The sequence below is a fragment of the Ursus arctos genome, unplaced genomic scaffold (genome assembly GCF_023065955.2).
Source record: "Ursus arctos isolate Adak ecotype North America unplaced genomic scaffold, UrsArc2.0 scaffold_12, whole genome shotgun sequence".
In the NCBI taxonomy this organism is placed as follows: domain Eukaryota; kingdom Metazoa; phylum Chordata; class Mammalia; order Carnivora; family Ursidae; genus Ursus; species Ursus arctos.
The window spans coordinates 1,628,329-1,696,350 of NW_026622786.1; the positions used below are offsets into that span (position 1 = coordinate 1,628,329).

The 68,022-nt window shown below is 52.7% G+C and overlaps 5 protein-coding genes across 9 annotated transcripts; 4 read left to right on the top strand and 1 right to left on the bottom strand.

Moving 5' to 3' along the window:
• The first annotated feature begins 2,884 nt into the window (after positions 1 to 2,884).
• On the top strand, positions 2,885 to 4,216 carry C2CD4D (C2 calcium dependent domain containing 4D). Its single transcript, XM_044379667.2, has one exon. It carries the CDS (start codon positions 3,052 to 3,054, stop codon positions 4,093 to 4,095), a length of 1,044 nt encoding a protein of 347 aa, XP_044235602.1. The 5' UTR covers positions 2,885 to 3,051; the 3' UTR covers positions 4,096 to 4,216.
• Positions 4,217 to 9,368: 5,152 nt separating this feature from the next.
• RORC (RAR related orphan receptor C) lies at positions 9,369 to 32,884 on the top strand. Of its 5 annotated transcripts, XM_048220596.2 has the most exons (12): positions 16,851 to 17,315; positions 17,510 to 17,571; positions 17,829 to 17,947; positions 22,486 to 22,571; positions 22,909 to 23,050; positions 24,254 to 24,766; positions 24,988 to 25,109; positions 26,064 to 26,196; positions 26,359 to 26,466; positions 26,649 to 26,759; positions 28,400 to 28,509; positions 31,398 to 32,884. In XM_048220596.2, the coding sequence occupies exons 5-12, from the start codon at positions 23,038 to 23,040 to the stop codon at positions 31,557 to 31,559; spliced, it is 1,272 nt and encodes a 423-aa protein (XP_048076553.1). In that variant the 5' UTR covers positions 16,851 to 17,315; positions 17,510 to 17,571; positions 17,829 to 17,947; positions 22,486 to 22,571; positions 22,909 to 23,037; the 3' UTR covers positions 31,560 to 32,884. The 5 variants fall into 5 exon arrangements, with proteins under 5 accessions (XP_026342483.1, XP_044235561.1, XP_026342486.1 ...); XM_026486698.4 differs by lacking the exons at positions 16,851 to 17,315; positions 17,510 to 17,571; positions 17,829 to 17,947 and adding exons at positions 9,369 to 9,483; positions 11,657 to 11,686; XM_048220595.2 differs by having other exon boundaries at positions 16,845 to 17,571.
• A 2,734-nt stretch (positions 32,885 to 35,618) lies between these two features.
• LINGO4 (leucine rich repeat and Ig domain containing 4) lies at positions 35,619 to 38,267 on the top strand. The gene has a single exon (XM_026486697.4). It carries the CDS (start codon positions 36,102 to 36,104, stop codon positions 38,007 to 38,009), a length of 1,908 nt encoding a protein of 635 aa, XP_026342482.1. The 5' UTR covers positions 35,619 to 36,101; the 3' UTR covers positions 38,010 to 38,267.
• Positions 38,268 to 47,275: 9,008 nt separating this feature from the next.
• On the top strand, positions 47,276 to 62,290 carry TDRKH (tudor and KH domain containing). The gene is made up of 14 exons (XM_048220593.2): positions 47,276 to 47,376; positions 55,169 to 55,317; positions 56,063 to 56,169; positions 56,765 to 56,954; positions 57,657 to 57,796; positions 57,897 to 58,221; positions 59,214 to 59,374; positions 59,562 to 59,734; positions 59,959 to 60,023; positions 60,284 to 60,435; positions 60,667 to 60,768; positions 61,031 to 61,127; positions 61,312 to 61,401; positions 61,584 to 62,290. Exons 2-13 carry the CDS (start codon positions 55,194 to 55,196, stop codon positions 61,362 to 61,364), a joined length of 1,689 nt encoding a protein of 562 aa, XP_048076550.1. The 5' UTR covers positions 47,276 to 47,376; positions 55,169 to 55,193; the 3' UTR covers positions 61,365 to 61,401; positions 61,584 to 62,290.
• A 1,726-nt stretch (positions 62,291 to 64,016) lies between these two features.
• OAZ3 (ornithine decarboxylase antizyme 3) lies at positions 64,017 to 67,654 on the bottom strand. Its single transcript, XM_057310739.1, is given in 7 exon segments — positions 64,017 to 64,240; positions 64,990 to 65,075; positions 65,591 to 65,766; positions 66,503 to 66,577; positions 66,579 to 66,639; positions 66,928 to 67,094; positions 67,616 to 67,654. Coding segments are annotated over 7 exon segments (747 nt in total). The 3' UTR covers positions 64,017 to 64,097.
• Between the last annotated feature and the right edge of the window lie 368 nt (positions 67,655 to 68,022).

Below are 68,022 nucleotides of genomic sequence, written 5' to 3' on the forward strand. Positions count from 1 at the left end.
GAATCAAACTTCCCTGAATTCTACCCTACTTCTTTTTTTTTTTAAGATTTTATTTATTTGACAGAGAGAGATACAGCAAGAGAGGGAACACAAGCAGGCGGAGTGGGAGAGGGAGAAGCAGGCTTCCCGCTGAGCAGGGAGCCCGATGCCGGGCTCGATCCCAGGACCCTGAGATCATGACCTGAGCCGAAGGCAGATGCTTAATGACTGAGCCACCCAGGCACCGCTCTACCCTACTCTGGACTTCTTACTATAGAAGCCAAAAATGTCTTGTTGTCAAGTCAGATTGAGTTGGGGTTTCTGTTCTCTTGTGCTTTTAGCGGAAGTGAGCTGAACTGATGCCCATATGTTATCTCACTTAATCCTCAGACCAACTCTGAGAGTCAGGTATGTTTTTCTCCCTCTTCCAGATGGGAAAGGTGAACCCCAGAGAGACTAAGTTATGTGCCAGAGATCACACAGCTGGTAAACCCATCTGACTGATGCCAAAGCCTTGAGTTCTTGGCTGCAGCACTCCACACAGACCACACTCCCCAGGGCTGCGCTGCGTCAGCGCATGAGCCTGGAGGGCTTGAGGTCACCAGGGAGCTCCACAAAAGAAACACATGCTCTTCCAAAACTCTCAAGTAGCAGATGTCAAAATAACCATCTTGTTTCCTGCATCTTGCTGTCGTTCGCATGTTCACTGTCTGTCTCCCCCCTTAGCCTGCTCCCCGTTCTGCGCATCCCCAGCACCCAGCACAGTGAATGAATGAATAAATTGACTGAGGCATAATTTTGCTTCATGTCATTAACTCATTCAACAAATCTTGATTGAGCACCTGTCTTGTGCTAAGCACTGTCTTCATGATGCTTACAGTCTAATAAGACATTAAATAGGGGCGCCTGGGTGGCACAGCGGTTAATCGTCTGCCTTCAGCTCAGGGCGTGATCCCGGTGTTATGGGATCGAGTCCCACATCAGGCTCCTCCGCTATGAGCCTGCTTCTTCCTCTCCCACTCCCCCTGCTTGTGTTCCCTCTCTCGCTGGCTGTCTCTCTTTGTCGAATAAATAAATAAAATCTTTAAAAAAAAAAAGACATTAAATAATCACATACAAAAATCACAGAGAAAAAAAAACAAACCTGTGACCAATGCCAGAAAGGAAAAGTATGGGGTGCTGTGAAAGTATACAACGGAAGCCCCTAATTTAGATGGGAGACTGTCAGTGAGGGCCACCAGATCTGAAGGATGAAAGGGGGGAGTCGTCCTAGGAGAGGAAACGGCCTATGCAAAGATCCTAAGGAGGAAATGAGCCTGATGCCTTTGAGAGATTGAGGGCCGGGAGCGCAGTTGAGGGTCTCATCTTGCCAGCGGTGGCCTGTGCTTCCTAGGATCTGCCTGCAGGGGAGGGGAAGGGAGGAGAGGTACCCTCCATGTTACAGTTTCACAGCCTTCTGCCAAAGACAAGGAGCACAGGCTAGCTGGAGCTTGACCCACGGATAGAAGCAGCTCTGTCCTCAGTCTTTATGTCCAGAAATCTGGATCCTGGTCACTTTTCCTTGAGCCAGTGTAGTTCAGAGAACTAGTCACTGCAAGTCACTGTGTCTGAGAGCTATTGTGATGGCTCCAGAACTGGCCAATGGGGGCCAAAGCAGGAGTCCAGCAAGGAGGGCAGAACATGCAGTTTGTGTGACCATGGCTATTGGTTTCACCTACCAGGGCTACAGTGGGGCCTGTGCAGCACAGATGGATGGAGGCCACTGCCCACTGACGACTTCCTTCTTCCCTGCAGCCCTCCTAGGGGGCCAGCAGAGGAGGCTGGAACCGGGACTGGCTTGCTGCTAGAAACCTGGAGGAAGGAGTTAAGAAGGCCGGGCTGATGACCGTGGAGACAGAGCTCTGTTTATCCAGGAAAAGAGGTCGTACGTAGGCAACGGAGGCCCCTGCCAGCTCCTCCCAGAAGGACTGGGCTGGGGGAGCAGGCTGGAGAGGAAGCTGCTCCCCTCCGGGCTCTGAACACCTGCCAGCCAGAGGCCAGGAACCAGCCACAGCCCACAGGTGAGGCCTGCACTCCGGGCATCTGACCGAGAGGGCCACGGGCTCGGACTCCCAGGCAGACGGTCGGAACTTCGCGGTCCCGCGGGTGGGGCCCCGCGTGTGGTGAGCGAGTGGCGGCAGAGCCTCTGGGAGCCGGCTCTGGGGGTGGCTGAGAATCAATACCGCCTTTGTGCTCAGTGGTTTCCTAGGGAGAGTAGTGGAGAGTGGGAGTGGCGGCCCAAAGGCCGGTCCCGCCCCGCAGACTCAGGATGCGGTGGGGCTGGGAGGCTGGAGCAGGACAACCAGGGCTTGGGGAGGAGGGCAGTCTGTGACCCCCAGAGGTGCGTCTCCTTGGACCGGCCCCGGGTGGTGTGCAGCAAGTCTGCTTCTGGCCTGGAGCCTCTCAGAGAGGAGAGGGAGGAGCAAGAGGAGGCAGGTGGGGCTAGGGCCGGAGGATGGCTCAGTCTGGAGAGGCTTGCTCAAGGCAGCCCGAGAGGCACCAGAGGAGACCTGCAGGAGAGTCTGAGTTCGGGATGGGCGAGAGAGAAGGGGATAAGTCGGCCTTGGGCCTCCGTGTCTCTTCGGGGGAGCAGGGTGTACCAGCACGGTTCGGAATCTGTGTCCGTGTTTGTGACTATAGACCTTCTGATACCCTGAGAACGCTCCTCCCTTCTAACAGTAGCCTAGAGTTCTAATGAGTGTGTGGGGACTTTGAACTCCTCAGTGATGGGCATCTTTAGCACTAATGGCAGAGTCTGAGATCTCGGAGGTCTAAGGCCTGCCTCTGAAAATGTGACTGTCCAGTGCCCTCCATTTCTCCCCAGGCCCCCAGGCTGCACCGCCCCTTGTTTTTCCTGCTCCGACGGGGGCCCGTGCGCCGGGGGCGAAGTGCGGGGCGAAGTGCGCTGTGGTGGACCAACCTATCACCCACCTCCGGCCCTCTTCTCTCCTCCGCAGGCCTCCACCGGGAACGCTGACTCTGCACCCTCTAGATCTCACGGAATTCGGACTTTCCCCACCCCCACCCCACTGCATGTGGCTTTTGGAGAAAGCCGGCTACAGGCTGGGGCCCCCGGAGTCCAGGCCCCGCTGGGCGCCGTCCAGCCTGCTCCCTAAGCGCCGAGCCCCGGGCCCGCCCGCGCGCGCCTGTCCCAACGTGCTCACTCCCGATAGCATCCCGCAGTTCTGCATCCCGCCTCGGCTCCCGGACGCCAGCGGCGCCGAGCCCCCGGCCGGGCGCAGCCTCCCCGCGGCCTGTTCGCTGCCGCACCTGGCAGGCCGCGAAGGCTGGGCCTTCCTGCCCGAGAGCCCGCACACGCGCCGGCGCGAGTCCCTGTTCCATCCGCCGCCCGTCGCCGCCGCCGCCGCCGGGGGGCTTTCCCCAGCGCACGCCCGGCTGCACGTCTCCGCCCCGGACCTGCGCCTCTGCCGGGCCCCCGACAGCGACACGGCCTCGTCCCCCGAGTCGTCGCCCTTCGGCTCGCCGCGGCCAGGCCCCGGCCGGCCCCGGCCGCACTCGCTGTCCCCGGAGGAGGCGAGCTCGGCCGACGGCAGCCCGCACGCGCAGCGCCGCGCCGGGCCGCCGGGGCCGCCGCTCTTCCACCTGGACTTCCTGTGCTGCCAGCTGAGGCCGACCAAGGAGAGCGTGCTGCGCCTCGGGCCCTGCGGCGGCCAGCTGCGCCTCTCCGCCGAGTACCAGGCCGGGCCCGGGCGGCTGCGCCTGCGCCTGGTGAGCGCCGAGGGCCTGCCGCGCTCGCGGCCCGGCCCCGGGAGCGGCGGCGGCGGCTGCTGCGTGGTGCTGAGGCTGCGGCCGCGCGTCCGGCCACGGGGCCAGAGGAGCCGCGTGGTCAGATGCAGCGCCAACCCCATCTTCAACGAGGACTTCTTCTTCGACGGGCTGGGCCCGCCAGACCTGGCCGCCCGCAGTCTGAGGGCCAAGGTGCTGGACAGGGGCGCAGGCTTCCGCAGAGACGTGCTGCTGGGGGAGTGTGAGACGCCCCTCATTGCCCTCCTGCCCCCCTTGGGTGGGGGATTAGGTCCGGGGACCTCCCTGGCGCCTGCCCATCTCAGCCTGTAGACTGAGAGACTGTCTCTTGCTCAAAGAGGTCTCCCCTAGGTCTGCAGTATTCATTCTTTTCATCTGCCCAGCCTGTATTTATTTTTGCTAATAAAATGTCCTTTCCCCTCGTTGGCACCCTACGCGCAGAACTGCAGCCTGCTCTCTTCCTTCTGCCTGTGCTGTACCAGGGATGGAAGAAGCTCATTCGCACTGAGCTGGAGCAGACGGCAAGTGGTGGTTCTCAAACTTGAGTGAGCGTTAGAATAATCAGACATCAGCAATCCTGGGCTCCATCCCCCAGAGACGCTGAAGCTAGGTAAATAGGTCTGGGCTGGGTAGGTCCTAGGGCCCTGTCCAAAAAGGCCTCCACCCCTTCAGGGGCCCTCCCATCACTGAGTCGCTCCAGAAAAAACCTCTGTGCCGGAAACCAACACCAGCCACCTTCCCCCAGGGGGCTCCTTGGGGCTGCACAGGGGAAATCAGCAGTCCCCCCTCATCTATCTCCTCATCTGTCCTGAGGAGAGATGACATTTCTGTGTCTTGAGAGTGAGTCAGGATATGTCAGCACACGGTGCTGAGTTAGGTGTCCTCTCTCTTGCCTATGCCTGTGTCACCCTAGGGGGCGAAGCTGCAGCCAAGAGTCTGAGAAGCACTTGGAGGAGAGAATGGTGGAGATAAAACGTTCCAAGGATTGAGATGGGGAGGGCGTCCTACCTGAGTGTGAAAGCTCCTCTCAAAGATGCCGGGAAAAGGCTACCGCAGTGAGTCGGGGGAGGGTGGGGAAGGAGATGGATAAATGTAGGTCAGATTGTGTTTACCTCCTACCTGAATGTCCCTGACGTCAGCAGTGACCTTCTTCTCTCTCTCTCTCTCTCTCTCTCCCTCTCTCTCCACCTTCCCTGGAGCTGGTTCCTGGTTGGCTCAAGCCAGGCTTAAAGGAAGAAAGGGGGGAGGGTGGGAGAGGAGGAGGACGGCACTGGGCCAATCCAGTTTCTTTCCCCCTTCGCCTGGGGCCCGTTCTCAGTGTCCTTGGTGCCTTGAACCAGGGACGGACCTGCGGGATCCTGATAAACCTCCGCCTGTGTGATGCTAACACAACACACACGTACTTGCCGTCAGATCGCTACGCCGCCGGCTCCCTCCCCGGTGAGGTACCCCCGCCAGCAGCCCCCGCCCAAGGCCAGGGAACGCTTGCTCCAGCTGTCCACCAGGTGGTAGCATTGACCAAACAATAATAAGAGCTAACACCTACAGGATTATCACCCAGCAAGAACTGTTCAACGACTTGTTAACTCATTGCTTCTTCCCAGCGACTCCCGGGAGGGCTAAGTACTATCGTTAGCCAATGTGACCTTGGGCTTTACTCCTATAGTGAGGACCAGGGCTAGGATTCGAACCCGGAGGGTCTGGCTCCAGAGTCCGGGCTTTTAATCCCCTCGCTATAATATCTCTAAGCGCCAGCTGCCACCTCCCACCCAGGTCACTCTGAAAGGGGTCTTCTCCTTCCCTAGAATGACAGCTCTCCCATTTTTCAGTCTGTGAAATCACCCATGGGTCTAGCTCTGTCCTTAACACTGTCCTACTTCAGCCCCAAATCCCCCCATCACAACCTTTGGTGAGCACCTGGATGTGATGCCCCCTTGAAAGTGCCTGGAAAGAAATGTAGAGGCCATCCAACTTTCATTCATGCTTTCCTGCAACACAAGGTAGGGAGGCCCCACTGAGGTGCCAGTGGTGGAAACAGACATAGGGGATCAGACAAGTTACAAAATGAAGAAGTAAAATGTAAAAAAAAAAGTTACTTGGTAATATGTTATGGAGAAAAAGAAAGCAGGAAGGGGCCTAGGAAAGGGGAGTCAGATAAAGAGAAGGGACGACTATAGAAATGGAAAGAGGGGCACCTGGGTGGCACAGCGCTTAAGCGCCTGCCTTAGGCTCAGGGCGTGATCCCGGCGTTCTGGGATCGAGCCCCACATCAGGCTCCTCCGCTATGAGCCTGCTTCTTCCTCTCCCACTCCCCCTGCCTGTGTTCCCTCTCTCGCTGGCTGTCTCTATCTCTGTCGAATAAATAAATAAAATCTTTAAAAAAAAAAAAAAGAAATGGAAAGAGGTAGGCATGGGCCAAAACATCTTTTTTTAACCATAGTACTTTGGACCAGGTCCTGTAGCTTACCTGTGTTATCCCAGTAATCATCACAACCACGCAGTAAGTTAGGTATTGTTATTCTACTGAGAGAGATCAGAGAGGTTAAGTAAAAATGCCTGGGAATGGCCCAGCTGCAAAGAAGGTTTAGGACCCTGGCTCCCCCAGATGCCCCACCCTACCCTGCTGCTCCGAGGGGGCTGTGAGGTGGGGACTAAAAGAGCAGCTCACTCAGGCCACAGCTGTGAGCTGTCCCCCTGTGCTGGAGGCCAGTGTCCCCAGAGGAACTTGCTAGTTAACTAAAGCCACAGAAACGTGCCCTGGGACAAATAAGGGACTAAGAACCCCTCCTGTGTGCACACAGCGGGGGGCCTCAAAGCCTGTTCACAGGACAGTTGCTATCATCCCCTTTTTACGCATGTGGTAATTGAAGACTAATAAATCGCAGGCTGTGTTCTTATCTAAGTCTTGTGGCTCCAAAAATGACAGCCCCTGCCTCACAGCACTCCTTGCTGTGTCCAGGCCCAAGTGACCACAGACATTAATTGACAGATGAGTGGAACAGGCAGGGTCACCATGGAAAGTTCAGGGCCAGGAGCTGGGGTCAAACTCCCAGTGTTCCCTCCACCCACGGTGGCCTTTGTGACACGAAGGGGGAGGGGTGGAGGCCACGGGCTCCACAGATGTTTGTAGAGCCTGGGTTGCACTTTTCCCTAATGGTTGAGGGAGGAGCTATAGCCCCTCCCTGGGTCGAGGCTTCCCCAGGCATGGACTGCCTAGAAAAGACCCAAGAAAAGTGGTCCTCATCGTTGAACTGGACTTGAATTGGACTTCCCAGAGGGGGTGACCCTTGAAGGATGGGGCTGGGGTATATGGGGCCTGCAGGCTGCCCAGGCCCCACATACTTTCCACCTTCACACCCCCAAGCCCTCCCTGGAAGGGCAGGCTTGCACTGAGCTTTAAGTGGTTTCTGTGGTTTACAGGGTGGGGAGGAAGGGAAAACAAGTAGGTGACTGCTCCAGAGTTCCAAGCCACCACCACCACCCTCTGCCCCCTCCAGGCTGCTTGTCCCCTGCTTTGAGATTCCCCAGTCTGATAAGGGAACTTGGGCACGTGGGGGTGAAATGATTTTCTGATCCCTATCAGCCTCTTCCTTGCATAAGAATTGTAAGAATGAATTTGAGGAGGAAAAAAAAACAAAAACAAACCACTGCCCCACTTTGAAAGGACGATTCCTCCGGAAAAGGGTCTGTGATTGGAGCAGGAGGGAGGAAGATTAGGCATGAGGGGGGACTTCCAAAAGAATGATCACAGTACCTTCTTGCCCGAGGGAGGAAGAACCCCAGGCATCCATGCTTAGGACAGGGAAGGGGTAGAGACCCAAGAATGTCCAGGAGGCATGTGACTTGCTTAGGCCTAGAGGTCAGGACCCAGTCTTCCAAACCCCCAGTCACTTCCTCCCCACCCTGCACAGTGGCACGAGTGGTGTGGCTGGGAGAGGCAGCCATACCTGTTGTATCGGGGGTGGCCGGACCGCCTGGCATGGTGCCCACAACCGAGAGGTCAGAAAGGGCCCTGGGAGACCCAGAGTCACAGATGAAGAGAGGCACAGAAAATGGAGCCATAGACAGGGAGGGCGGGCAGGGAGAGACACAGAGAGAGTGCAAGCAAAGCCAATCATGGGGCTGGAAAGGGGAGAGCAGTACAACAGGACCCCAGTCCTCCCCTGCACCCCTATCCCTCTGCCTCTGGCTGGCTCTACTTGTCTGCCAGAGGGCACTAGGTGGGGTGGTGCTTTGGAGAGCATTGCCTTTTCATCCAAGCCTGCCTGAGAGGGAGAGACCCAAAACAGACCAGCATCATGTTCCGTGCAGAGACGTGTGGGCCACAGAGAGATAGATCGATGTGGGCCACATAGATGCATGGGCCATGCCTTTACCAAAAGGGTATGGCACAGATACACACCGTCGGAATTTTGGCACAGGAAGTTCTCCAAAAGTGGCCACTCCACTCTTCCTCACTCCCTATCCCCTTGCCCAGCATCCTAGGAAGTTGGGAAGTCCTTCTCTACTTCTAACCTTTGTTCCTCGAGCTGCAGCCATTGGGAGACACCAGGAGTTACCCAGGAATGGAGGTGTTGACGGTAGCAGAGCGTGAAGCTCCAGGGTGGGGCAGCAGTGGAGGATGGCGAGATGGGAGGGCGGGGGAGGGAAGGGACAGCTGCCTGCCCTCTCCATGCCAGGTGCCACGTGCTGTGGCGTGGCTGGCTCCCGCTCTGCTGTTTACCAGCTGGGAGTGAGAGCAGGAGGAGGTGCCAGGGAGCCGCCCCGCTGCATCTTGGCCCCTGGCCAGCCAGCCTGTTGGGTAACCAGGAGAGCCAGGCCCAGCTAATCAAACTCTGGACCGAGGCTGTGCGGGAGAAGTGGCCTCCAGGACCTGCACCGGTCTCACTGTGCCCTGAAGCCCACCGAGTCTGGGGGCTCTGCTTCCTCCAACTAGTGCAGTGTGGCCTCTCCTGGCCCCTCCTATCCTGATGCTCCTCTGCCCCCACACGCTCCTCCAGCCCTGCAGTGAGCCCCTGACAGACCAGGAAAATACGGAGGCATCGGCAAGCCAGGGAATTCTAGGGAAGGGCGGCGAGGTGCAGGGGCTAAGCAGGCAGAGGCCTCAAGAAACGGAGGAACCGTGGGATGAGTCTGACCTCATCCTGGAGAAGCAGCACAATCCCCCCCAAAGAAGCCCTCCCTTCCCCATCTCCCCGTTCTTGTCACCTCTCTTGGTCAGGTAGAAGACACGCCATCCTGAAGTCACAAAGACCTGGCTTCAAATCACAGTGCAGCCACGTATTGTCCTTGGGCGAGTCAGTAATATCTTTGAGCGTCATGTAGCTTATGGGTAAATCTGCAATAATGGTGGGTGTTGCGAGGATGGAAGAAAATCAGAGATTTACATAAAATGCCTGGCAAAGGGCCTAGCGCACAGTAGGTGATCAATAAATGCTAGTCCCCTTCCCTTCACTTGTTTCTCCTCAAGGCTCCAAACTCTGCTCCTCTGGTCTCGCCCCGTCCCCTCCCGCTGCCAGGCCACTCTGCCAGCCACTCCTTTCCCCTGCCTGCTGACGGGCCAGGTGCTCCCTCCCTGCTCCCTCCTCCCTCCCCTGGGCCCTGCTCCCTGCCCTCCTGGGCAGCCAGGGCAGCAAGGACGGCACCAAGGGAGCTGCCCCATGGACAGGGCCCCACAGAGACAGCACCGAGCCTCGCAGGGTAAGAGGCCCATGGCCCTGCAGGCAGGTGGAAAGGACTTGCCAGGAGGTTCAGAAGAGAGAGAGATTGGAAGAGTCTGGTCAAGAAGCGAGGAGGAGGAGGACAAGACAAGAAAGGAGGAGAGAGATGGATTGGCAGGGGACACAGGCCAGTCTTGATGGAAAGTGCAGGAGAGGCAGGAGGAGGGGCTGGGGACACAGCGGAGGAGGAGAGCATGGAAACTGGGAGAAGCAGGAAACACATGGAGAGGAAAGAAAGGGAGCAGTGGAGAAGGGAGAGACAGGTGCAGGGCGGGGTGGGGTGGGGGGAAGAGCAGAGCCCAGGAAGGGTCAGAATGTGGGCAGGCCCTCCCAAGCGTATGCGCCCCCTGTGAGGAGCTGGTAACACTGCTTTACTCAGGCGGCAGAACCCTCGCAGTGGCTGGAAGGCTGGCCGCTCCGCCTTCTGTTCACCAATGGAGGACCCTGTCCTGCCTTTAAGGGTGACAGACTGAGGGCTGGGGGAGGAAGCAACCACACCCTGTCAGCTGCCCGTGCCCACTAGCCTGGCACTTTCCTCCCCACTGTCCCAGAAGTGTGGGGTTTCATTTCTGCTGAGAATGTCAGGCAGTGGGAGACAGAGTCAGGCAGTCTTTGGCCCCACGCATGGTCTAACTCAGGGACCCTCTCAGAGCAGGGCCCGCGGCCGCATGCTTGGTCCGCTATGAGCACCGAAGGGAGTGAGTGCCGGCAGGCTCTGGGGCCACCTGGTGGAGGAAGAAGTCCACTGCCCCGGCAGGCAGCTGGCGGGCGAGGGGAGCACCCCCACCCCAGGGCTGCTCTGAGGTGCAAGGCTGGAGGCCAGAGAGAGGGTGCCACGTCAGGGAGGAAGCTGGGTGGGGCCAGTCAGGATCAGGGGGAGGGGGGAGGGGCCGGATGGAACCACTCCTTCCCTGGGCAGTCCTCCCCCACCCCACCCCAGCAGAGCCCAACCCTCCTAGTCCGTTCACCCCCACTCTGCCCTGTGGAGGAAGCCACCAGTGGGGAGCATCTCCTGGGCAGAGGGACAGTGTGTGGGGATGGTGGAGAGGTGTCCAAGATTGCGCAGCGGAAGGAAGACTAGAACAGGAGAGCAGATCCAGAGTTTAGGGAGACTATAGAGGACATAAGGGCTTTTCCTTGTCGGGGACAAAAGGCTGGCCTCGTGCTCTATGAGGAGCTGCTGTGAGGTTGTAGGAAATGGACCAAGGTCTCGCAGGGGAAGCCTCTTCCCAGGGGCCCCCTCGGTAGGTGTTCAATAAATGCTGTAAATGAATGACCACCTTCCCCACCCACTCCACTCCCACCGCCACCACCGCGGCCACGACGTTCTAGCTAAGGCTTCCCCCTTAGCAGCTGCCCCTCGGAAATATGTGCATCCCTGCCCGCCCCACGTCAGCCCACCTGGGCACTCTACTGCCTGCTCTCTGCCTGGACAACCCGAGGAAGGGATTCCCTCCTCTGCAGGCTGGAGGGCCAGAGGCCAGGGAAGGCAGAGCGGGGTCTGTGCTCACAGCTCTCCTGCCTCTTCCTCCAAACATCCTCAGCGTCTTACTCTCAACCTCCACACCTCTGGTGGTCCTAGGGGCTTTCAGGCACAAATAAGCAACCGAAAGCTTTAACTCCCACAGAGATGTAACTCTGGCTGCAGAATATTTATCGCGGGCCTCTAATGGGCCCGCCACTATGAAGGCTCTGGGACTCACAAGGTCAATGAGGCAGGCAGCTTCCCAGCTAGCGGGAGAGCCTCATTTCATGGATAATGACACAATGATAGCAGTTAGGTAACAACGTGGGGAGTGTCGGGAAACCAAGCGCAGTGCTGAGTGTCAGCACAAGGGCCGGGGAGAGGGGCCTCGGAAGCCTGAGGGATGAGGGGAAGTTGGCTTTACGCTGACCAGGGTGTCAGGAAGGGCATTCTGGGAGAAGGAATAGTCCGGGGAACTCCCAGAGGTAGTGAGAAGCCTGGCGCTTCTGAGGACCTGAGGGGCAGAGGATGAAGAGGGGGTGCTGTGGAGGAGGGTCCCACCTTCCGCTCAGACCCCAGGTTCTGGAGGAAGGAACGAGGTGGGATGGGGCCTGTGATGGGGAGGGCTGTGTCTCCTGGTGCCCGTGGTCTTCAGCTTTTGGCCCCGGCCCCTCTCTTCTCTTTCCAGAGCTGCTGGCTGCAAAGAAGACCCACACCTGTGAGTAGAGGGTAGGGGCGGCAGCTGGTGCTGGGTGTGGAGACATGGCTAGAATTCAGCGGGGCTCCTGGGGGTATGCACCAGACAAAGGCGGCTCCGAGCAGGCCCAGACACAGAGGGGCCGGGCAGAGACTGCGCCTAGGGAAAGAGGGGAGGTGGGGAGCCCAGCAGGGGGATGGGTGAAGAAACCTCAAGAGCAGGGCCAGGGGAGATCAGGGGGAAGCCGGCAGGGAGGAGGAGGAGGAGCGGGGAGAGAACGATTATAAAAGGAGTCCGTGGGAGTCGGAGAGGAGGGGTGCTGGACAGAGGCACAGGAGCTCGCAGAGGGGAGGAGGGAGATAGAGAGCAGGAGGAGGCAGGGGCAGCCTCAGGGATGCAGGGAGCCTGCACCACCAGGCTCTGTGGCAGCTGAGCCCTGTTTGCAGTTCATCTCGGTGGTTAACACGTCCCGAGGTGCGAACGAGCCAGGCTGCGCAGAGCTGGAGAGCGGGAAAGCCTTCACCTCTGTAGGAAACGTGACACACAGGGACACTCTGGGCCCTGAAAGACCGAGGCAACAGCATGTGGGAAGGGGGCTAGAGCTCAGGAAGGACTTCCCAATGGATACTGGCGAGTATGTATCCTCTCTAGGGTTCTCTCAGCACATCAGATCTATCCCCCTAGTTTGTGGGAGAAGCTACTATTCACCCATTCCGCCTCAGTCCCAAAGCTCATATCCTATCAGGGCCATGCGCGCCCTTAACAGCCTGAGGGTACTCTGGGGGAAGGCTTCCATAAGCATATGGCCCTGAATTAATGAGGCCCGAGGACCACTCTGGGGCAAGAGAGACCACCCGCATTTCTCCACGGCGCTCCCTGGATTACCCACCAGTTCCTCCTGAGAGCTCACTGAGCCCGCTCTAGCTTCCAAGATTGCCTACAGCCTCCCTGTTTCAAGCAGAGAAGTCTCAGAGGCAACAGCATGGCCTGGTCCCTGAGCTGGGCAGACAGGGGCTGGGGGGCCATCCAGGATGCTACATCCTCCTGGGTGGGGGCTTGCTTTGCTCAGCACAATCCTGATCGGTGCCTCGCCTGCCCCTAGCCACAGGGCCCCACGGAAATGCTGAGCAGGGCCCTGGGAGGAAAGCAGGTCAAGGAGTGACGTGCTCGTGAGCTGGGGGATGGGAGCCAGGGACCATATGTGGGTGGGGAGGGAGATGGGGGACTTTCGGAGCAGCTGGAACTGGAAGAGGCTATGCTCCATTCCTACCTTAACCTCTTACCGCAGAAACCTTGGCCAGGACCACGCCCCCTTCCCCCTTCCCAGCCCACTGGTCCTGTGCGATCATGCCCCCACCCCCACCCCAGAGTGTCCTATGAGAAGCCGGGGTGACAGCCCCTCCCGCAATCCACTGCCCGGGTCCTGAGAGCTAGAGGCAGGCCAGCAGGGCAAGGCCTGTACCAGGCTGAGGAGCTGCTAGAGGCCTGGCAAGATCAGAGGCCTCTTAGGAAGTTTGCTGCAGAGAATCCAGAAGAGATTAATGACTCCCCCGGGGTGGCAGGCTCAGAAAAATAGGTTCCAAATTGAGATAACCCCAAGGAGGGGGTCCAAGACAAGCCCAAGAAGGAAGAACCCAGGAGGGACTCCCAGACCAAGAGAGGGCCTAGCTACTGAAGGGCCCTGAAGAGGGAACCCCCAGGCTGAGGTACCTCACAGAGCAGATATGAGGCTGAGAGAGCCCCTCAGAAGGACCCGCAGGCCAAGAAACTCTAGACTCACATGCCCGGAGGCTTCCCAAGCTGAGACACCCTCAAGAGCAGACTTGAACCAGAGAAACCATCCCATTCCTCAAGTGGGATCTGGGGCTAAACTGCCTCAGTTTGAACCCTGACCCCACCACTTACTAGCTGTGTGACCTTGGGCAAGTTACTTAACCTCTCTGTGTCTCATTTTCTTCATCTTCAAAATGGGGATAATGGTACCTACCTCATAAAGTATTTTGTGAGTATTAGATAATCCATATAAAACCTTAAGTGTTTCTGGCACAAAGTAAACATTATTATTATTATTACCATCACCATCATGACATCATTATCATCATTATCTGCATTCCAATTTCAGTTTTGCTCTTGAGGAAACTTCTGACAGACTAATACTTCCTGCAGATAGCGGGTATTTGTCTGATGACTAGTCCTGGTTCTATTATCATTTATTCCCTAGCCCCAGGGCATGAACCACGTCTGTAGGGAGGGCATGAGCAGGGTGGGTGGTGGGGCAGCCTCCCAGACTGCACCCCACTGGGTGGCTGTTGGCAGTCTACAGGGTCTCAGGTGGCACAAGCCCCTGCCCCCGGGGCAGGCATCCTGTGACTTACCTCTAGAAACATCCCTGGCAAAGAGTGTCAGGCTCGGGTCCTCAGTGGGAGGGGTAGTAGGAACCTGGCTAGGTTCCTGTGAGCTCCATTCTGGTTCCCCAGCCAGAACTACCCTGGCGGGTGGAAACAGCTTTTACCGCGTGTGGCTGTCACATGTGGTTTTGGAATTTTCCAACGCCCCCTGCAATTGGCTGCCCCGCCCCTCACACCCTGCCCCAGGCCCAGATTGGCCACGTGGGGCGCCTGTCATCCTACTCGCTGCACCCCAGAGGGGGTGGGGATGCAGTGGGGGGGGGGTTGTCACTGGGCCACCTGTGTGGTGGTGGCTTAAACCCCCCTGGCCCAGAAGAATTGGGAGAGAGCTAGGTGCAGAGCTGTGGGCTGAGGCTCTGCAGAAAGGGCCTCACCCCCAACCCAGCTGCCAGCTGTGCCCCATCCCTGGACCAGCCCCTGCTGAGGACAGAGCGCTAAGGCGGCAAAGCCCAAGGCTCAGTCATGAGAAGTAAGTGAATGGGGCCACCTGGGAGTGGGGAAGCCTGGATGCTGTTGTCATCCCTGGGCCTCTGGAACAGAGGGGTGTCTTGGGGACAGTGTGAGCAAAGCTGAGTGCTCGTTCTTGCCGGCAGCATGTGTCCCCGTCAAGGCCAGTGTCTGCTGGGATACAGGTGGAGTCGCTAAGGGTCTAAGAGCAGGGTAGTACGGGGCCATAGAGGAACGACTCTGTCGTGGGCCCTGGAAGGATCTGCAGGAGTAGCTGAGGGGCTCTGGCGCTCGTTTAACAAGAAAGGATTGAACCCTGTGAGGCCAGTGCTTCGCCCCTGATCCTGCCCCTGCCGCTGTAGCAGAGGGAGGCTGCTAACTCCCACTGCTGGGCTTCCCTCCATGCCTCCAACCTGCCCCCGAGGGGGGTGAAAGAGGAGCCCGAGGGGCTGCTGTGACCTGAAGCAGCAGGACAGGGAGAGGCAAGGCAGACGGGCAGGTAGAGAGGGTCAGAACCCCACGTCCAGGTCTTAGCGCATGTGTGCGCGTGTGTGCCCATTTTCAGTCACCCATCTGATGAGGGGGATAGGGCAGGGGAGACGGGAGCAGAAAGCCTTCAGCTTCACCCCCTCCCTGGTGTGGGGTCAGCAGCTAGTGGGCAGATGTCTGGGGCCCCTGTGCTTTCTAGCAGCGCAAGGACGGGTAAGTCAGACAATCCCTGTATTCATGGAAGGAAAGTTAGAGAGCCTCTCGGAGCAGGGGGCAAATAAGGAAAAGGGAAGCCCATGTCCCTGTGCCCTGAGGCCTGAGGCAGCCCCAGCCTCAACCTGGGGTCTTCCCACAAACCACGGAAGGGAGGCCATATTGGGACCTGGAAAGACCCATGGGCTGAGAGTCTAAAGACCAGGTTCTGGTGCCAGCTCTGTCACTGACTAGCCACGTAGCCTCAGGCAAGCCGCTGGGCCCTGGTCTCTTCATCAGCAAAACTAGAGAGCTGAACTTAAAAACAAAACCAACATTGGAGAGGCTCCCAGTTCTGAGGACCCAGGACCAAGGAGAGAGCCCTGGTCCCCAAGGTGAGCACCCCCAAGGCGAGCGAAGGCATCTCAGCTCTCACAGGACATGGATGGAGAGGAGGCCATAGACAAGTGTGAGCTTGGGACCAAGATCGCAGTGCAGGTGTATGGGCTGGGGTGGGTCAGGAGGGGAGAGGAAAAGAGCCAAAAACTTCCACAGGAGGAGGGGCCCTTTGGAGCTTTCGTTTCCTTCTAGCTCCTTCCGATTAGCAGCAAAGGTTAGCAAACCAGTCTTCCCAGAAACGGCCCCCAGTCAGCAAATCCACCCTAGTAAGCAAGGGGCTTGGCAGGAGAGCCGAAGTCCCCAGGACTGAATGAGGGAGCTTCTACGAGATATCCCCCCAACAGCTCCATCCAGGCTGGTAGATAGGAGAGGGGGTCCCCTCCGATCCGGGGGTGGATGCCACTGGTCCTTCTCACTTGGGCATCTCTGGCTATCTCACGGCCCCAGGTTACCTGACTGCCCCCCCCCCCACGCCACACACACACCCAGTGAGTGCCAGCCACCTCCACGCCCTCTGACCATAGCCAGAGAGAGGCAGCACATTGGGGGCTGGGGACTGCGACACACCCAGGGACCAAGGGACAGACACAGACCAGGAAATAAAGAGCGGTGCAGAGGCCAATGGTGTCCTGATGGAGCTATAAATGGAGAAATACCAGGAAATACCGCCAAAACATCGCAGTGTGAAACCCGAGGCAGAGGTGGGGCACAGAAGATGGAAAGGTACGCAGACACAGAGAGAGATGCAGAGGGAGGAGGACGGGCAGCCTAGGGGAGACGCGGAGTACTGATCGGGGCTGGAGAGGCAGAGAGGGGGAGGCATGGAGTCCATGGAGGTTCTGAAAGGATCGCACAGCTCCCTGCCATGGCGACCCGCTACTGAGTAAAGAGGAAGTGTCCGTTAGCCAGACTCCCAGCCAGCCAGAGGGATGGTGGCTCTAGCCATCTCTCTCCGAGGACATGGCCAGTGTGGAGCCGAGAGGCGTGAGGCCCCAGTACTGGGTATGGATGGCGAGGTGGGGGGCACGCAGGTGTGAGGTGGCATGCCTGTTTTTGCTGTGCCCTCATCTTTCCAAGTCTGGTCACAATAATGACGAGCAGTGGGCCAGAAAGAAGTCCAGGTCCCCAGGGTGCCATAGCTCTTATCCTGAGAGCCCAGGGCCACGTGAAGACTTCACAAAGGGCCCCCTCCTTCCTTGTATCACCCCTGAACCTTTGCCTTTTCCTCTCTTCCATTCCTAACAGGAATCCCAAACACCCCCAGCCCAAGGTACTAGAAGCCGGAGCATCCCAGCCTGTCCCGTACAGTGAAGCGTGGGTGTTGGTATCCCCACCCCTCCCAGGGGCTCCCTCCCCTGCCCTGCCTCTGTGCCCCTGACTCAAACAGGGAGCAGGGACTTTCCCATGTTAAGAGTTGTCCTAACGAAGACAGCCCTGGGGTCTCCTCTCGTCCTGCATGGCTAGTCCCTTCTGAGATCTAACCTCTACTCCTACTGCGCCTGCAATGCTGTCCTGGGACTCCGGGCTCAGAACAGATGGGGATGTCTGTTTGGGGAAGGGTCAGTAACAGGGCAGGGCCTCAGCTCCAGAGCCGGAGTGTCCCTGGGTTCCATGTGTCCTGGAACAGCAGAGCCCTGTGGAAGAGAGATACAACCTGGAGGCCGGGAAGCCGCTGACTGTGACTTGGGGCTCCCACTCCTCAGAGCTTCTTCCTGGTGATTCATCCCCTCCCCCCATTCACTGGTTGTTTTCACTCAATTCTTTTGTTTCCCCTCCTTTCTCCTGTCCCAGACTGCGGGGGTGGCGGGGGCACCAGGAGGGGTTTCAGGTGGCTGGCTGTCTTTCGTGGCTTTTCAGAACCCCAGACTCTCCCTCGCCCACCTGAGTTTTAGCTTCACTACTTTCTCAGCCCTGGGATCTGGATGTCTCAGCAGAAACTTCTCACCCTGGCTTGGGAGTGGTGTTCGCCAGGTAGAGTGGCTTCTCTCCTGGCCCCCCACCAACCCTCCCCCTCCCGCTCCCCTGTGGTGGCACCCACCAGTGTGGTTTCCAGCTTTGCAGAAGCTGTGGGAAGGAGAGCTGAGAAGGGAGGGAGGCTGGTGACAGGCTGGGGTACACAGGGGACCCCTGGCCAGAGCTGTGGTCTCTGTGCCGGTAGGGGGTTGGGGGGAGCTAAGCTAAGAAAAAAGTTGCATTCCTCTTTCCCATTCACTCATTCATCTCTGCAGAGGCCTACTGAGATGCACAAAAGCCAGTCCACACCCCTGAAGGGACTCTGTCGGTCAGGCGAGCTGCTCCACCTTGGCCTTGGAAGCCTGCCCCAAGACACGAGTAAAGGCAGGAGGAGGTGGGCGCTGCAGAGGAAGAGCTGGGACAGAGGGAACCATGTCCCTGTGGGTCTTTACAGTAGACACAGTTCCAGCTTTAGTTCCACGGGGGGTCCTCTCTGAATTCTGTTCCCAGCCCACCTCCACTCTTCGCACTTTTCCCCTGCAGCTAGTAACCTCGTCCCCTATCCCCTATCCCATTTCCTCGACGTATGTGGGCATCTCATCCTTACAGGGGGTATGGCTTAACGGGTGGGAACATGGGCTCCTGAGTTACAGAGACCTGGGTTCAAATGGCACATATGCCACATCAGACTGTGTCACCTTAGTCAAGCCACTTACTCCCTCCTGGACTGCTTTCTCATCTGTAAAACAGGGGCAACGCAAGTAATGCCTACTTCCCAGGGTTGTCATGATCATTAATGAGACACGTACGCGGAGCCTGGCCCAGGCTTATGTCTATCATTACTATCCCCCCTTAATCACTGTCCACTGGAGAAGAGGAGAGAGAAAGAGAAGAGAAGGAAGGCCCAGCTGGAGACTGACAAAGCACCAGGAGAAGATAAAGCCCCACAGCTCCTCTGACTGCATCCACTCTCCCGCAGGGCTGGGGGACGTTCTGGGGTTTGAGGGGAGAGATCCCCCTGGGTTAGAGCCCCTCCTTTGCTCCTACCACTTCCTCTCTGTGGCGTAGGGCACCTGGACAAGGCCCAGGGCTGGCTTCCTAAGGTGGCACTGGGCCAGGCTCTGGATGCATTCAGAGAGCACTATCAGTGAATCTCACAGCTGTGGGAAGGGTGAGATTAGAGGGGTTTGAGGGAGGGGAAGACAGACCACCTTGTCGCTACCGGATTTGCCCACATAGGAGGTGTACATAATGAGCTCCCTGGGGGACTCCAGTCTCTGAAGCAACCCAGGAGAGATTCATTTTCCTTGCCCAGTACCGTATCAGGATGAAGCTTTAGAGGTCTCCCAGGCTGAGGAAAAGACACGAGAATGAGCTGGGGGAAAAGATGGCCAACCCCATCCTCATCCCCCAGGAGGCGCAGCCTGGCCCAAAAGCCCAAGACGACTAAATTCTTGCTACTCAAAAGTGTAGGCTGAGGACCAGCAAGCGTGGGCACCAACCAGAGCTTGTCCAAATGCAGAATCTGGGCCCCAGACGTGAGTAGGGACTTGCTCGCGAAATGTTCACAAGATCCCTTGGTGATCTTAGTTGAGACGCAAAGGGCTAGAGTCACGCAGTCACTAGATGTGTTCAGGAGCTTTCATGAGCTAGTAGGCACTTCTGTCTCCTGGGAACGGGAGTGTTTCCTTTGACGGGCCCTGGGAGAGAGCAGCGGTGAGGTACAAAGATCTTCCTGAAGCAGCGGGGGCCTCAGGGGCTGGCCTAGACAGGCCTGACCTTTGCTTGGTTCGAGTTCCTGGCACCGTCAGGCCCTTAGATGGTAAGTTCCTGGCAGGCCAGGCTCCAGGGCAACAGTTTGAGTAATCCTGTGATTACTCAGCTCCCCCTCCCCAATCTGGGTTCCCATCACCTGCTGCTTCAGGCAGGGGCTCAGGGGTAGGTTGTGAAGGTGAGGGATCCGAGGTGTTTTTCAGCTCCTGCTCACCCCACTGCCACGGCTGCCAGCCCTTCCCGTTCCCCCTCCCCGCCTCCACAAGTCACGCTCACGCGCACCGGTACTTTCTCTTTGAGGTTTCAGGCAGATGGCATTGAAAAGAGTACAGGTGGCAGGGGAAGGAGGGAGCAGTGGGAGCAGAGGGCCCGATGGTGCAGGCAGGGTGAGGGGCAGGGCACTGGGGCCAGGACATCACTGTGGGTTTTTCTGTGTTTCTGCACCTGTTTCTCCATCTCAGGGTCTAAGTCTCTGTTGTCTGCCAGTCCCAAACCTCTTGGTCTCTCTAGCTCAGAACCTCTGACTCTGTGTTCCCGCCTCACCGTGCACCTCTGCCTTGGGGGCCTGTGGGTGGGGAACCCTAAAGAGTGGCTGGCCTGGTGGCTGGGGTCCGAACTCCAGCGTCCCCCCGGCACAGGTATCTGGGAAGGGTGTCCATGGCTGGCCACGTCATCCCATGAGACGAACAAGGTCTGGGTTCCAGTGCTGTGAGGCTCCTGGGGCCGGGACCAGCGGTGGGTCAGGTGTGGGGTGGGGAGAGATGTGTCTGGGTCACCTGTGTGGTTGGCGTACACACGCACGCGGATGTGGCTCTGGGAGAAGGGAAGAGGCAGGGAGGCCTGTGGTTGCCTGCTGGGCTAGAGTCCGAGTTCCCACTGTGGCTTGGCCTAATCTCCCCTCTGCTTACTTTTTTGGGTGACCCACGTTGGTTTCTCCCCTCTCTGGGCCGAGGGCCACTGTGGAGAGAGACCCACGCTGGTGGAGGGGAAGGTGTGGAGGCGAGCACAGACGCTATGGGGCCCGAGCGCTTCTGCTGGGCCTCAGGGCCCGCTGCGTTTCTTCGCCTTCAGCTCTGCTCTGTGCTAACAGCGTACGTACAGTCTGCCTCTCAAACAGCGCTTTCCACGGGTAATGTCATCACGCCTACCGTCCTACCTCCGTCATCCCATGGACAAGCAATGTCCTTTTCTATCCTGATCTCACTGACAAGGGAACCTGGGCCTAGAGAATCTAAGTGACTTGACGTACAGGTGCCCCCACATTTTCTGCCCCTTTTCCAGCCACCAGTCCCCTCTTGTTCTCTCTTCCCTTCTGTGCATTCCAATCTGCTCTTCATTTACTGGAAAGAATCTGAAAGGCTCACTTGCCATCTGTCCCCAACAATCACAGCGTCCTGGGTGGGTGCTGGGCAGGCAAGTGGGGGCTGAGGTGGGGAGAGAACAGGCTTCCTGTGGAGGAACTTCCGATAGCCGCAGGCCCTGTCCCCCATGAGGTGGCTGTTCACTCTGCCCCAGCTCAAAGCCGGCTTGAGGGGAGGACGGTCTCAAGATGAGGCAAACAAAATTTCAGGGGGTGGTGGGCAAGCCACAGTCCCCTCCCCACCTCACGTCAGGAGGCCCTACACACGACCAGGGTCCAGGCCTGGGCCAGAGGGAAGCTCAGCGGAACCCAGGTTTGCCCTACAGGCCAGCTGCTGCCTCCACTGACCCTTGGGCTGGGACGTGGTTGGGGGCCGGTCAGAGAGGAGCTGGGGCTGCGGCGTTAGATCACTTTTCTGACCTGCTCAGCCTCAGCCTCCCCACTCAAAGGGGAGGCAGTAGGGCCCCAATGGCAGAGAAGAGACCCCCGTTCCCTTGGGATGGATGAAAACCCCTGACATAGTGGGAATCCCAACTCCCCTTCAAAGATGAGCTGGGATAAGGCCAACTGCTAGTCCCTGAAACTCAGTAGAGAGCTGTGGCACTGACAGGGACAGGGCAAAGTAGAGGAGAAGTATCTGGAGCCCTGAAAGGCCACGATGAGCTCAGTGGGCAGCTGGGGGTCCTACTGGCCAATGAACACACACTAACACACAAACAGGTAGGTGTGCCCGCTGGCTCACAATTACACGTACCTTCCGTGTGTACACACACCCTCCAACATGCCCACTGATGTATGGACCCCAAAAGCCATGTACACGGAACAGTGTAATGGAAAGCAGGGGAGCTAGGGTACAGACTCCGCTCTGGGGCAAACTAGCTGCACGAACCTGGGCCAACCACCTTGTGTACCCTCCTCCATCAGGACAGGGAAGGGAAGGGAAGGGAAGGGAAGGGAAGAAGGAAGGAAGGAAAGGAAAGGAAAGGAAAGGAAAGGAAAGGAAAGGAAAGGAAAGGAAAGGAAAGGAAAAAAAGGACAAAGGTTGAATGAAATGGTCTCTAGTCCCAGGCAGAGCTAACATTCATGATTGGTGCACATACAATTGGGCCCATAAACACAGACACTCTCCCATGTGGACTCACGCAGAGCTGTCCACTCTCTGCTCCAGGGCCTGGGGCCTCGGCGCCCTGTTTGATTCTCGCCCTGAATCGCCAGCATCTGACAGACATGGCTTGTTGAGCCGTCTGCTGGGCTCCACCTCACTCCTCCTTACCTTCTCTGGGCCCCACTCTGCGGACCCTGTCCTCTTGGCCCCTGAGCCTTCCCTGCCAGGCTGAGGATGGTCGGCATCTCTACCCGGCCCAGGTGCCTCCTGCCTGGCACACCACGTCTCCCCCCCCCACCGCCATGCCTCACCCTCTGCCCATGGGAGCAAAGTCTGCTGGGGGAGGGTGGCCTAGAGGAAGCCCCCTGGGCGGGAAGCAGGTGTTGTAAAGCAGCGAGAACTCCTAGGTCCCCCGGCAGGAGGGGGGCAACTGGAGCTTTTCAACTCGAAGGGCTGAGCAGGTGGCCCCTCTGCAGCGGTATCTTCTGTCCCTGCAGGGCTGACACAGCTCCTGGCTGCCCCGTGAGACCGAAAACGGCCTCCCCAGACCCTTTGCGGAGCGGCATTCGGCACTGCACTTCTTCCATTTTGCGAGAGGGGAAGAGCAAGCTGGAGCGGGGCGGGGAAGCATCGTGTCCCTGGATCTACCAGGGTCAGGTCCCTGGGCTGACCGTGTGTTCTTTCTCTCTTCCAGCACAAATTGAAGTGATTCCTTGCAAAATCTGTGGGGACAAGTCATCTGGGATCCACTACGGGGTTATCACCTGTGAGGGGTGCAAGGTGAGCGTTTGCACACGCGTACACACACACACACACACACACACAGAGTCCCTTCCAAGGCGGGGAGAAGGGGTTCTGGGGCCCTCGTTCTGACTCCAGGGATGGTCTCCCGAGGCAGCTGGGGAGCTGCTGGAGAAGTGCCTCACACAGGAGGGCCTTGTCTTAATCTGGGGACATGACTGCGTGGCAATTGTATGGTCGCTGAGAAAGGGAGGAGAGAAAACGGACTGGTCGTAGGGTCTGGGAAAACTGCGGCCAGAGCCTGGGCTGGAAGCCCTGGGGCCCGGGCTGGGCCTGGCCAGGGTTGGCAGCCGAGGGCTCTGCCTGCCTTCCCCAGGGTTTCTTTCGCCGGAGCCAGCAGTGTCACGTGGTCTACTCCTGCACCCGCCAGCAGAACTGCCCCATCGACCGTACCAGCCGGAACCGGTGCCAGCACTGTCGCCTGCAGAAATGCCTGGCCCTGGGCATGTCCCGAGATGGTGAGGCCAACCGGGCAGACCCCCGGGCTTTCCCTGGAGCCTCCAAAGAGGCAGCCTGGCCTGCTGTGCCAGGCAGGGGTTACCCTGTAGAAACGTCCTTCCGTGGGGCCTGCGCTGGCCATGCCCCAAGGGGGTGCACCTCACCAAAGCTCCTCGTGGTCCCCACGGTAGGCTCTGCTGGAACAGCCCCTTTCCCCAACATCCCACACTCCTCACTTTCTTCTTCCCGGGACGGATTCTCCTCACTCCCTTTGCCTGCGTCCCAGTTACCATGCAGCTCGCACCTCGTCCCGCCTGCCCCATGGCTGCAGTACTAGCTCCATCTCCCTGGCCCCCCAGCCCCATGCTGGGACACAGGACAGTGGCTAGGACTGGAGCCCGAGGCAGCCGGAGAACCACCTGGAAGGTGGGAGGGTGGGGAGGGCTGCTGTTCCCCGTGCCTTTCTCCTCGATATTCGCCCACTGCCTCAGCGCAGCCCCCATCACCACAGAGGGAGCCCAGGGCGGGGTTGGGGGAGGCCTGGGGTGATGAGGAGCCAGAAAGAGCCTGTCAGCACTTTTCAGCGCCCAAAATAACAAAGTGAAAGGAAACACGCAGGGGTGCAAAGGGGCAGGCGGGGCGAGGGGCTGTGCCCCCACACCTGGGAGGGGTGTGGGGGGAGTGAAAAGGCAGGAAAGAGAGAGCAGAAGAGGATGTTCAGAAACAAGCCGCGGAGCCTGGGTTGGGCTGTGGTGAGTATCTAGGTCACCAGGGAGCCTGCAGGCCTGACCACAGGGAGACCTGTGTTCTCGGCTCTCCTCTTCCTCCGACCCTCCCAGACAGGCGAGGTGACCCCAATACAGCTCGAGGCCCCCAACTCGACCACCCCCAGCCCCAACATCAGGAGGCCAGAGTCCTCAGTCCAGACTTACTACTTGAATTCTGCTACCAGCAGAAGCTGGTTTCCAGCTGGGAGAGTTTGCTCGGGAGACGAAATGCCTGGGCTGGACTCAGTCCTGCGGCAAACACCTGCAAGAGGTGGGAGGGGTCTCGAGCAAAAGTGGGGGCCCCCAGGGGAGGTTCTTAGGCCACACTGGAGAAGTTCTGCTTGGAGCCACTTCTTCAGGGAAGAGCAAGTGAATTCTGTAATGGTCAAAATGCCTGTCGATGCTGCCCTGTCCCCTGTGCTCCTGCCTTGAAAACTGATCCCTGACCTCTTTCAGCTGTCAAGTTCGGCCGCATGTCCAAGAAGCAGAGGGACAGCCTGCATGCCGAGGTGCAGAAACAGCTGCAGCGGCAGCAACAGCAGCAGCGGGGACAGGTGGCCAAGACCCCGCCAGCGGGGGGCCAGGGAGCCGACCCCCTCGCCTGCCCCGTAGGGCTCCCGGATGGGCAGCTTCCCCTGGGCTCCTCACCCGACCTGCCTGAGGCCGCGGCCTGCCCCCCTGGCCTCCTGAGAGCCCCAGGCTCCGGGTCCTCCTACCTGAGCAGCTTGGCCAAGGCCGGGCCTGACGGGGCCTCATACCACCTGGAATACAGCCCCGAGAGGGGCAAGGCTGAGGCCAGTGAGGGTTTCTACAGCACAGGCAGCCAGCTGAGCCGTGACAGATGTGGACTTCGTTTTGAGGATGCCGGGCATCCTGGGCTCGAGGAACCAGGACGGGGCCCGGACGGCTACTGCAGCCCCAGTTTCCACAGTGCCACGGAGGCGTCCTATGCCTCCCTGACGGAGACTGGTGAGCAGCTGGGTGGCGGAGAGGGTAGGGATGATGAGGGAGGGGCTTCCAAGAGAGGGGCCCTAGTCAGCACCCCATGTACACCAATCCTGAGCCCAAGGGAGCTGCGGGGTCGAGGAGGGGAGGGAGAGCAGGGGTAGGCCAGGACGAGGAGCGCGCTTTGTACGGGTAGGGTAGCAGCTGGCTGAGGTGGGGCCTGTGCCTTCCTCCTCCGGCCTCAGAGCACCTGGTGCAGAACGTTTGTAAGTCCTACCGAGAGACGTGTCAGCTGCGGCTGGAGGACCTGCTCCGGCAGCGCCCTAACATCTTCTCCCGGGAGGAGGTGGCCGGCTACCAGAGGAAGGTGAGGCCAAGAGACCATGTGGGAGGGGGTGGGGGGCAGGGAAGAGAGGGGTACCTGCACGTGCTAGTGGGCTAGGGCGAGGCAGGCTATCACAGACAGACACAAGTGCGTACCCATTTTTAAAATGGGGTGTATGCATGCTTGTGCGTCTGTGTGTGTGTCTATACCCTAGCAGATGGGCGAGAGGTTTTCCTTTTCCCCTGTCTGTAAACGTTTTGCCGGGCCTTCATCCTCCCTCCTCCAGCACCCAGACCTTGGTGCGTACAGCCCTCGGTACACTCTCCTTTCCTGTCCCCTCTCAATGACAGCAGTAGTCGGAACCCTGATCACCGTTCGTTAAACGCCCCTTCTCTGCCCAGTACTGAATGTTTCCCATAAATGACCCTCCATCGTTACGACAGCAACCCATGAGGCTGGCATTTATTTCTGTTCTTAACAGACTGGGAAACCGAGCTCAGAGAAGTGAGCACACTTACTCTAGGTCCCACAGTAATGGAGCCGCAGCTACACTCAGATCTACCGGGCTCCTGAGTTTATGCCCTTTTCTGTCACACTCTTGACAATACCACCTGTTCTAAAAACACTCGTTTGGCACTGAAGTTTTGCCTCTCTACATTATTAAGACCTTTGGGCCGGTCTTTTTGGGGAGAGGGGTATGTGCTTCTCTTCTCATCAAAATGCAAACTCTGAGGGCAAAGCTGCCTCTCCCATGTTTTTCTTGCCCCACGACAGCTGACTCAGGCCAGCGGCTGGTGGGAGCTCCGTGAGCGCGCCACGTGACAGGGATTGACCCCGAGTGCGCATCTGTGCTGAGGATAGGCTGAACACGCCAGAGCGGAGAGTGTGGGAGCTCTGAACCTCACGCCCGCAGTTTATCAGTCTGGGCTCCCAGGGCCTTGGGAGGGCGACAGGTCATAAACGGGGCTACAGTGGGACCCTCCTCCTTCCTTCCAGTCCATGTGGGAGATGTGGGAACGCTGCGCCCACCGCCTCACCGAGGCCATTCAGTACGTGGTGGAGTTCGCTAAGAGGCTCTCAGGCTTTATGGAGCTCTGCCAGAATGACCAGATTGTGCTTCTCAAAGCAGGTGCCCAGGGAGGGGGGCAGGCCTGGAGGGAGGGGGACCGAGCACGCAGCGGGGCGGGGCTGAGCGAGGGAGACGGCTTAGGGAGAGCAGGACACTGAGGGGCACAGAGCCAGCTCCCTGGCTTTGCCTGACTCCTGCCTGCATGTCCCCCCCTCTCCCCAGGAGCAATGGAAGTAGTGCTGGTGAGGATGTGCCGGGCCTACAACGCTGACAACCACACGGTGTTTTTCGAAGGCAAATACGGTGGCATGGAGCTGTTTCGAGCCTTGGGTGAGGGGCAGGGGAAATGGGAGAGACAGGAGTTGGATGGCAAGCCCATCTAGAGTCCCAAGACCCAGGCACCCTCTCTTCAGGGCAGGTCACCCCTCTGCTCCAAACACCAAGAGGGTGGGTGTCCTCGGGTGCCGTGGCCTCCCCCACATTGCTCATTCTTTGGTTTTTCTCTCCCTCAGGCTGCAGTGAGCTCATCAGTTCTATCTTCGACTTCTCCCGCTCCCTGAGCTCCTTGCACTTTTCCGAGGACGAGATTGCTCTCTACACAGCCCTTGTGCTCATCAATGCTAGTGAGTGTCGTTGGGCTTGCCTAGGGGACACTCAGGTGGCAGGGGAGCAACGGATATTGAAGGGTCTGGACCTTCGAATGTGGTTAAATCTGGGAAATGGCTTTAAAGAGCAGAAGGAAGATTCAGAGGAGCCTCAAAGAGGGAAGCACCCTCCAAGGTGGGGTTGGAGGAATGGGGAGCCAGGTAGCCAGGAGGGTGAGAGGAATTGCACCACTTCCCGAATTCTCATTTGCTCATGAGTTCTCATGTCAGTGAGTCCGGTGAGGCCACACATTGGAATCACCTGGGGAGCTTTGAAAAGTGATTCTTCCTGGGTTCCACTCCCGGAAACTCTGAGGTCATTGATCTGGGCACAGCCAGAGCACCAGGATTTTTTACAGCCTCCCGCGAGTGATTGTTATGTGCTTGGGAATCACTGCTGTGCGCGAGCTAATTTGGAGACGGTGTGCTGCCGTGGCAGGACTCTGGATACCCACTACACGGGAACGGAGCAGGCTGGGCTGAGCCAGGGGACGCTGAGTATTTGGAGAACCTGGGAAGTGGGTCGAGCTACTAACCAGAGTTTCCCGATCAAGACTCTCCGTTGTCTGGCTCTGCCGATGAGTAGAGACATGAACACGTCCTTCGAATTAGAAATAAAGACTTAAAAAATGATTTCTGGCTATTTTATGGAGCCAGGGCAAAAGTGGTTTGTCTGTTGGAGTTAGCCACAGATGGCTGCAGAGGCCCTGCTGCTGGCCTAGAAGGCTTCACCACGGCCACCTGCTATCGGGCTCATCCTTGGCCAGGCGACAGGGCTCTGTCTCATTTTTCCCTCATAGGGGAATCCTAGCCCTGAACGGGCTATATGAAATATCAGGGTACCAGGGAGAAGGCCGCTTGGAGTCAGGAGATTAGATGTTCTTTTTTTTTTTTTTTTAAAGATTTTATTTATTTGAGAGAGAGAGAGAGAGAGAGAGAAGGTGAGAGGGAGAAGGAGCAGGGGAAGGGGCAGAGGGAGAGAGAGAAGCAGGCTCCCCGCTAAGCAGCTGTGGAGCCTGCTATCGGGCTCATCCTTGGCCAGGCGACAGGGCTCTGTCTCATTTTTCCCTCATAGGGGAATCCTAGCACTGAACGGGCTATATGAAATATCAGGGTACCAGGGAGAAGGCCGCTTGGAGTCAGGAGATTAGATGTTCTTTTTTTTTTTTTTTAAAGATTTTATTTATTTCTTTTTTTTTTTTTTAAAGATTTTATTTATTTGAGAGAGAGAGAGAGAGAGAGAAGGTGAGAGGGAGAAGGAGCAGGGGAAGGGGCAGAGGGAGAGAGAGAAGCAGGCTCCCCGCTAAGCAGGGAGCCTGCTGTGGGGCTCGATCCTGGAACTCTGGGATCAGGACCTGAGCTGAAGGCAGACCCTTAACTGACTGAGCCACCCAGGCGTCCCAGGAGATTGGATGTTTTTATCTCTTTCATCTCTCCCCAGTTTTCCTTATAGACAGCTAGCCAAGCCCCGGGCCCCAGAGCTCTTCATGATCAAACCAGGACGCACACGCACTCAGCCGAGAAGGCTGCTATCCAGCACACACGTGATACATCCTTTCGGGGGAAGTTAATGTCCATGTTCTTTCTTGTTCTCGCTGTGGTCCCATGCCCTCCTTCAGACCGGCCAGGGCTCCAAGAGAAGAGGAAAGTCGAGCAGCTGCAGCACAACCTGGAGCTGGCTTTTCATCACCATCTCTACAAGACTCACCGCCAAGGCATCCTGGCAAAGGTAGGAGCAGTCCCTGAGGTGGAGGAGCTCAGGCCCAGCGCCGGAGCTGGGCTACCAGGGCTTGTGAGGGCCAGGCTCCAAGGGTACAGAGTAGGAAGTGCTTGAGTGCCACATTGCGCCGGAGAGCTTGCAGCGGCATGGGGACCAAGGGGGTGAGCTGTCACTTCCATGTGCGTACAGACGGGAAGTTAAGAGAACTTGGAATTGGGAAGGGCCGACAGGAAATAATGTGGCTTAATATAGCCAGCACTCACCCAGCACCTGCTTGTGCAAGGTACTGTGGAATGGGAAGATACAGGGAGGCGGTCCGTGCCCTCACTGGGGGTTTTGAGTGTGGTACAAAGTGGCTCGTGTACCAGTAACTCTAATACAGAGGAGCACACGGTATGTGCTACGCTAGTAATGCGATGAACAAGGTGCTGTCCCAGACATGCTGTCATCCTCAGTCAATAGGACAAGTATTAAAACCTCCTTTTAGCGATGAGACTTAAGCAACTAGTCCAATGGTATGATTACATGATTGGTAAGTAATAAATGCAAGATTTAATCCCAGTGCTCTCCCACCATATCCCTGTGCCCCTGATAGGTTACGTTGATAAGAGATATTGGGGGAATGTTATGACAGCATGGAACAGGGATTAAAAATAATTTGGAGTATTACTCGGAGTGGGACATTAATGCTTCCTAGGAAGGTGGCATTTAAAGTCGGCCATGACGTATGTCAGATTTCAACAGACCTTCATGGGGGTGAGGCAGGCATTTCAGGCTATGGGAACAGTCAGCAAAAATAAGGAGGCAAAATAGTACATATATGGGGACTAGCTCATGGTACATTCCGACTAACACGTAAGATTGGGGGCTGGCATTGAGTGATGAGGGCAGGGAAGTAGCAGAAGACAAGCTTGAAACTAGGTCAGGTAGCAAATCAGAGAGGACTTCCAGTGCCATATTCAAGAGGGAAGGCTTTATTTCCAGGCAATGGAGAGCTCGGGAGGCTAGCGGAATGATGTCATCAGAGCTATTATTTAGGCAATTTAATTTGGAAGCAGCATAGGGGAAGCATTTATGTAATCGTTCAAGCAATGGGCCCTTGCTATGTGCCAGGCACAGTGAGTGCTAGGTGCCGAGGACAGAGAAATGACTTACAGCACAGTCTATACCCTAAAGAACTTCAAGTCTGGGCGGAAGGCTTGGAAGGAGAGACTGGAGCTGGGAGCACAGCTGGGAAGCACGTCTGGTCGGCCCCACCTTCAGAATACACCCCCCCCCACCTCCCACCATCGCCCCTCCCCATCAGTTCTTACGTGGCCTGTCAAGAGGCCTCTGGCCCTTGCTGGTCCATCCTGCCAAAGCCAAGCAGCCCAGGCCTCAGCCCTGCTGTAGCCGCCCATCCCGCCCATCCCGCTGAGCGGCAGCTCTAGAGTCTGTCATGGCGGACTGGTCTCCCTTATGACCCCGACTTCCTTCCTCCCCTGCGCTCCTCCCCCTGCCCCCCCGGGCACCTGCTCCAGCAGCACTGGCCTCCTTGCTATTCCTTCGGCACCTCAAGCATGGTGGCATCTCAGCGCTTTTGTACCTGCTGCTCCCACTGCCTGGAAGGTTCTTCCCCTCGTCTTCCAAATGGCTTGCTCCATCTCCTCATTCTGGGGAGGTTTCCCCTGACAGCCTGATGCAAAAAACCCTCCACCCCTCACCCTGCATTATTGTTCTTTAAGAATTTCTCAGACATATTATATATTTGTTTTCTGGCTCCCTCGTTAGAATAGGCATTTAATAAAGCTAGACATTTTATCTCATTCTACTTTATTTTATCCAGTGATATGTCACCACAGCCCATCACAGTGCCTAGCCCAGTAGGTTCTCAACCATCCATGAATGGATGGACGGACGGATGGGGAGATGAAGCTATTGTGATAGTCCGGACAAACTCAGACTAAACCAGGAGAAATGAGGAGGATGAATCCAAGAGACATCAAGAGATCTATGCTGCCTGGTCTTCTCTGACTGCCCCTTTCCTAGGAAACTAAGTGCGGGGGGAGGGGGGCAGCTAGTGATGGTCCTTTCAAGCCGAGCTCGGTTATACAGGAAGCTGCAGAAGATGAATGGTTTTCTCAGCCTTTCCCCAGCGAGGTCGCCCCGCCTCTGTCTCCTCATGGGTCTCTGGGCCTCTTTGGTTCCCCTCTGGCTGAGTACTGGTGGTGCTGGGTACCTGCTTGGAAACTGTTTATAATTCAAACAGTTCCTGAGCATTGTCATATGCCAAGCATTATGACAGGAACAGAGGATGCAGAGAGAGGGAGACAAGGAGAGACCCTACCTAAGGAGATTAAACCTAGCAAGGGTGGAAAGGCAGAAACTAGACCATTTTCCTAAAATGGTGTTTACGTGCTACCTACACAGAGGGAAGCCCAAAGGAAAGGCCCCTCGTGCAGGGAGAGGTGATTAGGGAAACAGTCCCAGAGGGGTGACACTTGAAAGTGAGGAAGCCTTAGCCAAGCAAAGAGTCAGAAAGGCCTTCCAGGTGAGGAGGACAGCATCGACGAAGGTCCAAGAGGCACGCGATAGGCTACAACAGAGTCGCAGGGTCTCACTATTGTACGAGTAGAAAGTGTGAGTTAGAGCGTTCACCAGGGTTCATTGTAGGAGTAGCAAGAATGTGATTGGGGGTTCACTCAGAAAGCACACACCTGTCCCGCAGCAGCCCTCGCGTGCCTCCAGTTTCCTAAACACATACCCCCACTGTGATGGGACCTAATCCAGCCACTGCCCCAGTGCCAAGTGCGGAGGGCGAAGCAAGGAGGGTTGCCTAGTCCAGGAAGGAGAGGACATCTTTGCTCTGGGGAGAAGGCTGGGGTACTGACCCTCCTCCCCTGTTAACCCACCTCCAGCTGCCGCCCAAGGGGAAGCTTCGGAGCCTGTGTAGCCAGCATGTGGAAAAGCTGCAAACCTTCCAGCATCTCCACCCCATCGTGGTCCAAGCTGCTTTCCCTCCACTCTACAAGGAACTCTTCAGCACTGAAACTGAGTCACCCGAAGGGCTGTCTGAGTGACCTGGAGGAGGGACTCCTTTCCCTTCGTTAGAGCCTACTGGCCGTCCTCCCTGGATCTCCTCCCACCTTCACATTTTTCTTGCCTGTGCTCCTGGAGGGTGGTCCCTGCCTGTTCTTTAGGGGTGAGCAATTGCTGAGACTGGTTTTCTGCCCACAGCCTTGCCTGACAGTGGGCCAAGAGCCAGAGGGTGGCGAGGAAGGAACACCATCTCCGGCCTCAGCTTTGTTGCGTCTCCTTTCCCATGACCCTTCACCCCCAGCTTCTGAGACGCCTGGGGTGGCACATAAGGACCTCTAGGAGGACCATGGTGTCCTCAGGGACACCCTGGATGAACGGAACTCAACTCTGGGCTCAGAAGCTAAGAACAGGACTTTAAAATACCTCATTGCATTTCCCTGTGGGCTTTGGCTGGGGAGATGCGTCAAGCTCAGAGACTGGCGGCTGGAGGCCGGAAGGACCTGTATATAACATGAATCCAGACCTTTAGATTTTCTGCTTCCCCCTTCTTCTCAGCTCAGCAAGGAAGTGGTTGGGCATCCTGCCCTTTTCCCAGGGTCTAAAAAAAGGTGGATATGTGGAGGATAAGGATGGGAGGGGGTAAGGGGCTGGGATAATTTTTTTATGGGATTTGGGTATAGGGATAGGGTACGATGGAGGCCAAGAGCATCATAGATAGAGTTAGAACTCAAACCTCTTGTGTGCACTTTAGAAATAGACTTCGGGGGTCAGCACACATCTGATGAGAGACACACATCCACACACAGGTGAAACACACTCACAAACTCCAGCCGCAATTATGCACCTCTGTGGACACATTCCATCTGACACAATCTCTGTCTTCCTTGAGGTCACAGCTCAGAGGTATTTAGTGGCCTCAGGGAAAGAGTCCTAACCCTGAAGGACCCCAGAACATTTTCGTGGTGCGCCAGTCCACCAACCTTAGACCTGGGGTGGCCCAAACTCAATCCCCGCCCCAGCTGTCTTCTAGTACAAGAAACCCCAAAAGAAGAGATGGCTGGACACCGGTCAGTCAGATGCCCCAGACAGAGCCCTGGAAGAGTCCTCCCGCCATCGTGCGGAAAGGAAACAAGACGGTTCCATCCCAACTCTAGCAGGGAGGAGACCAGGGAACAGGACAGACCCGTTGCTCTGGCTGTGATCATGCCCCAGCACTTGTCTTGGCTTCACAATCGCTGTGAGCCCCGCTCTGAGGGATAAACAGCCGGTGATGTGGGGGTGCTGTGTGCCTCTCAGGGGCGGGGTTTAGTTGGCCAAACATAAACCCCAGCTTGTGCTATTCTTCATAAAATGATTTTAAAGGCCAGAGGTATGTGTGGCAGGGGCGGCGGGGGGCAGTTCTTAAATCAGATCATGGGCAAGCTGCTCTCCTGTCTCATTCCCGTGTGGAGACCCCGGTTTCTAGCCCAGCAAGAAGCCATGAACATCATAAGGATTGCAGCCCCCACTCTGAGCAGCCCCCCAGGGAGGCTTGGGAGCGGCTCCTCAGGAACCCGCAACAAGGGGTCTCAAACTAAGCTCCACAGCAGACGTTCTGGACTGAGAACTTTCCCCACAAAGTGATACCCACGGGGGCCATTGGGATGGAGAGGCTGCACAGAATCGCCCTGCATCTGGGAGACTCAAAGACAGCCCTGAGGAAGGTGCTTGGCCCCAGACCTCCCCAGAGGGGAGTTAGGATGTCCACAAGAGACCCTCTCGAGCTGCTGGCTGCCTCTACCTCCTGACCCCTCCGGGACCCCAAGTCTCCCCCTGCGCTCCCTCCCCTTCGCCACCCTGTAGTGGCGCTTGCTGCAGCCCTCCCTGGTTGCTTTATTTATTTATTTTGCACCAACAGGGTTGCTGCAGACTCATTCTCGCCTGGTTTAAAAAGAGAGAGAGGAAAAAAAAAAAAAGGAGAAATGCTTTCTGGCTCTTTTCTCTACCTCGGTCTTGGCAGCAGCGGCCACAGCAGCAACAGCAGCCACAGTGGGCAGGCAGGCGGGAGGGCGGCGGGCGGCCGGCAGCGAGGACTGAGACACTCCGGAAAGTACAGCCCCCTGCCCCCGGGGTGCAGCTTGAATGGGACGCCCCCCAGCCCTGCACAGATGCGGGGTCCAACTTGATGCCACCCTCCAGCTACTCCGGTAAGTGACCCCACCTCCCGTCCCAAGGCTGCAGCTGCCCTTCTCTATAACAGTCTCAGAGACGAGGCCAGACTAGCGTGCCTGTCAGGCTAAAGGGTTTGTGCCCCTCTTGTCCCTCCCCACCAGCTGCCCCCGTCCCCCTTCCCCCGTCCCCGCCGCCCTGAGCCAGCCGTTGATCTTGGCCCCACCGGACTTCAGACTTCGATGGGAAAACTCAAATGTCCCAGAGACCCCTGTGGGGAAGGACTCTAAGGAGACCTCCCTCCCTCTCCCCAGGGCTTCCTCTACCTCTGGGAAGGGCTTTTCCACATTTCAGTGTGGAAATCCCAGAAATCTTTCCCCCAAGAGCCCTCTCCCCACGCAGGTCCCCATGCCTCAGTCAGGTCTGCTTTAGAGGGATATCCAGGTTCAGATGTGTCTCTGGACTGCCACACAGACCCAAGAAGAAAGCTTTCTGTTCCTTGAAGAGATGATGCCCCAGACCCCACCCCATTTAAAGAAAGAAGTGGTTCTGACACCCATTTCTTCCTACAAAAGTGGCTGGAAGCCAGTCCTGTAGCCATGGAGACTGGCAAGGGAAGTTTGTGATTAAATTAGCCACCTTATAAATAAAGAAAAGGGGTTGTCCCCAGATCCCCCAGCCCCTGGCCCAGCAGGCTTTGGGGACTAAGAGGAAACTCACAGCAGTGGGAGGAAGGGAAGCTGGGTTACATGCTTCACTGCACTTTTGCTGAATGCAGAGCAAAACGGAGGAGCAAGAACTGCAGCAGTCGTGATAAAGAGCTAGCTGTCAGGTGGACTTCCCAGAACAGGCACGGGGAGAATGAGGGAGACTGGGACACGTCTGTCCCTGGAGAACTCTCAGCATGCCAGCGATACCTGCTAGGTTGGCTGGGGACAAGGAGCCTGGTCAGCAGCCCGGGTCTGCCCCGGGCCACTCTCTCTCACCCCCACGCCTTGGGATGGTGTCCTGCATCCCTCTGCCTCTGCGAGCTTCAGTTTCCCACCACCACCGCAGGAGAGCCGCCAGAACAGCCCTTCTAAAGGAGGGCTGCAGAGCCTCGTTCCAATCAGGTTCCAGGGATGTGGTCCCCCGGACTGGGAAGAACTCATACCATCTCTTAAACTGCCTCTCCTAAATTCCATGTGGGAGAAAATGGGGCGTGTGGGAGAAAGCTGACCCTTCAGGGCCCAGACAGCCTGAAGCCCCAAAGGCCATCAGGACCTGCAGCTGGAAGAAACCCAGGCATCCTGCCTCCCAGGGAGGATCATTTGTCTCTTGTCCCATCTCTTTAGCACTCCCTTGCCCATTCCAATACCTCCTCTCCCTTATTCAATACCCTGTTGACACTGAACAGAGTGAGTTGAGGGTGAGTTCACCAAGCACCAGGCCCCTTCTCCTCTAGCACCTCAGTCAGTGCCAGGTGGCCACTCGACTCACCGTCATCCTGATTCTGCCCAGGCCCTCGGTTCCCAGAAACCCACTTGCAGTCTACAAGCAATGCACACGGCCTCCCCCAGAGATCGCTGTGCCAGCCTAGGGCTCCCCTGCTTCCCACCCACAGTACCGGGCCAGGCGCTGTCTCTCACTTGTCTATGCCTCCCTGGCTCACAGTCTGTCTCTTGTGTATGGCTCAGACGGCTGAGCCCAAAGGGGACAAGAGAACTCCCTCAGATTCACACATTGGACTAAATCAAAACACCACCGAGGAGGAATAGAAGAGACTAGAGACTAAAGAGACTAAAGACCAAGCAACAAAGCTCAAACCTTGGGCATTCCTTGGGTCGCTCACACCCCCCGTGTCATCTACAGAGGTCGCCCTTAGGGTTCTTGTGGGGATTCAAGTGCCCCCTGCAGCCTGTGCGGCGGGGGGGGGGGGGGTGCTGAGGAGCAGCTTGGCTGTTGCCGCACAGGCATCTCGGGAGATTGGATCTTGCTAATTCAGGGCCCCAGGCCCTGCATCAAGCTGGAGAAAGGCAGAGGGGCAGTAAGTGCAGCCTGGGGGAGCAGAGCTGAGCATGTTTCCCAGCCTTGGAGGACCCCGTCAAGGTGAGGACCGTGCTCCAATCAGAATCCAAGGATGTGATTCCCCCTGAGCCGGCAGAGAGGGGGAGGGCAGAGCTTGCGGAGAACAAGCATCAGGGAGCAGGAACCAGAGGTATTCCTGGATCTCACAGATACGGGAAAAACCCATTACAGGAAGACTCAAAGTTACCTCCTTGTTTCCTGTCCCATCCACAGAAAACTTTCCCCACTGAAGTCAGGCTTAACTAGGGTTCCGTGAGCCAGTAAGCACTTGGCCTATTACCAGGGCTGGGGGGCAGGAGGAATGTTGAGATTCCCCAAGGAGGTGGCCCACCAGAGTTGGTCCCGGGCCTACACCCCACTCGCTGGCAATGCCGGGACAGAGAGCTCAATCTCTCTCTCCTCTAAGGAGGCCTGGGGAAGTCCAGGGTCACCATCATCTGAAGTCATTTTCCAAAAAGGACCATGTCATCATCTGTTCCAGGACTGCACAGGGGATGGCTACGGCCACAGCCCCAAAGCGAGCCTGGCCCCCATGGCCCCCTCTCCTGTTCCTGTTCCTCCTGCCCGGAGGGAGCTGTGGAGGGTGCCCTGCTGTCTGTGACTGCACCTCCCGGCCCCGGGCAGTGCTCTGTGCCCATCGGCGACTGGAGGCTGTGCCTGGGGGACTCCCACTGGACACTGAGCTCCTGGACCTGAGTGGGAATCGCCTGTGGGCGCTTCAGCGGGGCATGCTCTCCCGCCTGGGCCTGCTCCAGGAGCTGGACCTCAGCTACAACCAGCTGTCCACCCTGGAGCCTGGAGCCTTCCACGGCCTCCAAAGCCTACTCACCCTGAGGCTGCAGGGCAATCGGCTGCGAATCATGGGGCCCGGGGTCTTCTCAGGTGTGTCTGCCCTCAGGCTGCTGGACCTCCGCCTCAACCAGATTGTCCTGTTCCTTGACGGAGCCTTTGGGGAGCTTGGCAGCCTCCAGCAGCTGGAGGTGGGGGACAACCACCTGGTGTTTGTGGCTCCAAGGGCCTTTGCAGGGCTGGCCAAGCTGAGCACCCTCACGCTGGAGCGTTGCAACCTCAGCACAGTGCCTGGCCTGGCCCTGGCCCGCCTCCCGGCACTGGTGGCCCTAAGGCTTCGAGAATTAGACATTGGGAGGCTGCCAGCTGGGGCACTCCGGGGGCTGGGGCAGCTAAAGGAGCTGGAGATCCACCACTGGCCATCTCTGGAGGCTCTGGAGCCTGGAAGCCTGGTCGGGCTCAATCTCAGCAGCCTGGCCATCACCCGCTGCAATCTGAGCTCGGTGCCCTTCCAAGCCCTCCACCACCTGAGCTTCCTCAGGGTCCTGGATCTATCTCAGAACCCCATCTCAGCCATCCCAGCCCGAAGGCTCAGCACTCTGGTGCGGCTGCAGGAGCTACGACTGTCAGGCGCGTGCCTCACCTCCATCGCTGCCCACGCCTTCCACGGCTTGACTGCTTTCCATCTCCTGGATGTGGCCGATAACGCCCTGCAGACACTAGAGGAAACAGCCTTCCCTTCCCCAGACAAACTTGTCACCCTGAGGCTGTCTGGCAACCCCCTGACCTGTGATTGCCGCCTCCGCTGGCTGCTCCGGCTCCGCCGCCACCTGGACTTCGGCACGTCACCCCCCGCCTGTGCTGGCCCCCGGCACGTCCAGGGCAAGAGCCTGAGGGAGTTTTCAGACATCCTACCTCCGGGGCACTTCACCTGCCGACCGGCCCTGATCCGAAAGTCCGGGCCGCGGTGGGTCATTGCAGAGGAGGGGGGGCATGCTGTTTTCTCCTGCTCCGGAGACGGAGACCCAGCCCCAACCGTCTCCTGGATGAGGCCTCAGGGGGCTTGGCTGGGAAAGGCTGGGAGAGTGAGGGTCCTAGAGGACGGGACGCTGGAGATCCGCTCAGTGCAGCTACAGGACAGAGGGGCCTATGTCTGCATGGTCAGCAATGTTGCTGGGAATGACTCCCTGACGACCTGGCTAGAAGTAATCCAGGTTGAACCACCAAATGGCACTCTTTCTGACCCCAATATCACCACGCCGGGGATCCCAGGGCCCTTCTTCCTGGATAGCAGGGGCGTCGCTATGGTGCTGGCGGTTGGCTTCCTCCCCTTCCTCACCTCAGTGACCCTCTGCTTTGGCCTCATTGCCCTCTGGAGCAAGGGCAAAGGCCGGGTCAAACATCACACGACCTTTGACTTTGTGGCCCCTCGGCCCTCTGGGGATAAGAACTCGGGGGGTAACCGGGTCACTGCCAAGCTCTTCTGACCTTTCCTTCCACGTTGGAATTCCAGCTAAGCCAGCTTCAGATACCAAAATGGAAGAAGACCAAGGCTGCTTGGACCAGAACCTAGTCCCACACCTGCCTGCATCGTGCCGGTAGCTAATGGTGCTCCCGACGGTCGGCCTCGCTCTGCTTTTGCAGTTTGAGGGTCTCAGGGAGCAGAAGACGTAGATCCATAGTCAGCCCAGCCCTCCCCCCACCCCCCCAACAAAGCAGGACACGTCCCCAAGGCTCCAGTCTACTTGTTCGCACACACTTACACCCTTTAACAATCACTACCAACTGCCAACCGCAGCTGTAAGATTATTGCAGAGGTGAGGCTGGGAAGTGCCGCTTGCTTCTCAGATTTTCTGCTCCTCAACCAGGCCGTCTCCCTCTTTTTTCTGCTCTGTCCCCTCCCCAGGCACAAGAAACTAGGGCCAAGGACCCCAGGCTGAGAAGATATGAGTGTGCAAGGGGGGCGGGGTGGGGACAGACTACACATTGGCGCTATGTCTGCATGAGCCTCCGATACCTGCCCCAGCTGTCACATCATTAAACTTGCTGCCAAACGGCCATGACTGTAGCAGTCTAAGCGAAGTGTGATATCGGGCGTTTTCTTTATTTCACTCTTTCTCCCCCTTCATCGTTAGCAAATCTCTCCCTTCCTACCCTTTCCGCCTGCTCACTGAGCATGTACCCAATGGGTTTGCCTGACATACAGGCATGACACAGGAGGAGGCCCAGAGATGTTCTGGAGAGACACCCAGCCTGTTTCAGTTTCAGCCCTTTCCCTGTCCTCTGCATCTCTGCGGCTGGAGAAGGAGAGATCCTCCACCATCCAAGAGATCCCGCTGCGGAAATCCCAGCCTAGGACACCCAGCTCCTTCCCTTATTTCTCATTCTTGTTGGGATCCCCTAATCATGGTCTCCCAATCACAGATTCCCAGCGCCCTGGAGGAAAAGTATAAAGGTAACTCTTAGAAAATGCCTAACAAAAGCAAGAACCTGCAGTTGTCCCAGGAGAGAGTCCCAGAACCCAGCAGGACCAGGCTTGGAGTAAACAGGCAGGAAGGGGCACCGCACACTATAGTGACAAGCGGAGGGAAGAGGCCGCAGCAGGATCTGGCTGCCTCGTTAATTTCCACTACCTTTCTGCAGGTGCGCCTTGTCCCGGTTTAGCGCAGCCCCGGTGGGAAGCTGTCTCTGGATAGAGGTCACTGCTGAACAGAGACCCCAGGTACAGAGGCAGGGTGGGAGGAGATGCCGACTGCCTGAGTGTGCTTCAAATAGAAGGCAAGGCAGAGCCAGAGAAAAGGACAGATTCGCGAGGCAGCAGCCTCAGCATCATCAGAAGGGGAGGGGTGAAGGGAAAGGAAGGGCAGGGAGGGGGACTGAGAAGTGAGGAGTCATGTGGCCCTGGGGAGCCTCTCTCTCCGCAGCATCTGCTCAGTGTCCTTAGCTCCCCTCTGCCCTCAAGAGCCCCCAACCACCCCTCAATATGCAAGCATCATGAGCTTCCTAGCGATTCCTGCTGCTCGTGTCCTTGCTTCGAGGAGACCCCGCTCATTAGAAGATTCCCAGCTCAAACTGTCCCTGACAGAGGAGAGGAGCAGTTGCCCTCCAGGAGACAGCCAGACTTGACCAGTAGGCAAGCTCTTCAGTGGGGCCCAGTGAGGATATGGGAGTGGACCAGAGGTGAGAGCCCAGCAGGTTGGAGAGTGAGGCTGGAAAATCCAACAATCTTGAGAAAACAGTATCTCTGAGCTTCCAACCACACCCCCACCACCCTCACACAATTCTCTTACATCCTGGCAACCTCCCCTCTCCAGTTTATAAGGCACCAGAAAGGTTTCCCTGGCATCCCTTTCCTCTCCGAAATCTTCCCCCCGCAGCTTACTAGGTTGGGACTTGGGGGTCCAGTACTGGAGGCTCTTACTCTAGTTGCCCACTCTGCAATGCAGAAGAGGGCAGAAGCAGCACTGCCGTGCAGATGAACCTCTGGGCAGCCCCCAGAGGCAGTGGGGAACAGACGACGTGCCCTAGAGCAGAAGATGCAGATGCCCGAGTCCCAAAGTCTCCAGAGCAGCGCTGCCCGATAGCAATAGAATGTGTCACCCGTGTAATTGCGAATGTTCTAGTACGACGTTTAAAAAGCAAAAAACCCAGATACCATTACATTTTGATATATTTTATTTAACCCAGGGTACCCAAACTATTATCATTTCAGCATGTTATCAGTATGAAAATTAGTGATGAAATATTTTACATTTTTTCATATTACGTATTTGAAACCCAGTGTATATTTTACACTTACAGCACATCTCAATTCAATCACTAAATTTTCCCTAGAAAGATCTGAGCTGTTCTTAGGTTTCATAAAATTCACTGTTGAAAAAGTAGATTCACACATCCACATTGTTCCAAATATATTGAAAGTTTTCCAATAACTAAATCCAGTATCAGTTTTAACATTTAAATTAACTTAATTAAACTGAAATAAACTTAAAAGTCCACTCCGTGGTAGCGCTAGCCATCTCGCAAGTGCTCAAAAGCCACACGTGGCCAGTGCCCCTCTACTGACAGCACAGCTGCAGACACTCCGCCCCTGGGCACAGACAAGGGCCTTCCTGGCAGAGGTGGGCAAAGTAGCCTCTAGAAGCACATTCGGCCTGGGGAAAATGCCCGTGGAGCTACCGCCCACTACCACCCCTGATTTTCCTTACACAGGTTTTCCTAAAGCGCTTTGATGCGGCAAGGTCACTGTGATGAGCACTTCCAGCTTGTCCAATCATCAGCAAGCCAGCTCTTCATCTTACCTGCCTGGGAAGGCTGCCCGCAGCCCAGGTGTGGCTGGTGCGTGTGCGTGTGCGTGTGTCAAGGAGCATGTAAACGCAACTGGGGACACGTGCTCACGTGCAGGGAAGTTACGGTCCCCACGGTGGGGGCAGCCCAATAAAGGCTCTCCCCAGGGCTAAACAGATTGAGGAACGTGCTGGAGGACACACAGCCAGGTAGTGAGGGAGCTGTTGTTGAACTCGGGGCTGTCGAACTGAAAGTGCAAATGCCTTCCACCAAGTGTGCTGCTTCAGTCATCGCCTGCTCTTCTGACCCCTCCGCGGGGCCTCTCCGCTGATCCGTCTGACTGGGTCCTCTTCCACCCACCACCCAGAACAAGTCTCTTAGGGAGACGAGGCCAGCTGCTGGTTCTCCCCGGCCTTCAGGAACTCTAGGAACTCTAAGACACCACTAAGGAAGCTGAGGGTTGTTTGGTTACCCTTTCTTCTCAGTTCCCTCTCCAAACGTCCTCGCTGCCTCTGCCCCAGAGCCGGGCAGAAAGGGGCAGAAATTCCATGGATCAGATGGTCCGAACTGAAATACTGGATGCCAGCAACAGAGCCTCTCACAGTTTGGAGGCTTCAGATTTCCTGGGTCCTTTTCTGGGTTCTAACCTCAACAACCTTTTAGGTTATAGAGAGGCTGCTTGGGAATTTCTAGTGTGGCGGAACAACTTATGAGCTATTTCAGGTCAAGAAGAATTTGCCTACCTTCTGCCTACCCCTCTTGACAGAAACTTCCTGAGGTTACCCCATCCTCCCTTCCCTCCACCCTCCTCTCTTCCATTTCAGACACAGTCTCAGCTAATCTGAGAGAGGCTTGGACCCCAAGATACTCAGGCAGCATTTGGGCACTCCCCATTTCAGTCCCTTATATACTCCAATGTCTCCATTCCCTTTGCTACGCTCGATCTCTGATTCAAGGACAAAAGCCCTGCAGGGCTTTTTGGATCCACAGCTTTTTGGAGTCACAGAGCCCTCTGAGAATGCCTGGTGCGAGCTATGAACAAAAATGGTCATAGATTGTCCTCAGTCACCCTGAAGGCTTCACAGTCTCCCTGGAATGCAGCTGAAGCAGCTCTGCCATGAGAAGCAGCAGCTGGGGGTTTGGGGTGGGGGAAGCCTGAGGCCGAACCTGCCTGTACTCTCCGGGTCCATCCTAGGCAAGGAGAAAATGCTGGGAAGGACTATGGCACAGAGTGGATGTTAGCACAGGTCGGAGCAGCTTCTCCCCTCCCCTGTTCCCCTCCTCCCACCAGCTTCCATCTCTTAGGGGGAGGCAGGAGACTTCGGGGTGGGGAGGGACTTTTGCACAAAGAAGTGAGCGTGGTGGTGATTCAGGATGGAGAGCATTTGATCTCAGGGACTCCTGAGTCCTCTTCCTCCAAACTGCTCTGTAAGGAGAATTAAGTAGGAAGACATAGAGCTGAGTGGTGGAGGCCAGAGAAGCAGAGGACACCTGCCACAATCCATCCATCTGATCTAAAGACTAAAGAGCAGCACAGCATAATTGCTGATACTAAGGCCCACCCTCTGGGTTGCTGATTGCAGATGCAGAGCCTTGAGTCACGGGGGAGGAAGGGGTAACTCCTACAACAGACAGAGGGAGAAATGAGTGCTGTTTTCTAAAAACGCAGATGGCTGAATATTGTTTGATTGGATTGTCTGCCTGCTGTCCAAGAAGGGAACTCTGTGAGCAGCAAAGGCTCTGGGACCAGGCTACTGACTTTGAGAACCCCTGACTGCCCAGCCCTGTAGCTAAAGTCCACTTTCCTACTTGGCTTATTGAATGGAAACACCTGCTCACTGAATGCTCTAGAAAACCCAGACCTTAAGTTAACTGCTATCATCTACTCCTGCACCCTGTTTAGAACACCCTTCAAGAAAAGAAGACAGACTCTTCAGAACTGGACATGAGGACCCAGAAATCACAATTCATCCAATCCCAGCCTCATACGCCAATCATTTAATCCTAACTTGGGCTCTTGGAGGGGTGCATGAGATGATAAATCCCAAATGGGATTTGAGAGTTTGGACTCATCTTACCTAAAACTATCCCTTCTACAGCCCAACCTCCCTGCTCGGCCAATTAGAAGTTAATTAGAAGTCAACACTCCATCTTCAAAAAATTTCTGGGAAAAGTGCTTACACCCAGTTTTCCACTGCTCTGATTAAGAAATTCCTCCTGTGGGGGCGCCTGGGTGGCGCAGTCGTTAAGCGTCTGCCTTCGGCTCAGGGCGTGATCCCGGCGTTCCGGGATCCAGTCCCACATCAGGCTCCTCCGCTAGGAGCCTGCTTCTTCCTCTCCCATTTCCCTGCTGTGTTCCCTCTCTCGCTGGCTGTCTCTCTGTCAAATAAATAAATAAAATCTTAAAAAAAAAAAAAAAAAAAAAACTCCTCCTGTGGCTACTTTGTAATCCTTCCTTTTGGACCTCCCCTTCATATCCTTTTTGTCTACCAGCTCCTGTTGGAACTAGAAGATAATGGGTCCATAAAGCAGGCTTGTACTCTTTATAGCAACAATGGACATTCTTCCTTAGGTCTGAACTACTCATCTACCTTTTTAAAAGTAAAAGTGACTACTGCAATCAAGGTACTCAAATACCAAGGAATAATCTTAACAAGAAATATGTAAAGTCTATAGGACAAAAACTTTAAAATGCTTCTGATGGAACACCAATATAGGAAGACTCAGTACCACAAATAAAATTCTCCCTTAGGTAATCTAACAATATGTGGTTCCAATCAAAATAAAATTAACAGCACAATCAAAAAGTACCTTGGGATATATTCTCACAATGTACTACACGGCAATGAGAACGAATGGACTAACACTACACACAACAATACGGCTGAACCTCACAGACATAACGTCGAACAAAACAACCCAGACACAAAAAAGTACATAGTGTGCGGTTCTTTTTCTATAAAAAACGAAAAGAGGCAAAGCTAGTTTGTGCTATTAGAAATCAGAAGAGCGGTTTGCCCTTGTGGGGAGTAGTGACTGAGGAGGAACACAAGGATGGCTTTGGGCAGGGTGGTAATGCTCTGTTTCTTGATCTGGTGTTGGCTACACAAATGTGCTACATTTTTGAAAATTCATCAAGATGTATTCTTTTCATCTGTGCACTTTTCTATATGTATATCACACATCAACTTTTAAAATTTTGATGAGAAAACACATAATGTACATCAATTTTAAAAACCAGTTATGGTACTAGAATTGAAAAGAGATCAATAGAACACGAAAAATTCAGAAACAGACTTAAATACATATGGCAATTCGGGTCTTATAAACATAGCATTCAAAAAAAATGGAGGAAATATGGGTTTATGCAATAAGTAGAAATGAATAAAACAAAATTAAGTTGGCTCTCTCTTTTACACCAAACTAAATTCCAGAATATTTACATACATAAAAAACACTATTAAAGTATTTTTTATTTTATTTTTTTAAAGATTTTATTTATTTATTTGACAGAGATAGAGACAGCCAGCAAGAGAGGGAACACAAGCAGGGGGAGTGGGAGAGGAGGAGGCAGGCTCATAGCGGAGGAGCCTGATGCGGGGCTCGATCCCAGGACTCCGGGACCAGGCCCTGAGCCAAAGGCAGACGCTCAACGACTGAGCCACCCAGGTGCCCCTAAAGTATTTTTTTAAAAACACAGAATTTCTTAAAAATCTTAGTAGGAGGCTTTGCTAAATATTATAGGGAACCCAGAAGTTATTTAAAAATGGTGACAAATTCAGGGGCGCCTGGGTGGCACAGCGGTTGGGCGTCTGCCTTCGGCTCAGGGCGTGATCCTAGCATTATGGGATCGAGCCCCACATCAGGCTCCTCCGCTATGAGCCTGCTTCTTCCTCTCCCACTCCCCCTGCCTGTGTTCCCTCTCTCGCTGGCTGTCTCTATCTCTGTTGAATAAATAAATAAAATCTTTAAAAAAAAAAAAAAATGGTGACAAATTCAAATACATAAAAATAAAAATATCTGCATAGCAAAAATACCACCATAAGCAAAGTAAAAAGACATAGGACAGGGGCGCCTGGGTGGCACAGCGGTTAAGCGTCTGCCTTTGGCTCAGGGCGTGATCCCGGCATTATGGGATCGAGCCGCACATCAGGCTCCTCCGCTGGGAGCCTGCTTCTTCCTCTCCCACTCCCCCTGCTTGTGTTCCCTCTCTCGCTGGCTGTCTCTATCTCTGTCAAATAAATAAAATCTTAAAAAAAAAAAAAGACATAGGACAAACTGAGAAAAGGGAAAACTATTTTTAATTTATATATGAACAAAGAGCAAATATTAAGACCTAATAACCAATATAAATATGAACAAACTATAAGAACAATTTACAAAAAAAAAATACAACTGCCACTTAAACATATTAAAAGATGCTCGACCTGACTTAAAGGAAATGGAAATTAGGGGCTCCTGGGTGCCTCAGTCGGTTGAGTGTCCTACTCTTGATTTCAGCTCAGGTCATGATCTCAGGGTCCAGAGATTGAGCCCCACAGGGGCTCTGTGCTCAGCGAGGAGTCTGCTTGAGATTTTCTCTCTCTCTCCCTCTGTCCCTCCCCCCTTGCGCGCACTCGCGCGCGTGCTGTCTCTCTCTCTAAATCTTTAAAGAAAAAAAGAAATGAAATTAAAATAAAAAGATACCATTTACACTATGAGATTGTCAAAAATCAGAAAGCATAAGTATGTTATCAAACAGGTCCTTTTCATACATTGCTGATGGGAGGGAGAATTTAAATCTTCTGTGGAAGGCAATTTGGCAATACATACTATTTTTACCAAATCTTTTTTAACATTGCTGATGGAATGAAAATGAGAAGTCTTTGGGAATTCGCAAAATCGTATCTAACCAAATGAAAAACAATGCACACACTTATTTGACCTAGTATTCCCAGCCCTAAGGATGTATTATACAGATACACAAGAGCCAGATGAAGTATACTTGGGTATCAATATAATGTGAAAGGACTGGTAAAATGTATCTTAATACCTCCCTCAGGCTTGCTGTGGACGTACTATGAAACAGGTACATGTGCTGCTGTGGTTAGCTACCCAGGCTAAATAAAAAGACACTGCAAAAACAGTACGGATAATAAGTTATCCACTGAGTAAAAAAAAAAAAAAAATATATATATATATATATATATATAAACACATACAGTATGTGCATGTTTACTATAGAATATCTTGTGAAAAATGTACAAGAATCTGGTAAAACTGGTTGCCTCTTGAGGGAAGAGAGACCTTATTCACTGTAATAACCTTTTATGCCCATGAATTTTGTAGAATACGTATGTATTACTTATTCAAAATGTACATTTTAAAAATTAATACAAAACGAAAACCTGAGGCCCAAAGGCATCGCCCCCGTTGACCAAAGATAAAATCTGGCGTTCCTTCAACATCCACGGAGTGCTTATCGTGGGCCAGACAGAGTAATAGAAGATAGCGCAGAAGACCTCGTTACGAGGAGCGTCCAACCCCGCGTCCCCGGTGTGCGGGGTCGGGCTCGCGAGGCTCCCCGCCGCTCAGCTGCGGTAGCAGAGCCCAACCGTCCTCAACGGCGGCTGGAACGCCCTCTTCCAAAGGAAACCGCCTCCTGGGAAAGCCCACCCCCTTTACCGCCCTCCACAGAAACGGCCCCCTGGCTGGGGCCTTTGCGCCGGTCGCCCGACCCATTCCCCTCGATCCCTAGGGAAGGGCGAGCCCCTGACGCCCGCACTACCCGTAACTCCCTTACCACGGGGCGCTCAAACTCGGGTGCCTCTCCATCTCTCCTGCGGCCGCGTCCGTCTTCATCGTCTGTTCACTCGTCCGAGCATCTCCTTCCCCTCAATCTCTCCATGTCTACCAAGCCTGTTTTATGCTTTCCAAAAAGAAATGTTTTCCATTCCTCCTGAGTCCCTGCCACAGTATTGGGACCAAACAAGGCAAAAGATCACAAAGGAAACAAGTGGCGGAGCATCGCCCATCATGAGGCTGCTTTCCTCCACGGTGGCACTGGCTTTGTACAAAGGCACTAATTTTTCGCGAACGGTGACACGCATGAGTGATTCCACGCCCTCGCCCCTTGCGTCCCAGACTCAGGAGAGCTCATCTTCGTCCAGCTAGGGGAGGTGGAAGCTTTCTCGGTAATTGGACTGGAGGTGCTGGGAGGACTCAGTGAAGGCTCTAATTGGCTGTTTAATTCTCAGCAGGTGCAGTCTCAATTAACTGCGTCTGATTTCCCTGGCTCCTATTGGCTGACGTGATGGCCGGCTTTGAATTCCATCCGGGTAATTGGGTAGCAGCACGCCGCAGCCGCGTCGCTCAGGGGCAGCCCGCGGAAGGATTGGTTGTGGCGGGGCAGTTGATTGGTCGAACTACGAGCCGGGCGTTGATTGGTGCAGGCGGTCTGCGGGGGCGGGGAAGAGGCGGCTGAAGCGAGGCAGGCGGGGCTCGAGTTGCTGTGCGAGAGGGAGGAGGCGACGACCGCGGCTGGATAGAGGTGCGAGGTGGAGCGCTCGAGGGCTGACTCGAGGAGCGGTAAAGGCGGGGACCGGGCGCGGATGCTTGGGAGTGCGAGAGGTCGGGTTGGGCCAGGGGTACCCCAGGCAACAAGCAGGCGGGAATGTGGGGCTGAGAGAAGGGAGGCGTCCCGAGGGTATGGGCAGCCGAGCCCCGGGCTACCAACCGAATTCGGAGGACAGGCTCTGGTCCCACAACGGACCCGGTGCCGGAGTGTTTGCCCCAAGCTACTTTGGACTCCTCGAGTGATCTTTTTTGAGACCTGAGAACCGCCGTCAGTTTATCAGTTTGCTTTTTATTTTCTCCAGCTTTTTCTTTAATTATTCTAATAGGGTGACAATTTACAGTCGTCAGAATAAATTGGGGTTTTTGTTTTCCCAGTTTCCCTCCTTACTAATGCAGATATCTCCCCCACGGGTTTTGGCTGAAGACTTCCGAATCAAAGCTACATTTTTACTCTACTCTCAGCTTGAAATGCGTTGGCTTTCTTCACTCATTAGTTAAAACTAAATGTAGCAAGGATGAAAATTGAACGAGCTGCTTCAATTCAACAGGCCTGTCACCATGTTGTAGCTGCTTTGTAGGCTCTGGTTATTAGGAGATAAGGGAATGAGAGATCCTTGCCCCATGGAGCTTACGATGATTTGACTCCTAACCATGTTTTTGAAATAACATAAAAGTAAGCCTTAGTTATGCATATCAAATAGTCAGCAACTGTTTCATATAAATGTCACGAAATTTCAAAATTGGTTTTTACTGAAAACCATTATCTGCATTTCTCACCTTGAAATGATCCACGTGTCTCCTCTTTACTCAGCTTCCCCTAGAACTATGGTCTTAAATTCCAACCTCCTTTTCACATTCAATTTGAAGTAATAGAATCAAACATAAGCTGGCATTCAGTACTATACAGTTATATCCCTGTTGCCATCATGTTATTCCCCACTTATTTAAAAAAAAAAACTATGAAATGATATGTATATTATAGCAAAATCTTACTTGATTAATCAAGTAGATGTTCATTCTTTGAGAAATAAGATAACTCAATGCAAACTTCATTTGTAATATGTGAAAAGGAGTTTAGTGAAATTTAGCTTTCAATTCAAATAGAAGTCACCTAAAAAATTTATCCTCGTCATGGTCATTCATCTCACACCACATTCCTTCCACCACCAAATCATTAATATTGTGTCTCAAACACCATCTACCACGTGCTCAAATGAGAAACCTGATAGCTCTTTGGCTCATCCTCTAACCGTCCCATGAATAAGTTGTTAGATCTTGTGTGTATTCTACCTATTAAAACTCTCCTTCTCTGTATCTCCATCACTGGCACCTGAACTGACCTCTGAATTGGTCTCCCTGCCCCCACACTTGCTGCCTTCCATTCATTCTCACTACAGACACAGCTATTAGTCAAGAATGCATGTATTATGAAGGGATGTTCGGAGTACTATGGAAGCCCACAGTGATGAAACCCAACTGAGCAAGAAAGGTTGGGATTGGGGAGGGGGGGCATTGGCAGCAGAGCCAGAGGAATATCAGATATTTTTTTGCCTTGATCTTGATAGTTTCTGAACTGGGGTAAAAATGCTATTAGTTTTTTGAGTCTCCTTAAAGAGGTGCCTTTGTGACTGGTCTTCAAACCACATTGCCTACCGCATTGTATGGAAATGACTAATTAGCTGTGTAACCTTAGGGAAATCCCTTTATTTCCCTGGGCTTCGGTTTCCCCAGTTGTAACATTATTAGTGGAATCAGATCATTTCTTTTGTCCTTCCAATTCTAAAATTCTATGGTTTCTTAGGCATGAATTGTGGCCAGAAAGGTGGTGTTAAAAGGCAGACAGCATTAGAGTGCAGATTAAGTTACCTCTTTTATTCACAGGCCTAGATTTGTTTCCCAAAACCTTTAACACCTACAGACTCTTGCCTGTCAAGATAAGACCTTCCCTGCTGATAGAAAGCCCCATGAAGGCAGCTACCAAGTCTGTCAGGACTGCTGTATCCCCCAGGGCCAACCACACGTTGGATACTCAATATTTATTGGTTTGGATGCAGAAAAATGATTTGTATTTTAGCAAGGTGGTTTTCAACTCTGTGCCATCTAAAAAGTCTTTTAAGTTCTAGCACCCCCCGCCCAGCTGTTGATTTTTTTTTTTTTAAGATTTTGTTTATTTGACAGAGAAAGTGAGCGCACAAGCAGGGGGAACAGCAGAGGGAGAGGGAGAAGTAGAAGCCCCAATGCAGGGCTCAATCCCAGGACCTTGGGATCGTGAACTGAGCCAAAGGCAGACGCTTAACAACTGAGCCACCCAGGCGCCCCTGTTTTGGTGTTTTATCTTTCCTTCTAGACTGTATTTCAGGGCAAGAATTCTTATTCCTACTTGTGTCCCCAGCATCCTCAGCCCATAACAAAGAGTTAGCACTATTTAAATGAGGCACTATAATAGTGCAGACAAGCTTTGCACTTTAGAGACCAAATGAGAAAAATATATGAAGTAACTACTAGTTAAAAGAAGTGAACTCTGTTCTAGATACCCAGAATAGACCATCTCTTAATATAAGAAAATAGCAGTTTGAGGTTCAAAAATTCAAGAATTTAAGCAAAAATCTTTATGAAACAGAGCTTGTTTCCTTTCCTTTGGTATATGCAAACATACCACCCAAAATTGCACAGAGAGGAGTGAAAGGTTTTATTTACAGCCTAGGAAAAAAGAGAGAAGCTGATTTTTTTTTTTTAATCCAGTTAGGAAAGGAACCTCAACTCAAACTCACATTAAACTCAATCCTTTTCTTCCCACTAAAAAAGAAAAAAGAAAAAGAAAAAACCCCACATTTCTCCATGTCTATACTAAATCTCCAAAGTGATCTGTGTGTATTGGATCCTCTTACTGAATAATGAATTGCCTGAAATAAGACATTTGAAAAGAGTCCCTCACCCAGGAATTACAAGATTTTTCTCTTTGGCGCACGAGTGGGCAAGAGAGTGGATGAAATTTATTTAAAATTCTTATCTAAAAACATAGGTTTTAAAAACATAGGCAAACTTCTGGTGGTTCTCTAAGGAACTTTATTCATTTCTACTGGTCTGTAAAGCTCTTGAGGCCAGATGCCAAATTTGGTCCTCTGTCTGAATATAGTAAGAAATCCACCTGCAGTCTTTTTTTTTTAAGATTTTATTTATTTATTTATTTGACAGAGAGGCAGCAGGAGAGGGAATACAAGCAGGGGGAGTGGGAGAGGGAGAAGCAGGCTTCTTGTGGAGCAGGGAGCCTGATGCGGGGCTCGATCCCAGTACGCTGGGATCATGACCTGAGCCGAAGGCAGACGTTTAACGACTGAGCCACCCAGGCGCCCCCACCTGCAGTCTTAACATGATTTCTGACTGCTTCTTGGAATGAGATTTTTTTTTTGTAAGATTTTATTTATTAGAGAACATGAGTGGGGCAGGAAGGGCAGAAGGAGAGGGAGACTCAGGGCTCAATCCCAGGACCCCTCTGAGATAATGACCTGAGCTGAAGGCAAACGCTTAACCGACTGAGCCACCCGGGCACCCCTGCAATGAGATTTCTGTGCTAGGTCTCCTCTTTTCCTTCATGACTCTTCCTGAAAGGCTTTTAGGGAAAGCACTGTTTTTTTTCTTTCCTCCTCAGAAAAAGCACATTTAGAATCAAAGTTTTATTCCTGAGTAGGTCCTATAGCAATGAGTATGTTTTGAGCCTTCCTAGAACCAGTTTTTTTAAAGGTAAAAAAACCTTTTTTTCTTGGATATCAAATCATCTGGGTTGAATTTTTATACCTGGAGGCAAATCATAGCATAATTTGTATTTCCTCACTCATTTTAAAGCAAGTTTTGTCAAAAGCCACACTGTTTTGTTCTACTAGATTGTACTATCTGGAGTAGACACTGTCTTTAGTTTTTTTACCAGCCACAGTGTTTTCCACTAGTGTTTATTAATTTTAAATTTGCTAAATAATGACACCAAGTACTGTTCTGCTGAGTTTATGTAAAAGAAAGGGGGGAGGGGCTTCTAAAGTCACTTTGTAGGATTTTTATTTATTTTTTATTTTTTTAAAGATTTTATTTATTTATTTGACAGAGATAGAGACAGCCAGCGAGAGAGGGAACACAAGCAGGGGGAGTAGGAGAGGAAGAAGCAGGCTTATAGCGGAGGAGCCTGATGTGGGGCTCGATCCCAGATCGCCGGGATCACGCCCTGAGCCAAAGGCAGATGCTTAACCGCTGTGCCACCCAGGCGCCCCACTTTGTAGGATTTTTAATACCCAAATAATAACCCAGACTCTGCGTAAGAGGCTAGGTAACCTCTCTCAGCAGGTGTATTCCTCTGTAAAATTGGGGTTAACATTTCCTACCTTACAGGATTGCTTGAAGATCAACTAAAATAATGGAGGTAAAGTGCCTGGTGGCATAGTAGCTACGCAGTACATTTATCTTTTCATCTTTTTCATCCTTAGTGCCACAATAGCATCTAGCTCCCAGAAGTGCTGAATAGATGTGGTTGACCTAGCCTGCTTGGGGCCAGTCTGGAGGGGACACGGGCATAACAGACACGCAGTTGCATACAGTATGAACAAGTGCTATCGTGGAAGTCTCGTTCACAGGGCCACAGGAGCTAAGGAGAAACTCACCCTAAGACAGCCAGGGGAAATCCCACAGGCCTCAGAAGAAGTGTAGCAGTAGAGCTGAGACATGAGGAAGGAGTAGGGTTTTGCCAGGGAGACCAGATGGGCTAAGGAGTATGACCAGGAAGACAGAAGTGACACGGGTAGAGCAGGGACACGGTTCCCGGGACGTGGGATTAGAATATAAGGCTGTGAAAGTGGTAGGCAGAGATCAGATTATAAAGAACCTTTTATGCCATTGAGTTTTCACATAGGCAAGTTGCTGAAGAAGTTTATCCATTCAACAAATGTTTATTGACTGGCTACTGTGTGCACTGAGGAACAAGACAAAAATTCCTGCCCTGTGGAGTTTACATTCCATTGGGGATACAATCAAAATGAAGACCTCACTGGTCAATACAGTGGCTTTGGCTTATAAATATAGCGAGATTGATAAACCACTGGGAGGTTTTGAGTGGCTGAGTAATGTTATTTAACTTCAGCTGTTGAGAATAAACTGAATGGACAGTGGCAAATGCCGGGATATTGATTGCAGTAATCTAGAGGAGATAATGATGGTTTAGAGCACATGGTGGTCTTAGCAGTGGAGAGGTAAAAAGTGGTCAAATTCTGGATAATTTGAAGGTAGAATGAATAGGATTTGCTGACAGACTAAAGGTGCTATTTGAGGGAGAGGACGAGTAAGATTTTTAACCTGAGAAACTAAAAGAATGGACTTGCCATTTACTGAGTCAGCTAAGACTGCCGACGCGGGGTGGGGGGGTGAGATCAGGAGCTCAGCGTTGTACCTGTTAAGGTCGAGGTGCCTATTAGACTATCCAATAGAGACATCTCCTAGGCAGCTGGTGCACAAACCTGAAGTTCAGGAGAATGTCCTAACTGGATCTATGAATTGGGGAGTTATCAGCGTACAGACGGGATTTAAAGCCAAGCTGTGAATGAAACTTGGTGAGATCACTGAGGAAGTGGGGTAGAACCCACGAGAGGGCAAAGGACAGAGCCCTGGGGGGCAGTGCAGTGTTTAGAGGTTAAAAGCAGGAGGAGGAAACTGACTGGATCAGCCAGAAAGGGAGAAGGAAAACCAGAAGAGTGCTGTTGTGGAAGCCAGGTAAACAAAGGGTCTCAGAACAGGGGGAGTCCCCAGTTGTGCCAGATGGGGGGATGAAGGCAGGTAGAGTGGAGACGGAGAATTGACCATTGGACTCACCCAGGTGAAGTCACTGCTGACCTTGGCAAGAACAGTGGGAGTGGGTTCAAGAAGAGAAATTGAGGGGCGCCTGGGTGACATAGTCGTTAAGTGTCTGCCTTCGGCTCAGGGCATGATCCCAGAGTCATGGGATCGAGCCCCACATCAGGCTACTCTGCTGGGAGCCTGCTTCTTCTTCTCCCACTCACCCTGCTTGTGTTCCCTCTCTCGTTGGCTGTCTCTCTGTCAAATAAATAAATAAAAAATCTTAAAGAAAAATTGAGCACAGAAGTATTGGCACTTGTGGATTTTCCTGTAAAAGGAAGGGAAGAAATGAGAAGTATTTGGAGGAATAAGTGGAATCAAGAAAGGGTTTTCTTTAAGAAACAAGAAACAGTGGCATGATGGAAAGAGAAAGATCCAGTGGAGAGAAAATATTAACAATGCATGAGAAGGAAGGAGAGCAACACTTTCATGAGAGCCTTCAGTGCCAGGAGCAGAGACAGTTCATCCATGGCCGCAGGAGAGAAGGTAGGGATTTGGGCATAGAGGTAGGTGGGTAAGTGTGGTGGAGCTTAGTTACTATTTTCTCTGAATGCTGTACTTTCCCAGTGGCGTAGGAAGTAAGGCATCAGTTGAGAGTGAAGATGGAGGAGGTGCTAGAGGCTTGAGAAGAGATGGTATGAATTGGAGGGTGAGAGAGGTTATGGAGTAAGGAAATATAGTGATGTTCAGGTTAGCTTGGCAGAGGGGGGCCTAGCGGCTCAGTAGTTCAGGTGTCTGCCTTTGACTCAGGTCATGATCCCAGGGTCCTGGGATTGAGTCCACATCAGGCTCCCTGCTCAGAGGTGAGTCTGTTTTTCCCCTCTCCCTCTGCCCCTCTGCCTGCTTGTGCTCGCTTATTCTCTAATAAATAAAATCTTAAAAAAAAAAGATAGCTCGGCAGCAAAATGAAGATACAAAGAGCAACAAGGCCAGTGGTCCGAATGAGATTTGGTGAGCTTCTGAATCAGTCAGGTGCAGAGCTGTTAGAGTCATTAGCATATAGGTAGTAGTTGAAGCTGCAGGTGTGAATGAAATTGCCAAAGACAGCAGAGTGACGGTAGCAGTGGATAGAGGCCACAGGAAGACAAGCCCAAAACTACAGAGGCACTAACAGGGAAAGAGGAGGAAAAACCAAGAAAAAGAAGGTGCGGAGGTGGGATTAGATAGGGCTCGTACAAGCCATCTAGGTTGACTACCTGGGAAGTTGTAGTTTTGGTGAAGGAGCAGGGCAGACCTTCTTTCAGTGTTAGCTGAGGAATAAATAGAAATCAGAAGTAAGAATAATGGGCCTGAAGGTGCGCCTGGGGGGCTCCATTGGTTAAGCATCTGCCTTGGCTCAGGTCATGATCCCGGAATCCCGGGGTGGAGCCCCTTGTCAGGCTCCCCACTCAGCAGGGAGTCTGCTTCTCCCTCTGCCCTTCCCCCTGCTTGTGCGCTCACGCTCTCTCTCTCAAGAAATAAAATCTTTTAAAAAAATAAAACTGGGCCTGGAAGGCCATTCCTCGCAGAGACAACAGCTTCTGGAACAGCATCGAGGCATGGAAGGGCACAGATAAGCAATTTTAAGTAGTCTGATGTGAAATCTAAAGGTAAATTTTTGTAATGTTTGATTCATTTAATAATTTCTTTATTCTTTCATCTTATAAAATTGTGATCAGTGTATGGTCTTCCTTGGGAAGGGGGAGGGAATGAAGTTTGCCTATAATTATATATGTCCCTTAGCAACTTTGAAAAAAATATCCTGAGACCTTTTACATGAAATAGATTTTGGAGGGGAAAAAAAAAAAGATTTCGAGACTGCTCAGGCTCTTAACATAGAAAGGCTGGTAATAGTATTCTTTTTAATAATGTTGTAATATGTTCCCATGCCTCTTGGCCAGTCATAAAGGTACAAGATGAAAGCTGCTTCTTTTCCCTCATTTACTTATTTCAGGATGTAAATCTGAATACAACAGAAAATGTCCACTGAACGAACTTCTTGGACAAGTTTGTCCACTATTCAGAAAATAGCACTGGGCCTCGGGATCCCAGCCAGTGCAACGGTTGCCTATATCCTCTACCGCAGATACAGGGAAAGCAGAGGTATGTGAACCCCACAGCTGTGCGTATAGAAATGTTCAGAATGTGCTCTGGCCTTGTTAAATTGAAATGAAAATTTTCCTTGCTGGAGTGGGTATGTCTATTGGGATGTAATTAGCTTTCTGTGAGGGATCTTTGAAACTGTTTTGTTTTTTCTTTTCTATGTTCTTAATGTGCAGCTAGTCTATGAAATGATAAACTCATTTCTTTTGATTTGTTCCCTTCAACAGCAGGACTGCAATGGGTTCTTTTTTGTCTTTTTATTTTTTTTTTTTAGCATCTATACTCTTCTTTATCTTTTTTATATGCTTCTTGTATTTACTTGTTAGAAGGCTAACCATGGAATCCAGTTTCCCCACAGGCTGGACCTATAGAATAGGATCTAGAGAAGGGACTTAGGTACAAATGGAAGTTCTGAACCCAGTGGACTCCTTGGGCAGCTCTTAGTCTTCATTCTTCTCCAGGAATCATCTCCTGGGAGATAGAGTTTGTCCAAAATCCAGTACTCCTTCCTTGCAGATCCAAATGCTTTACGCATTTTAGCATCTGAAATAGTATCCCAGAGATAATGCGCCTGTTCTGGTCCTCTGGGCCCCTCTCATTCCTACTCAGATGCTGCTACATGTCATAACGGTTGAGATTCTTGGTCTATCTCGTGGATCATTCTCTTTGACAGCTAGCGTCAGGGGAGGGCTGGGGTACCTTGGACGCTATCTAAGTCTAATCTGATGAGCCATGATCTGTGCAGAAGAGCGTTTGACGTTTGTTGGGGAGGACGACATTGAGATAGAGATGCGAGTTCCCCAGGAGGCCGTGAAGCTCATCATTGGCCGGCAAGGAGCCAATATTAAACAGGTAAGTGTGTAAGCAGGCAGTTGGCTTTCCCAGGGATTGATTCTGCTTAATCTTGCTTCCCTTCTCTGCCCCCATCCTGCACTATGTATGTCTTTAAAAGAAAAAATACAGGAACTTTTAGCTAACTCTGCTCTTTTCCTTCTCGAGAGGAGTACTAGAGCATAATGACTCCGTTTGAGGTGGGGACTTTGATTGCATGGCTCTCAACTTGGTGTAGCTTGAACCATTCTTTCCTGCTATGGAATTAATGAGCTCTCACTGATGTTTAGTAGATGTTGAATTGCTATCTAATTCTTCTAGTGTTCATTTGGAATGTCAAGAAAACAAAATATTTGATTCTCTAATCCAAATAAAATTAGGGAGAAAGAGGGTTCTAAACACAAAGAGAAACTGTTTTGAATTAACTGCTATTTGAGGTTAGGTTTGTCACTATTCTCTTTCCATAAGTGCAGGTAATCGAGGACAGCTTATAGCATCCCGCTTTAGCTGAGTACTGTCCAGTTCCATCTCCCTCCAGGGGTAGGTTGAGAGTGTACCTCGCTGACCCCACAGGAGCTGTTTCAGAGCGTACCGCCACGTGTCCTTTTCTCTGCAGCTGCGGAAACAGACAGGTGCTCGGATTGACGTGGACACGGAGGATGTAGGTGATGAACGGGTGCTGCTTATCAGTGGGTTTCCTGTTCAGGTGTGCAAGGCCAAAGCAGCCATCCATCAGATCCTGACAGAGAATACCCCCGTGTCTGAGCAGCTCTCCGTCCCTCAGAGATCTGTGGGCAGGATCATAGGTACCACTGGACAGCTTCCTCTGCTGTTCCCTTTTTTCTTCACCTTTGCCTTCTTTCTCACCTTCCCAAGGATTTTTCCTGGCCTACTTCCCTTCACCTTGCTTGGGGGGATGGGGGGAGGACAGGGACATTGAGACCAGAGCTTTACTTTTTTATAGAACCAGTGGTAAAGCAAAACCCGTTACCTCAAGAAGCTGTGTGATCTGAACCTTACTACTAGGTTTCAGAAGGGTTTGGGTAAATGTATTTACCTCATAATAGATATTTAAAGGGAAGCTGAGCCTGCTCATGTTATCCCAGATCTTTCAAGATAGTGTTCTTCTAGAGAGCACCTTCCCCGAGAGCATTCCTTATGCTGCTATTAGAGGTAGAGAGATGCCCGTCATTGGTCCAGTGTTTCATGCACTGTGTAGGATATCTTCTTCTGAAGTGCAGGTATAAAGTATGCTGAATGGTCAAAAAATGGAAATGACATGAAGTTACACTAACCAAGAGTTTAAGCAGAAAGAGCAGATAGTCCCTAGTCCCCTTCCTACAGTAAGGATTGCAGTAGCTCCTGCTTTCTAGTCAATATCTTACATTTTCTTCACTTTGGAAGTGAGAACTGACTCTTCTCTCTGAGTATATACAAAATAGTGATTTCCCTAGTAATTAAGTTTGGCCAGGAGGGAAAGACAGGTTTTGATGTGTTTTTCAATGCAGGGAGAGGTGGGGAGACTATTCGTTCTATCTGTAAGGCCTCTGGAGCCAAAATTACCTGTGACAAAGAATCAGAGGGGACATTACTACTATCAAGACTTATAAAAATCTCAGGAACACAGAGGGAAGTGGCAGCAGCCAAGGCAAGTAGCTAATAGACTTGAATTGTGTCTAAGAATGAGAACCCTTTACTCCATCCTGGGTGAAAATATCTGGCCACAGAGATCTCATCTCTTATCACAGCATTTGATACTGGAGAAAGTTTCAGAAGATGAAGAACTTCGGAAGAGAATTGCTCATTCTGCAGAAACCAGAGTCCCACGCAAGCAGCCGATCAGTATAAGAAGAGAGGCAGTGACAGAGACTGGTGGAGCTGGAGAGCCAGCTTTGTGGAAGAACGCTGGTACTGGCGCAGAGCCGGAGCCGGCTACGTCGCTGGGAGCTCCTCCCCGAAAAGGAGGCAGTGACACGGCTGTGGTAGGGCCAGAAGGTGCTGGGGAGAAACCTAATGGTGACCGCTGTCAGAAATCTGGAGCCCAGACCAGTCCAGAGATGTCCATGTTTGAAAGTATGTAACAAAGTGGGAACCCATTTGCCGTATGGAAGTAGAAACCCTGGCTTAGATAACCCAAAGTAGGAAGCAGTAAAAACAATTTGTTTTCTTGATTGCACTTGTGTCTTCACAGATGTCCCTTTGTGTGGTAATATTTTACTTGGGTTAGTACTAAACAAATAATTTTCTGAACACAGACCAGCTAATGATGGAGAATGTTATAGAAATATGCTAGTTCATGGGTCCCCTGGCTGGCTCATGTGTCTCTTGATCTCAGGGTTGTAGGTTTGAACCCCACGTTGGGTGTAGAGATTACTTAAAAATAAAATCTTAAAATATGCTAGGTCACGGGAAAATAGTCTAAATATATCAAATAATTAAATTTACATGATATTCTTTCACAGATTTATTAAATAAGTAAAATACTGAGCCTGGTTTTTTGGGGTTTTGTGGGTTTTTTTTGCTTTTTTTGTTTGTTTTTTTGGCCTGTCTCATTACTGTTTTTACAAATCATCACCATTAAGAAGAATGAAAAGACTGTGAGCATTCTCTTCTGTGTGTAGGTTCTGGGATGGGGGGCAGAGACCAGGGCCCCTAAGAGGTTCGCAGACTTGGCCAGGGTCACATGATGAGTCAGTGGTAGAATGAGATCTGGAACAGGCCCACATCTTTCCACTGGTCCATGCTGCAGCTAGCATATGGAGAATTTACCTTTGTTATAATTGGTGTCTGATTTGAATACATGGCAAATGACTAGGAATGTAAACTCTCCTATTACTCAGTTACATAGAAAGGTGCACAGCTCAACTTAGGACCTGTCTTCAGGATGTTCTTGTCTATTCATCCAGTTGTCCCTCCAGCCATTTTTAAAATGGTAATAGCCTCTTGGTGTGTGTACCTCACACCTCTGAGACAGTCTACCCATTTCAACCAGAGATGGTTCTGATATGGTCACCAGCTTAGATGGCGAGGATTCTGTAGCTTAACTTGTTTATCCCTGTGTTTAGTCCCCAGTCCTGACTTCAGTTTCCATGCCGATGAATTCCTGGAAGTCTATGTCTCTGCCTCTGAGCATCCCAACCACTTCTGGATCCAGATCATTGGCTCCCGCAGCCTGCAGCTGGATAAGCTTGTCAGTGAGATGACCCAGCACTATGACAATAGTCTAGTGAGTTGTCATAGGGACAGGGCTGGGTTTGATGAAAAAGGGGCCTATCTTTTTTCATTTTGGTATGTTCTCTTCTTTTCCTGGGAAGCAGCTACTTGTTTGTTCTTCCTTCTGGTACTTCCTGCTTATCTGTTTCTTAGCCTGCCCGTCCTAACTCTCCCCATCCTGATCTCACCCCCACGTGCAGCCTGAAGACTTGACTGTGCACGTGGGAGACATCGTAGCAGCACCTTTACCTACAAATGGTTCCTGGTATCGAGCTCGGGTCCTTGGCACCTTGGATAATGGGAACCTAGACCTCTACTTCGTTGACTTTGGGGATAATGGAGATTGCCCACTGAAGGACCTCCGGGCACTCAGGTCAGTGTGGAGGCCAGGGTGGAGTCTCAGTTGTTAACTCAGCCTTGGCCATAGCTGGTGGTGTGCTCTTGGCACTCATCACGTAGGGGGAGTGGGAAGAGAACCTGTTTACAGAGAGCAGATGATTATCTTCTTCAGCTGGGCTAATTGGTGATCTCTAGAAACAAGGACTATAAGAGACCCTTCTGGCTCTGGGATTCTAATTTCAGTTTCTTTCACTTTAGGAGTGACTTCCTAAGCCTTCCATTTCAAGCAATAGAGTGTAGTCTGGCACGGATCGCCCCCTCAGGTAAACTGCATGGCCTATTGACCTTGCCTCCACACAGAATAACTTTTATACAGCACATGGAAGGGATTCCACATTCCCAGGCTTTTTGAGTTCTGGGGGCTCAGGTGTCTTTTCCTCCTCAGAGTAGAAAGCAGCAACCTGGCAGGCAGACATAGGTGCCTTCTGGAGTAGAAAGAGGTGGTTCCGATTTCCCTCCAGGGTGTAATCTCACCCTGTCAGCAGGGACCCCTTCTTAGGTTCTCCCTGCAATCTTTTGCCAGGTGAACAGTGGGAAGAGGAAGCTTTGGATGAGTTTGACAGACTCACTCACTGTGCTGACTGGAAGCCTCTGGTGGCCAAGATCTCCAGCTATGTCCAGACTGGGATCTCAACTTGGCCCAAGATTTACTTATATGATACTAGCAATGGGAAGGTACGACTGGGGTCCACTCATTGCTCAACATCTCTTCAGTATATTTATAGTCTCGTTCACTTTCTTTCCTAGAAACCCTTACCTGATACTACTCCTACCTCGTAAGATCCTGCTTTCTGTCCCACTAAAGGAATGTGTTTGAAATATCAATCCTAACTCTTGTGTCCTAGTTCCTCAGATATTCCCTTCCCTACAGAGAGAACATCATTCCCTTTTCATTTCTCTTCTCAGAAACTTGATATTGGGTTAGAATTAGTTCGTAAAGGATACGCAGTTGAGCTTCCGGAAGACATGGAAGACAACAGAGCTGTCCCAGACATGCCGCACGACGCGGTGAGTGAGCCACTGTGGCTGCACGTAGAGCGCTGCTTCGGGGCGGGTCTGGTGCCCAGAGAGACAGGAGGGCCGCGTGCATTCTGCGAGGGCTTTCCTAACTTGCTGCTCCACAGGTTGCTCAGAGGAAGCATCGTGTCCCTCTTGGCAGCCAAACGCAACTGCCTTAGCCAGATGCTGTGGGCAGAACGGTAGGGTGGCCTCTCCTTTCCCACCGGCCAACACTACGTTCTTCCTTTCCCTCTTGGCTTCATCCCTGCAGGCCACAGAAACAGACGTGTCTCTCGGCAGCATGCTCACAGAGACCAAGAAGAGCCCTGGAGAAATAGCAAATACCCTGTCCTGCCTCAGCTTATCAGGTACAAGCTGCATTTCCTCCCTGGAGCATCTTTGGGTGTTAACTATTTGTCAAAGAGTCTCTCCAAACTAGGGGTGACATGAAAACTTGGCTCTTAACCAAAGTGATCACTAAGCACCAGGAAGCCCGTTTTCCCCTGAGTCTCAGTGGCCGTGCCTAACTTCCTCTCCATTCCTGCCAAGCAGAAGCTGCCTCTATGTCTGGGGACGATAACCTGGAAGAGGACTACTTGATCTGAAGTTGGCTTCAGCTGCCTCAGTCGCCTGCTTTGCCATGTGAGTGCAGCTCTCCTCTGTCTGTAACAGCAGGAAAGTAACAAGGGTGACAACAGGGGCCTTGCTTTCTTCTCTCTTCCCTAGCCTGTCTGAACACTGCTCTGCAGCTGATTTCCTGCAGCTTCACACTCAGGGTGAGCCCTTTCAAGCCTTTTCTGTCTCTGTGTTTGTGTCTTCGGCAGGACTTTGGCACAGGATTTGGTGCCTGGAGAGAGGAGCCTATGATAAAGAGATCTCTGTAGTCCCTCCTCTGTTACCAACACGATCTGGCTTGCTGTGGACCAAATGCATTCGCTCCTATTGGACTACTGGAAAGAGTGCGCGGTAGAGGGGGACAAGTACCTGTCCCCACTCCACCCACCCGACCCTGTCTTCTTCCAGAGTTTGTCTCCAGGCTGCTCAACGTCTGGCTCACTGGTCTGTGCTTCTATAAGGCTGTGTCCTTTTTGACGCTGGGAAGCGGCTAGGGTTTGGTCACTGGAAGTGATGATTCTGCGGACTTCTGACTCACCTCATCAGGTGACTGTTAGTTAAAGGAGGTTTTTGAGTGGTGACCTCAAAGACTGCAGTTGAGTCAGGAGGAAGAGGCAGAAATCAGCATAATTATATCAAAAGCCTCAGGAAATGGGAAGAGAACATTGCCTCCCAGCCTTAACTGCTGATGTGTTATTGAAGATAGGTTTTTTGAAACAGTTGCTCCAGCTATTTCCCTGTAAACTTTGGTTAAAATACAAGTAGACAAGGAGAGAGCGGCTCAGGAAACGTTCTAAAGTGCTAGTGTAGTATCCATATGTATACACACATCCAGAGAGTGGAAGAGAACGTATATAGCTGTTTGAATCATTTGGGGGATTCTTTGCTGAATAAAGTTCTCAAGAAAATTATCTAAAACAAATGTTGGTTGAATCAAGGTGGAAGCAAGTCTGTGGGTATCTTCTGAACCTAAACCTGGTAGAATTCGTCACATGCCTCACAAGGATGGCCCATTTTTGAAATAAGTGTCCCTCCCATGCACAGATCCTATCCTTTCCCTAAAGTTACTTCAGAATTAACCATTCACTAAGAACCAGACCAATTTCAGTTTAGGCTATATAAATAACCCATCGGGGTGTCTGGGTGGCTCAGTCGGTTAAGCGTCTGACTCTTGATTTCAGCTCAAGTCATGATCTTGAGATCAAGCCCCACCTCAGGCTCCTTGCTCAGCGGGATTCTGCTTGAGATTCTCTCCCTCTGCCCCTCCCCCACCCCACGACACCCCCACCCCCATTCACATGCATGTGTACTCTCTCTCTCTCTAAAAAAAAAAAAAAACCACCCAAACTAGATACTTGGAAGAAGCGGCCTGGGTTCTGGCAGATCTCCACTGTGAGAACTTCCTGCAAGACCTTTGGGAGCCATGTCCTCCTGTCTCCCCACATTGTGGGCAGTAGTGTGTGGCCAGTGAGAGCTGTGAAGGGACTTGGAAGCAGACATTATAAGCAGCGTGTAGTAATGTGGGTGGTGGGTTAATGACAAATGAACAGGGAGGGCGTTTTAAGGATCAGTAAGGTGAGCTGCAGAACTTAACTAGCGTATAAGGGTACTTTACGCAGGGTTTTGAATCTAGGAACTAGGCCTACCCGTATACTTCGTGGTGACTGTTTCCCCATAACCACAATTTTCAAAGTTTATTTTCTCAAAAAAAATCTCAGTACTGTTCAGCAGAAAGGCTCCAGTGAAGGAGCATCCCTGATGAGTAGCTTGTGGCGTCTTGGAAGAATCCATGAAGGACTGCCATTCCCCTGGCAAGGTTTCAGAACTTGGCTACAGTGAACCCACCCCTGAAGCAGGTTGGCCCTGGGGTTGGCACTGCTCAACAACCAGGTCATGAGGCCCACTAGTCACCAGGCTCCGTGGCCCCTTGGTAGTCACCCTTAAGTAGAGGGGTCCCTGATACAAATCATTCATGGGACCTGGTGCTCAGGAAAATGAGTGGTGCCTCATTCCTGGCTGCAGTCTGTTACTGTGAATACAAGTCTCTCCCTTTAATGTGGCTTTTAAGTCACTTGTCAGTTAACATCCCAATCAGGTGGGCTCCTTACTCTTTCAACACAAACTCGTACTTTTCCTGCTGTGTGGAATGTCCTCTTCTATGCTTATTTCTTATTTTGTCTGTTGAAATCCTCCCCTTGAGCCAAAGCTGTGGGATCCAGGTACCTTCTTGGATTTCCTCCACATCCAAAGAAAAGGAATTAGTAGTTCTCTAATTTGAACTGAAGTATATGGATGAAAATCTCCCAACAAGGCTTAAGTCTTTCAGAATTCCATAGTGCCTGGTTTTTGCTCTTGGCAAGTGCTCCGTAAATAGTTAGGTTAAGTAAATGGCTTTGGGAGTAGGGGGGAAGGCAGAGGAACCTAAAGTCCTTGGCTCTCTTCCCTCTCTGGTGTAGGTACCTCTGATTTTTTCCATCATTAAATGTTTATCCTCCAGTGAATTCAGCTCTGTAAGGCTCCTGTTCCACTCCAGCCAACCCGCTTTCCCCCCAAGAAATAGTGAACACTTGAGGATTGCATAACCAACCCCGCCCCCCCCCCCGCAAGAAAAGTGAACACTTGAGGATTGCACTACCCTTTATTCCTAGGATGGAAGGTGTCCTGAATCACATCCTGGTTCCCATTTATCAAGGCTCCCAGCCCCTCAGTAGGAATAAGCATGTTCAGGGAGGCTCACTGGAGAGGTGGCCAAGGTCCCTTTCAAGGGGATACACCATAAAGATGACATTTTCCCAGGGAGGGAGGGCAGGGTGATCTGGTCTGACCAACTCAAAGCCCATGTAGCTGAAGGCCCGTAGCAGGGCACCTGTGAAAAGAGGGAAAACATTAGAACACACTTTGAGGCTCTGTACCACTATTCCCCCAGCTTTGGCTTCTTTCACTGGGGAATAGCTGGGGGAAAGCCGAGTAGTGTAGGCATTAGGATGATGTATTGTGGACTAGCGGACTTAGACTCCAACCCTGGCTCTAACGTGTTAGAGCCTTTGTAACATTCTACAAGTTAACCTTTCTGAACTTCAGTTTTCTCATTTGTAAGATGGGGATCATAGAACCTTCCTCACGGAATCTAAGATTAAATGAGCTGATGTTTATGAAGCCCAACACAATGATGATGTAGTAAGCTCTTGACCATTATCTGTCTTCTAACCAACAGAGTATGAGGGAAGAGGTGGTTTCTGCAACATGTGCTCCAAGCATCTGGTTAAATATATTCCTGTCCTCCTGGCCCTATGCTCAACCCCTTCACACTGTAGGTGCTTAATATGTTTGAGGTCCTTCCTGTCCCACCAGCTACAAGCCTTGAACGGTTCTGTGTTAATTTCACCAGTGCTGCTTCAGTCTGGCTTCTGACATCTACCTGCAGGGCCTTCCTCATAATCCCAGTGTAATTTGAATGCACAGAGTGCTCGGTGCCTTCATCTCCTTGGGGTAGGGGGACCTGAAATGCCTATGAGCACATTCTCTTCAAAAGAGGGGGGAGAGGGTCTCCTACAAAGGAAAAGTTGCTGTCAGCTGCTTCAGCACCATGGGCCAGGAAGGACAGCCGATCCCCACCTCTGTCATTCCGGTTGTTTTGGAAGTTTACAAACACGGAGTCCACATTGGTCTTCTCCTCCACATACTCCAGTGTTGCAGTCAAACTAGGGGTCAGAGAGAAGAATCATGGTTACTGTTTAGTGAACTAAAAATCCAGACCCCTCCTTGGAGTAGAAGAAAACTTATTGCTCCATTTTTCCTGACCTAAGCCAGGAAGTGAAAGTTGGATGAACTTGCATGGACAGATTTTTCTCTGAAGGCCACGGATTGCACACAGTAGGACTGACACTCAAAGGGGCGTGGGGAGAAGGAACTGCTCTATAAAGACAAACAGCTGGAAGGCATGTCTTATTACTCAACTATTTATGGATCCTCACAGCTGTGTTTCTGAATCTGAGTCCAGCAGCCTCCCATGGGCTGTGATGCCTTGAAGCCCAGATTCTGGCTCAGCTCCCAGGCGGGTTTGCATGCCAGTTCAGTGATGTGAAAGCATCTGGCCTCTGAATCAACCCTCACTGGTTAGCATACCCACTACCTGATTATGACATAAAAGAAGGAAACCCCCTGCCTCTTCCCCTCTCACCCCCCCTTCCCTGCTTTCCCATCTGGGCTCAGTCACCTTTCCCGGTTGCCTTGATCCAAGGCCCGATATGGGATATCCAGAAAGAGTCGATGGTCACAGAGAAGGCCGTGCCAATGGGCAGAGGTCTGGGGGGTGAGGCGGAAATGGAAGTCTAACTGCACTGGGTCCTGGTGGAGCAGGGGATCAGTAGCCAGCACCGTCAGGTTCCCAGCCTGGAAGAGGAGTAAAAGAGTAATGGTCTTCTCATCTCGACCTCAGATCAGACCGCAGGCTGATTTGGCTCTGTCTGAGAAAGCTAATTGGGGGCTGACAGGGAGCCTGGGAGAACTGGAGCCAAAGTCTTACTCTATCCCTTAGTCCTAGGACCTAATTCTCTCTCAATTCCTCGATATCAATCTAGAAAGGAGTCGATGCAGTTGCATTATTACTGCCTGCTGACCTCACTTGAGAGGCGCACCAACCCTTCAGAAACTTCCATCAGAGAGCTTATTCTCTAAACAACACTGTGTCATTTGTTCACTGTCTCACTGATAACGCTCTTCCACTTTTTTCCATGATAGGGTTTTCTCTGATTCTCCTGTTTCTCATTTAAAATGCAGAGGTCACCCACAGGCGTGCTACTGCAGTAGGATACAGGGGCAAGTTGAGGAGTTCTGGTTTCCACTCCCTGCTTAGCATCTAGACAACTTTATGTCCCCGAAGTTTTACTACACTCTCCTATACCTTTTTTCCCCACCCCCTCTTCCCATTCTACTTTTCACACCAGCTCTGTGATCCTGACTTAATATCTCTGGGCCAGAACCCTTGTTCCTAAAGCAACCAGCTGTTCCACGTGAGCTCCAATGTCTACGATTTCTTTTCCAGCTAGCTGATGCCTCTTCTTCACGAGGTATCGCTGCAGCCAGCCAGAGGCTTCCCCGGCACAGCACCAGCACACAGGCCACTTACCGAGTATAATTCTTTAAGCTGGTCGTGGTCACCCTGCTCAGTGCTTCTGACCACCTGGAGGCTTGCTAGGGACTCAGGAGCACTGAAGGCAGGAACGGGGCCGGAGTGTCAAGTCCTCCCGTTCCTTGTAAGTGATGCTGGTTGGGAAAAGGGGCCCATATTAGTTTCCCTCTGTGTCTGAGAAGGGGAGAGGCTCATAACTTCCAGGTACATAAGGCAAGGCTCTGGCACTATCTTCTGTATCTTCTGTGAATCGGCCTGTTTCCATTCTCCCAGGCCAGCCAGATGGAAAATTGTTAAAGTTCCATGCCAGCCTTCCACCCTCTTTTGCTATTCTCTCTTGCCACTTGGGAATTTCCTTCAAATTCTTTTATTTTTCCTGACAGTTTGTATAAACAACTACAAGTAGAGATGAAAACAAGTACCTTTTATAACAAGGCAGCATCTTCTCCCGGAGGGTGATCCGGTATTTGTAACAGTAAAGGTAATAGGCGTATGGTGACCAGATCGGGTAGAGGTAGTTCCGTGTTTTTCCCCTCTTGATATAAGAAAGGGAGAAGGCAGAGGGGCGCGACCTGTAACAAGGCAGTTTCTCAGTTCAGTGCCTCCCTGCGGCAAAGTGAGGTTCAGAGATGGGTAGCAGAGGTTCATACAGCCTGGTGTCATTGTGACCCGGTGGGCACTATGACATGGGCAAGGGGCCAGCCCTTATGTCACTTCAGGACCCCACTCTGTTGCTCCTTTACTCCACCCGCCCCCCTTAACTACAGCTCCTATTCATCTAGTATGTACCTTATGGCTGTACCAGTGATTAGAATACTTTAGCTTCTGTACTGATTAGTTAACAGCCCTGCCTGAGTACTTGTTGAGCGCACCCAACCTGGCCCCTTATTCTGGCATATGCACGCATGTGTGTGCGCACTCTCGGGTTACACACACACACATCCCACTGCAGCAACTAAATGGTTGGTATCTAACACTGTAGGCTTCCAAGGCCCTGATCTAATGTCTGACCTAATACTTTGGTTCCCAGTTCCTATCAAGTCAACTTTTATTATCATCCCTACCTTCAATAATCCAGGGGTGCAACACGTTGTTGAATTATCTCATTGCCTTGTAGGGTAGAAATTGCAAACAGCCTCCAGGAGCCATGACAGCTAATGGAATTAGTGGAGCTGCTGGGTGAGGCTGTAGCAAAATGGAAAGCTAATACCCTGTCTAAAAGAAGCTGACAACAAGAAGTTGTAGAAATGCAGACTCAGTGGTCCCAGATCGTATGATTTTTCAACATAGAATAGAAAGATAGATTTTTTGTGGGGCGCCTGGGTGGCGCAGTCGTTAAGTGTCCGCCTTCGGCTCTGGGCGTGATCCCGGCGTTCTGGGATCGAGCCCCACATCAGGCTCCTCTGCTGAGAGCCTGCTTCTTCCTCTCCCACTCCCCCTGCTTGTGTTCCCTCTCTCGCTGGCTGTCTCTGTCAAATAAATAAATAAATGAAATCTTAAAAAAAAAAAAAAAGATT

Coding starts and splice junctions, on each gene's coding strand:
- C2CD4D (XM_044379667.2), top strand. CDS start 3,052: ATGTGGCTTTTGGAGAAAGCCGGCTACAGGCTGGGGCCCCCGGAGTCC.
- RORC (XM_026486698.4), top strand. CDS start 9,444: ATGGACAGGGCCCCACAGAGACAGCACCGAGCCTCGCAGG. Junction 23,051..24,253: donor CCTGGGCATGTCCCGAGATG/GTGAGGCCAACC, acceptor GACCTCTTTCAG/CTGTCAAGTTCGGCCGCATG. Junction 26,467..26,648: donor GGAGCTGTTTCGAGCCTTGG/GTGAGGGGCAGG, acceptor TCTCTCCCTCAG/GCTGCAGTGAGCTCATCAGT.
- LINGO4 (XM_026486697.4), top strand. CDS start 36,102: ATGCCGGGACAGAGAGCTCAATCTCTCTCTCCTCTAAGGAGGCCTGGG.
- TDRKH (XM_048220593.2), top strand. CDS start 55,194: ATGTCCACTGAACGAACTTCTTGGACAAGTTTGTCCACTATTCAGAAA. Junction 59,735..59,958: donor AAGGACCTCCGGGCACTCAG/GTCAGTGTGGAG, acceptor CTTTCACTTTAG/GAGTGACTTCCTAAGCCTTC. Junction 60,436..60,666: donor ATGATACTAGCAATGGGAAG/GTACGACTGGGG, acceptor TTCTCTTCTCAG/AAACTTGATATTGGGTTAGA.